The sequence below is a fragment of the Pongo abelii genome, chromosome 6 (genome assembly GCF_028885655.2).
Source record: "Pongo abelii isolate AG06213 chromosome 6, NHGRI_mPonAbe1-v2.0_pri, whole genome shotgun sequence".
NCBI lineage: Eukaryota > Metazoa > Chordata > Mammalia > Primates > Hominidae > Pongo > Pongo abelii.
In genome coordinates, this window is record NC_071991.2 from 141,609,756 (window position 1) to 141,681,844 (window position 72,089).

Genomic DNA, 72,089 nt, shown 5'->3' on the forward strand with positions numbered 1-72,089 from the left:
AAATCACAATGCAAACTGTAATTCTTATCTGTTAATGCCAAATTTCTGCTATTTATAGACTTAGCTACTAGACTAATTTAAAATTTTTCTCTTTCAGATATACCTAATGTAGATAATTTATTTTGATACATTTGGTGTTGAATTTCTTGTTTAAATTGTAAGGTAAAATAATTGTTTGTGGGGGATTGCTTGTTTCTATCGCCTCATGAAATTAAGTAGTGGTTTTATAGAACAATGGGCCTAATTGACTGCAAACTAGATTTATGTTACATAAGAAGAAGAGCGACCCAAAGGATTTGTTTTTAAATATAAAATTCCTTTTTCTGAGCTATTTAAACATGAGAATTATCATATTTGTGAGTCCCTTTTTTTCTGAATTTTTGTAGGTACATAGTAGGTGTATATATTTATGGGGTATATGAGATGTTTTCATACGGGCATGCAATGTGAAATAAGCACATCATAGGGAATGAGGCACCCAGACCCTCAAGCATTTACCCTCTAAGTTACAGAAAATCCAATTACATTCTTTAAGTTATTTTAAAATGACAAGGAAGTTATTGACTATGGCCACCCTATTTTGCTAACAAATAATAGGTCTTATTCATTCTTTTTAATTTTTTTGTACCCATTAATGATCCCCACCTCCTCCCAATACCCCTGCTACCCTTCCCAGCCTCTAGTAACCATCATTCTACTCTCTATGTCCAATTGTTTTGATTTTTAGGTCCCACAAATAAATGAGAACATGTGATGTTTGTCTTTCTGTGCCTGGCTTATTTCATTTAACATAATGATTTCCATTTCCATCCGTGTTGTTGCAAATGACTAGATCTCATTCTTTCTTTATGGCTGAATAGTGCTCCACTGTGTATATGTACCACATTTTCTTTATCCATTCATCTGTTGATGGACACTTAGCTTGCTTCCAATTATTAGCTATTGTAAACAGTGCTGCAACATAGGAATGCAGATATCTCTTCGATATACTGATTTCCTTTCTTTTGGCTATATACCCAGCAGTGGGACTGCTGGCATATTTGTGAGTCTTTTTAATAGTCTTATCAATCCAACCAGGTTACATGTGGCTACAAACAAGTACAGTCTTATTTGCCCTCAGCTAAGACATGTAGCAGGACGTAGTATATGTTCAGTTAATACCTGTGGATTTATATTCTGTGATTTAGCTACTTGCAGATGGGGGAATATGAGATGACACCATTGGTCCTTCTACTTTATTGTGTGCCTTTATCATATGAAATTTTAAAAGTAGCATTGTTATCTTCATTGGACTCAGATATTGCAAGAAAGTTGAGGTGAAAGTGAATAACACTTTTCTATACATTTGGGACCACTGAATCCTATTGTTGGAAAGGATCTTGGCATTCTTCTAGCTCAACTTCTCACATCACAAAGGAATCCCATCTTGAATAGATGGTTAATTAATCTATGAATTAAAACACTCACTGAAATCTTCATTCCTAATAAAATTACTAATTTTCAAGAAGGCAATTTCAATAATGATCAGATTATTTATTGACTAAGATAATATCACCTTCCAATAATTTCTACTTTGAATTATGATTCTTGCTTTGAAGCAAAACTTATTTACCTTTGCTGATGAAATCTTTCAAATATTAACTTATCAGAAAACTTGAATAGGGAACTCATTGATAGGAACTCAATTATGAATTTTTCTGTTTTTATTTTAGTGAAATCCAGATGGATTATGGGCTGAAGAAGGCTATAGAGTCAGGCAAAAAAACAGAAGCAATAATTTAGAAGTTACAATGATTCAAACCTCAGTATACCCTCTTTGCTTTGGAAGGATTTTAAAACATTTGATAGGCCACAAAAAAAAAAACTAAAGAGTCACCATAAATAATAAGTAGTTATTTATTTGTACATGATAGTTAAGAAGCTATAAAATATGTTAAACATTCTGTGAATAGAAGTATATGGTTAGAGTTTTAGCTCTAGTTTTGGATAGAGATCAGTACTTTTTAAATCCCAGGCTATGACCCATCATGAAATAATTCAGCCAGCACTTTTACTAATGAAATAGAATGCATTAGACTAGAATAAAATAGAAAACAAGTGCATTACGCAGAGTAAGGATTCAATTATATATATACTCATGTGTGTATGTACCGGATAGACATTTGTTACTGTAGGAATATAGCAGAATTTTAGAAATTTCCAAATGTAACTAAATAAATCATATGTAACAATTTCACTACTGGGTATATATCCAAAAGAAAGGAAGTGAACATATCAAAAAGATATCTTCACAGCCATGTTTATTGCAGCACTATTCACAGTAACCAAAATATGGAATAAGCCTAAGTGCTGATCAATGAATGAATAAAGAAAATGTGATATATATACACAATGGTATATTATTCAGCCATGTAAAAGAATAAAATCCTGCCATTTGCAGCAACATGGATGGAACTGGAGGTCATTACATTAAATGAAATAAGCTAAGCACAGAACGACAAATATTGTATGTTTTCACTTATATGTGGGAGCTAAAAATGTGCATCTCATGAAGACGGAGAGTAGATTGGTGGTTACCAGATGCCAGGAGGGGTAGCAAAAGGGAAACAAAAGAGAAGTTGACTAATGGGTACAAACATATGGTTTCATAGAAGAAATAAGACCTAGTGTTCAATGGATTAGAAGGGTGACTATAGTTTACAGTAATCTACTGTATATTTCAAAATAGCCAGAAGAGAATAATTTGAATGTTTCTAACATAAAGAAAAGACAAATATTTAAGGTGACAGATAGCCCAAGTACACAGATTTGATCTTTATAAATTAAATGAGTATATTAAATTATCGCATGTACCCTAAAACTATTTACATCTATTATGTATCAATTAAAAACTGTTAAAAATAAATTTGCAAAAAGCAGAAAAATATATATACAAATAAATAATATAAATACACATTTATAGTATAAGAGGTGTACTATATATACAGTAGATTACTGTATGATGAAATGTACAATGAAATATACAATAGATTACTGTAGTCTAAGAAAGGTGACAGGTAACTACATTCTGATCATAAGACAACACAAACAGAGTAGACCCTTTATGGGTACAAAAGTCAAGACACAAAGATCTCTGTTTAAATCCAGCCAAAGTTAGGGCAAACTGCCATTCTCTTAACTTAATTCAAGATTATGCAATCAGTAAAAAATCACAAGTTTAACAAATAATTCATATAACAAAGGCACAAATTGGTGAGAAGACCTGATAGCAGGATCATTGACATGGTCGTCATCCCTCTTTCTATCCTTATATATAGACATAGACACCAGCACACTTCCACGTGCATGGATATAAGTACCCTGCAATGAAGGAATACAGAGGGCAAGCATCTGATATAATCATCACAAACTGAGGGAAGAGCCCATGCTATGAAGGCAATTTAAGTATTAACATATTTTGAACTGTGATGAAAGTAGATTTGAAAATAAGATGTAATGAATACTATAATATCATACTAACATTGAATTTATCATAGATGACAAAATTTCCTTGTGCTTCATTTGTAATGCATAATTTTCTCTTAGTAAGTGACTAAGATCAAAATATAATTGAAGGTGTTTTCTTAGAAAATACTCAAACAATAATACGTACAGTTGCAGCATGCTTAAACATTTGCCTTAGACATTCAGACTTGGTGAGCTACTTGTTTCTTCTACAGGGAAATGGGGGGAAATCAGACTTCCATCACAGAGTTCCACCTATTGGGATTTCCCATTGACCCAAGGATTCAGATGCTCCTCTTTGGGCTCTTCTCCCTGTTCTACATCTTCACCCTGCTGGGGAATGGGACCATCTTAGGGCTCATCTCACTGGACTTCAGACTCCACACCCCCATGTACTTCTTCCTCTCACACCTGGCAGTCGTCGACATCGCCTATGCTTGCAACACGGTGCCCCAGATGCTGGTGAACCTCCTGCATCCAGCCAAGTCCATCTCCTTTGCTGGCTGCATGACCCAGATGTTTCTGTTTTTGAGTTTTGCACATACAGAATGTCTCCTCCTGGTGGTGATGTCCTATGATCGGTACGTGGCCATCTGCCACCCTCTCTGATATTCCGTCATCATGACCTGGAGAGCCTGCATCACTTTGGCATTGACTTCCTGGATTTTAGGAGTCTTATTGGCCCTTGTCCATCTAGTGTTACTGCTACCACTGTCCTTCTGTGGACCTCAGAAACTTAATCACTTTTTCTGTGAAATTATGGCTGTTCTCAAACTTGCCTGTGCAGATACCCACATTAATGAGGTAATGGTTTTGGCAGGGGCAGTGTCTGTGCTGGTGGGACCCTTCTTTTCCATTGTAATATCTTATGTTCATATTCTATGTGCCATTCTAAAGATCCAGTCAGGAGAGGGGCGCCAGAAAGCCTTCTCCATCTGCTTCTCCCATCTCTGTGTGGTTGGACTCTTTTATGGTACAGCCATCATCACATATGTTGAGCCCCAATATGAGAGCCCCAAAGAGCAGAAGAAATATCTCCTGCTGTTTCACAGCCTCTTCAATCCCATGTTTAATCCCCTAATTTATAGTCTTAGGAACAAGGAAGTCCAAGGTGCTCTAAAGAGGGTGCTTGAAAAGGAGAGAACTTCATGAAAGCCTGAAAGAATCATAAAATAGCTGGCTTTAAAGGGCTTTGAGATTACATGTGAACCCATACCTACTCAGGATACATAATCACACTCTAGGGAACCGTTTCCATCTTCTTGAAATTTTCCTATGACTACCTCCCGAGAAAGCCCATTCTGCTTTCCTCTCTCCAGCATTGAAGGTCGGAGCTGCACAATTAATAAAAATATGTTTATACTAGCTATATAGTGTACACACTTTTAATATAATTATGTGAAATATTCTGAAAGTTGGAAATAAATGTGTATCTTTTTGTTCTGTAAATAGGACTTGAAGGTGAATTTTTGTAGAATAAGGATATAGGAGTTAGGAGAGACTGATAACAAAGTCATTATTTAATTATTCTTAATTTAGAAAGTGCCAGCCGGGCACGGTGGCTCACGCCTGTAATCCCAGCACTTTGGGAGGCCGAGGCCGGCGGATCACGAGGTCAGGAAATCGAGACCATCTTGGCTAACACGGTGAAACCCCATTTCTACTAAAAATACAAAAAATTAGCCGGGCGCGGTGGCGGGCACCTGTAGTCCCAGCTACTCGGGAGGCTGAGGCAGGAGAATGGTGTGAACCCAGGAGAGGCGGAGCTTGCAGTGAGCTGAGATCACGCCACTGCATTCCAACCTGGGGGACACAGCGAGACTCCGTCTCAAAAAAAAAAAAAAAGAAAGAAAGAAAGTGCCATATTTAGACCAGGCGTAGTGTCTCATGCCTGTAATCCCAGCACTTTGGGAGGCCAAGGCAAGGAGATCATGAGGTCAGGAGATTGAGACTATCCTGGCCAACATGGTGAAACCCCGTCTCTACTAAAAACACAAAAATTAGCCAGGCATGGAGGCACAGACCTGTAATCCTAGCTACTTGGGAGGCTGAGTCAGGGTAATCGCTTGAAACCAGGAGATGGATGTTGCAGTGAGCCAAGATCGTGCCACTGCCCTCCAGCCTGGGTGACGGAGCAAGACTCCATCTCAAAAAAAAAAAAAAAAATGCCATATTTAAAAATAGGTCTACATATAAAATATTTGCACATGTTTCTCTGGTGGTGACATTTTCTAAGGTATAATCCAAGTAGAGTAGAAAGAGCATGAGCCACGTCTTCACAGGAAAGAGAATGGAGAATATAACTGTAATGCAACTAACAAGAAAACCTGGGCAGTTGTCATGCTAGTAAATATATAGACATATTGGAGCCTTCTCTGTTCCTTTTTCTCTGCTTGTGGAGTGCAGGGGAAAGCCATGGGATGTAGAGCTGAGCGGAAGAGAGCACAATGGGAATAACAGAGCTCATGGAAGAACTGTATGTTTTCTCTCATGGGTTTGGTCAATTGTCTTCTATCGAAAATGATTAAAACTCAGAGGAGATAATCCTGAAAAGTAAGAACAGACTGTAACTGTTGTGGCTAGTTGACCAATATTATTAGAGCTGGAAATTATCAGGAATAATTTAATTTTAAATTAAGGTATTTGAAGTAATTTTAATAACCTTTTTATTCAAACATGAAACTCTTCCACTTAGTTATAAAGTGATAGAAAATAATAGTGAAGAAGTATTAGGAAAAGATGTATAAAGATACTTCTGTTTCTCAACTTTTCTCTCAAATTAAGTATAACTTCATTAAGCCTAAATATGCAAACTGTGTAAAAGGGAAATATTCAACTTTGTTAAAAATATGCTTTCTGTGAAAAAGTATGTAGATGAGGAAAATACATGGATTTTTCTCTCACAAAGCATCCCTTTTGTTAGGACATCTGTTATCGCAGACATGATCACATAACTAAAAAAAAAGGGGGAGTAAAAACACATGTACTTTGGGTTCAGCTAGACCCGGGACTTTACAAAGTTCTGCCAGTTGCTAGATGTGGAAACTTGTAATTTACTTAAATTCTTCAGAAATTATTATGTATAAAATGAGGTCAGTAATGCCAAGCTCACAGATTTGTTGGGAAGATTAGAGGAAATACATGAAAATGTTTAGCACGATCTATAACTCATAATAACACAGTAAGTAGTATTCATTAATATTATCCACTTCATATACTTATTATGTCCTTAAAGAACTAGAACACCAACTTATAAATGCAATAACAAAATATCAGATTTCCCATTTTACCAGAAAGAAGCAGGAATGTTGCAAAATTTAGCTTTTTTATCTGATACAAAATGCCATGATGTCAAATAATTAATGAAGTAAATGATTCATAGAGCTTTTCCTTTGCAGTCTCAGTTCTCTGACAAAGTAATGACCATTTTAAAATACATGCATAAATACAATTCAACATTGCTAAAATTTGTATATGTGTGTGTATATATTACACACACACACACACACACACACCAGTGCTAGGTCCTGGAAACAAAAGGATGAATAGGGCACATTTCCTATTACTTTATTCATGTGTAGTGGGAGAATTAAATGGATATATGATGGAAATTATCAACTTATATAATAAGTTAATAACTGAGCTCTGCACAGGATGCTATTGTAGCCCAGAGGAAGGATAACTCCCCCAGAACGGGAGTGGTTCAGTAAGACTTCCTGGAGTGGAAGGCTGCATCACTCTGGCATTGACTTCCTGGATTTTAGGAGTCTTACTGGCCCTTGTCCATCTAGTGTTACTGCTACCACTGTCCTTCTGTGGACTCCAGAAAGTTAATCATAAGTAAGCATAAGTAAGAGTTAGCCCTCAGGGGCTGGGAGAAAGGCATGGTGTGGCAGGAAGGGGTGTTCCATCCAATGAGTGAAAGAAGCAAAGACCCAAAGGGAGTAAGCAGCTTGTAAGCTGCGGGGGAAACAAACATAGCTCAGGGTTTTCCAGGTATAAAATATAAGGCAGGGACTGATGACAAGTGAGCCTGGAGAGAACGAGCATGGAGAAACACATATTCCAGGCTAATGACCCTGAAGTATGTCCTATATGAAATGCGAAGCCAGATTATAAGTATGAAAATGCCAAGTAATCAGACCTGAATTTAGAAAGATCTTCTGGAGCTATGAGGACTGAGTATTTGAACTGACCAAACTGATATCAGAGCTACTGTAATATAAAGGCTATCATATCAGTTGAAGCAAGAAATGCTGGCAGAGGCTGAACGGAAAAGTACACATGAGAATAAAGTGGGGGCGATTTCACTGGGAGATGATAAAGTAAAATGAGCATAATTTGGTGGTTGGTAAGTATAAAGAATAAATGGAGGGAAGAATTTTTTTTTTTTTTTGAGACGGAGTCTCCCACTATCACCCAGGTTGGAGTGCAATGGCGCGGTCTTGGCTCACTGCAACTTCCGCCTCCCGGGTTCAAATGATTCTCCTGCCTCAGCCTCCCAAGTAGCTGGGATTACAGGGGTGAGCCACCATGCCCAGCTAACATTTTGTATCTTTCGTAGAAATGGGATTTCACCATGTTGGCCAGGCTGGTCTCGAACTCCTGACCTCATGATCTGCCCACCTCAGCCTCCAAAAGTGCTGGGATTACAGGCGTGAGCCACCGCGCCCAGCCAAATAATTTTTTAAAAAACTTTTTAAATTGAAGACACACAGAGAAATGTATAAATCATAAGTTAAATTCAGTGAAAGATCATGAAGTAAACACATTATGTAACCACTTTCTAGGAGGAGAAATAAAACATTGTGGCCTTCCAGGAGCTACCATCATGCTCTCTCCCAATTACTGCACCTTCCCTCATCCCACAAGATACCTACTACCCTAACTTCTAACAGCACATATTAGCATTGTATTTTCTTGGACTTTATATAAATTGGATAGATACATAAAGAGTATACATTCTTTTCTATCTGCCTACTTTCACTCATTATTGTCTTTGTGAGATTCACCCAGGTTGCTGTATGTAGCATAATTTATTATTTTTCTTTGTTTTATAGCATTACATTGCACAAATATTTCATAATTTATTCACCACATTCATAATGGATATTTGAATTGTCTACAATTTTGGCTGTAACAAATAATTATTCCGTGAATGGTATTATATGCACCTTTTTGGAGACATATATAATCACTTCTGTTGGCTACATATGCATGGGAATACTGGGTTATAAAAACTCTAGACTTTCGGCCAGGCACACTGGCTCAGGCCTGTAATCCCAGCACTTTGGGAGGCCGAGGTGGGGGGATTAGGAGGTCAGGAGATCGAGACCATCCTGGCTAACACGGTGAAACCCTGTCTCTGCTAAAAATACAAAAAATTAGCCAGGCAAGGCGGCGGGCGCCTGTAGTCCCAGCTATTCTGGAGGCTGAGGCAGGAGAATGGTGTGAACCCAGGAGGCGGAGCTTGCAGTGAGCCAAGATCGCGCCACTGCACTCCAGCCTGGGCGACAGAGCAAGACTCCGTCTCAAAAAAAAAAAAAAAAACCTCTAAACTTTCATCTGCTTGGGATTGAACTCTTGAACTCTTGAAAGTCAGCCTATAGAATTGTTATTATTTACTCATGACCTACAGTGTGCCTCGCACTGAGCTCTATATTGTAAATACAATGATGAGCTCTCTCTATACATACAGTTTCTGACCTTTGGTGTTTCATCCCTCCTTATCTTTCTCCTTGCTGGTGCTATGAACCTCTGACTTGGTTGGATGACCCCAAAGCCCTCTTGTACGAAGTTTCTTCTCTTGCACCATGATGTTTTCCTGTGAAAGCACTATCTTTACTTTTCTGATATTTGCATCTACCATACCTAGACGCACGTGGAATCATCTGAATTCCTTCCAGAAAATAGGCAGACAGCCAGGAGCCAGGAAAGCTGCCCCAGGCTCTTCCATTTAACCCAAATAGTTCTTCAGCACTCACTTCTCCTAGCTCACCCTTCTTTGATGCTTTATGAAGCTGTCCCACCTAATAACCCCTGCCAAAGATGTGAATGGGGATTGCAGGGTAATATTTCCTCTAAGATTTATTTTCTTATTATACGCAATAACTGTGATTTAAGACAACAGTGGGAAAGCCAACATATATATGTATGTGACCACTTATTTTACCTACCTATCTTCCTTTTCCCCTTCACTTCACTGGGACCAGAGAAGCTGACTCTCCAGCACTCCAAAGTGGCCCTTGCATGTTAGACTGAGTTCACCCTACTACTTGCTTTCAGAAACTTTAGTGGTTCTATTAACCTGGGTTCCCCAAAAATAAAACCTGATGTAAAAGCTTATACAACATCATTTAATTAAGAATGATGGGGTTGGGCGTGGTGGCTCACGCTTGTAATCCCAGCACTTTGGGAGGCCGAGGCGGGTGGATAACCTGATGTCAGGAGTTCGAGTCCAGCCTGACCAACATGGTGAAACCCCGTCTCTACTAAAAATATAAAAATAGATGGGCATGGTGGTATGTGCCTGTAGTCCCAGCTACTCCAGAGGCGGAGGCAGGAGAATTGCTTGAACCCAGGAGGCGGAGGTTGCAGTGAGCCGAGATTGTGCCATTGCACTCCAGCCTGGGCAACAAGTGCAAAACTCATCTCAAAAAAAAAAAAAAAAAAAAAAAAAAGAAGGAAAACAGATGTGAGGCAAGAGAATAGGGGGAGAAAGCTCAAAGGTGCCTTGCTAAAGCTGCCACTGCTTGGTGTCAAAAATAACTGATTCCTCTATTTCATGGGATTGTTTTCTGAGAGACCTTGTGAAATACTGGTCTTAGAATGGGTCCATTTGGGAGCAATCAGAGTGAGTAATTTAATTGCTTGCCACTGCCTCCTGTTGGTCAAACGTGTGCCTCACTCCATGGGGTGTTAATTATCCCACATTAGAAATTGTACATGCATCACGGCCACCAAATATTCTACACTGACTTGTGCTCAGGGGTAAAAGAAAAGCCTCAGATCAGAAAGCAAGAGGAATGTAATGTGGCAGGAGAAGAAGCACTCTTGGGTTATTCTTGTGTAAAGTAGATTTGATTAGAGCACAGAGTAGCTCACAGTGGTGGCTAAGATGGGACAAGTGGACAAGGGTTCCAGAAAACTGAAGCTGAAAGATCTGAGTTGGTGAGCAAGATGTGTCTGTTACAAGGAATAAGTCCAAAGAACTAGAATTTCATTTGTTAACTAAGTATAATGAATTTAGAAATCTTTATTTACTTTTTGTTTTTGAGACATAGTCTCCCTCTGTCACCCAGGCTGGAGTGCAGTGGTGTGATCTCGGCTCACTGCAACCTCCACCTCCACGGTTCAAGCGATTCTTCTGCCTCAATCTCCCAAGCAGCTGGGACTACAGGTGTGCGCCACCATGCTTGGCTGATTTTTTTGTATTTTTAGTAGAGATGTGGTTTCACCATATTGGCCAGGTTGGTCTCTAACTCCTGACCTCAAGTTCTCTGCCTGCCTCAGCCTCCCAAAGTGCTGAGATCACAGGCGTGAGTCATTGCATGCACCTGGCTTAGAAATCTTTCTCTTAGACAATAGGTGACTTTCATGGGCACTGTGTTGCTTTGGATTGAAAAGAAAAGAAAAAAAATTCTGGCTGTGAAAATCTGGGTATAGATTGCCTCTTTGTGCTTGCATATTTGCTGTAATTATCTTAAGCCCATTGGAAAACTCCAAGTTTGAATAATTACAGTGTGGCTCTGTTTGTAGCATGTAACTTATTTTCAAAAGAGAATAACATGGCTCCCTTCTGTGATTATTTAGTTTTTGCATTTCTCATTTCTGATTCCAGGAATAGAAAATCATCTTACGACAAGACACCTAAAAATGCTTGGTAGAATGTTAAGCAAACCAACATCACTTTAAATGCAGAGCTGTGTTTGCAGGAGAGTAAATAAAATTCTCAAGACGACAAAGATTAGACAGAAAATAAATGGACAATTATGAGAACACAAGCTAGCAACTAGCAGAAAAACCAGTTAGGAAAACGGAAGGCTATACCTGCTTTTAGGGTATTTGTCAATCCCCCAAATCACAGATTAAAATGACTCCAGAGGTCATATTCTATAAACCCTTCACCTATGTAAGGTGTTATGTTAGAGTAAGAATGCGTTCATAAAAACTGGAACCTCTACCCATTGCTACCAGGAATCAATAATAAGAGTTGTGACTGACATTTGATTGAAGCTAAGGAATTCAGAGGAAAATAAAATATTATTTAAATTGTTGAAAGAATTAACTGCCAACCTAGAATTCTACATCCAGAAGATATAATTCAAATTTCAGATGAAAGAAAGATGTTATCAGAGAAGAAGGAAAAAAAGAAACACCTGAGAATGTTCATGCACTTCAGGAGACATGAAAGGAGATTTTTTCTGGCTGAAGAAACGCTCCCAATGGTAATGAGTGGTTGTGTTTTATGCTCCTGAACACGATGATTTTTTTTGTGTCCTCGGTTTTCTTAAGTGAGGCTGTGATATGACCATGATATGCCTATGTTATATTTTCTTTTCATTTATCCTGCCGTGAATTGTTAAACTTTCTAAATTCATGGAAGGGTTGACTTTATATATTAGAAATGCTCAGACAAAATGTGATTTGGGCCCACTTTATTTTCTCTTCCTCTTGGGAATATGATGACTTTTTTTTTTTTTTTTTTGAGATGGAGTCTCACTCTGTCGCCCAGGCTGGAGTGCAGTGGCGAGATCTCGGCTCACTGCAAGCTCCGCCTCCCAGGTTCACGCCATTCTCCTGCCTCAGCCTCCTGAGTAGCTGGGACTATAGGCGCCCGCCACCACACCAGGCTAATACTTTGTATTTTTAGTAGAGATGGGGTTTCACCGTGTTAGCCAGGATGGTCTCGATCTCCTGACCTCGTGATCCACCCGCCTCCGCCTCCCAAAGTGCTGGGATTACAGGTGTGAGCCACCGCGCCTGGCCTATGATCGACTTTTAACATCAACCTACATAATCTGCTCCATATTTGTTATTTTGCTTTTATGCATTTATCTGCATGTTTTCTATTTATCTTTACTTGACTTTAATCATCTTCTAATGAATCAGGATAATCAGTTAAATTATCCAATATTTCTTAATTTCAGATATTACAGTTTGTTGTTTTAGAATGAATATTTGATTATTTCTATAGATTATATTTATTTATGGAATATGACAATTTTTTCAATTTTTTATATCTCTGCCTCCATTTTCTTCAAAATATGAATTATTGTTACTTTGAAGCCTTTATTCAGAGCTTTGGTATCTGTGTTATGTTTGGCAGTCTCCCAGTGACTACATTATCTCTTGATTATTGATCAGTTTTTTTTCTTTTTTTTCAAGTTTTCAATGAAAAGTTGTAGAGGCTTTCTGTTATGTAATTTTCCTCTAAAGATTTTTGGTATTTTTTTTTCATAATTATGATTGTGGCAGATCTACTCTTATTTGTAGGGCATAATTTTTCTTTCTATAATGTGGTCTTTAACAAAATCTCTCAACCCTGGTAGATTGTAACTCCAACATCCCCAGCACTTTGCAATTTCTAAAATCACTTTTCAGTACTGTTCAGCACTTCTCAGCAGTCAGTCCCACAGAAACCATCCTTTGCTATGCCTCCAGGAATCTTGCATTTTTGGATTCAGCCTCGCTTAGGAGAAACACCTATGCATACTTTGGAAGTTCCTTTTGTACATATTCTTCTGCAGTGCCCTACCCTGAAATCTCAATTTCCACATTGGCCCTCAACTTCCCTGTTACTTGTACCCAAGGAAACTTCAGCTTTCTCCTTGGACTCCATTTTGCTAGTTGCTGCTTGGAAAATGACTCCTGGGAGGAAGTCTATTTGAATGTGAGGCTTGTGTCATATTTCCCTTCTCACAAGGATCACATGACTGTACTATCTACTTTCCTGCAACTGAAAATGGTTGTTCCATATATTTCATTTAGTTTTATATTTATGGTGGGAGGGAAAGACTGATACTACTCCAAATTCCTTACAGTTATTTTCTTCTATCTCACTTCTTGATTTTCTGACGTTTTTAGGGCTGGTAATCTGGCTGTTACCAATCTATATTCTCTATAGTTATTGCATGAAAATTAGTGACTGAATTTACTAAGGACACAATTACTTCTAAGACACACTCATTAGAAGCTTAAGCTCATATCGGATTGATTTGGCAGCTTTAGCTTGCTTGAGAAAGCACTGAATTTTGTGAAAGAAAAAATTCTTTGGTAAATTAATGTTCAGGACTTGGCAAATGTTTCATAAGTTAATTAATGAGTGAAGTGGCAGAAAGAGATTGTGCCAGTGTAAAGAGGCATGTGTGTCCAACCATTTCAGTTCTTAGTTTTGTGTTTTAGAGTAGAGTTTGTATTTGTAGTTAGGTAAGAATTGGGACACAAGAAGAAACAAGAGAGGACTCAAATTACTAAAATCAGGAAAGAAAAAGGGGACATTACCAGTTCCTTTATGGAAATAAAATGTTTATAAGAAATATGAGCAATTGTATGCCAACAAAGTAGATAATCTAGATGAAAAGAACAAATTCTTAGAAAGATACAAGTGTAATAACTGACTCAAGAGGAAATAAAATGTAAATAGAACTATAAAAGTAAAGAAATTGCATTGATAATTTTAAAACTTTTTAAAAAGAAAATCCCAGAACTGTGTGGCTTCCCTGATGAATCCTACCAAAGGTTTAAAGAAAAATTAACACTAAATCCTTCACGAAGCCTTCTAAATAGAGAATGGAATACTTCTCAGTTCATCTTCTGAGGCCAATATTATACTCATACCAAAACCAAGAAAAAGATATTACAAAAAAGAAAACTAAAGAACAGTACCCCTTTTTATATACATGCCCAAATCCTGAACAATATGTAATACTAGCAAACAAGTTTAAATTGCATGTCAAAGGTTTTACATATTATGACCAAACTGGATTCATCCCTAGAATCTGAGGTTGCTTTCATATCCAAATATCGAATCAATAAAATCTACCACATTAATTACATAAATGAGAAAAACAACATGATCATTTTAATAGCCAAATTAAAGCATTTGACAAATCTAATAATAATAAAAACACTCAACAAAATAAAAATGAAGAGTACTTTCTTAACCTGTCAAAAGGCATAGATGAAAAAGCTCACAGCTAACATTGTACTTAATGGTGAAAGATAGAATGCTTTTTCTTAAGATCAGGAACAATACGTGGGTGTCCACTCTCACCACTTTGATTCAACATTGTACTGGAGGTGTATAGTGAGGAGAGTTAGACTGTCTTGTTCCAATAGCTTGGAACCTTAGCCATGAGATAGCAATACCAGCTTGCCGGTTTTACTTTGCCCCAACAGATAACCCAATGAAGACTGTGAACCAAAATTTTGGGTAAAGCAGTCTCCATGGCAGTTTGATTTTTAAAGGCCAAACCTCACCAGACTCCATAGATCACTGGGGCCAAACAGTATCACAGGAAGTTGTCACACATTAACCAGGCCCCCTGCTTAGAACTGCAGCACAAAAGCCTGGATATATGCAACGCTATTCCACTTTCCCAGTAGACATTGAACCCCAGATTCCAAACAATGTTGGGGCCAAGCAGCATTGCAACTGTGAGAGAAAATTCTAAGGAGGGCTTAATACTAGACCTCAGAACCTCTGCCAAGAGTGTCCTCTTTGGAGAGTTTGAGGTCTAGAGGATTCCCCGGGCTGTCCTCCTGTGGGGTCCAATCTTATAGTTCCAGACGTCCCTGGCCTTAGGTGGGCACTGGTGCCACTTTGCATGCTTTCCTTCCAGAGCCTACTATGAGCTTTAGAAGAATAGCCATGAACTGTAATGTGAACTGGATGCTGGGTGGGCCTTTTTGTTCCTTAGCCAGTTGAGTAGATAAGGGAAGATTTTAGCCTTAGAAAAGAATGTTCAAGTTGCTTGAAACACATGTGAGTTTGCTGTGAGCTGCGCCACACGTAGGGATCAGGGACCAAGCATGGAAAAGATATATATATATAAAGTTTTTCCCCCTATGGGGTAGGGCAATTATAACCTCATTCCTAGGCCTTAAGGCACTACCAGGGAGTGACCCCAGCTAATTGCCCTCAATTTCCAAGGAGCTACTAGGAAACAGCATTGAAAGACGGCAAAGGAAGAGAGGGGAAAAAAATGAAAAAGATCCTGGTCCCTTAAGCGAACCGGCGGCGGCGGTCAGTCTTCTCCACATGGAAAGCCCCTAGTTTCACTGGCCATGGCCAGAAACCTGCAGTTGCTTCCATGTTTAGTTGCTGCCCACCGAGGGTCCCGGTTTGGAGAGAAAAACAGAAAGAGATTCCCCTGTACGGAGCAGAAGGAAAAGAATGAATCCCAAACTTTGGGCTTACCTCTTCCTCCTGGATGGCTTGCCAAAATATGTTAATGGTGGAGGGTGTCCAGGTTCTTGGCATCTTGAACAAAGAATTAGACAAAATGCACAAACAAAGAAAGGAAAGGACAAAGGGCTTTATTGAAAATAAAAGTATACTCCACAATGTGGGAGCAGGCCTGAGCATCAGGGCTCAAAGGCCCTGTTACAGGGATTTTGTGAGTTTAAATGCCCTCTACTTGGGGTACACCCCATTTAAATGAAGAGGATGAAGTAAAGTTAGAAAGTCATTTATGGCATATGCCCTATGGAGAGGATATTTCCTGTTATAGCTGAAGTATGAATCGGCCTTATGTTTCCTCCCTCCAGACCCTATTTTCCTGCCCCACTAATCACCCTCATAATACTAAAGTTTCTTATTAAAGTAGCTACAGAAGATTTTGAAGCACTTGATTCTAATAAGTGTAGGGAGATACGTTAGGCCTGAGGGTATCATTAATAAAATAAGTAAGAGAAATAGTTCCTCATAATATCTCTCTTTAAAATCAGAAATGACAGAAAAATCTTGGAAATTACAGGTAGGGATTGATGAGAAATATATTATATTGTAATTCAAATATACTTTTTTAAAGAGAGTGTCCTAGCGGCATCCTTTTTAAATAAGAGTCCAACTGAGATGAAAAATCATGAACTTAAGATTCATTATGGCTCTGTGTTTTTCTCCAAGTCTGTTGTCTACATGACAGACATGTCATTTGTCTGTCATATAATTTTAATCAAACACCGAAATGCTTAGAGTTGAGAGATCTTTATTATTATTATTATTATTCTGAGACAGAGTCTTGCTCTCTAGCCCAGGCTGGAGTGCAGCGGCACGATCTCGGCTCACTGCATCCTCTGCCTCCCGGGTCTCAGTTCAAGCAATTCTCCTGCCTCAGCCTCCCGAGTAGCTGGGATTACAGGCACGTGCCAACATGCCAAGCTAATTTTTGTATTTTTAGTAGAGATGGGGTTTCACCATGTTGGCCAGGCTGGTCTTGAACTCCTGACATTGTGATCCCCCAACTTGGCCTCCCAAAGTGCTGGGATTACAAGCATGAGCCACTGCACCCTGCCGAGAGATTTTTTAAAAATTGAATCTAAAGGTAGGATACATATTTGGAAGAAAAGATATGTTTTTAAAATGGAACAAATAGAGAGTCGCTTGAAATTGAAGGAAAGGAAAAAAGCACTGGGGAAATAGAATCTGATCTCTACGAGTTTCCAAATTTAAAAATATACTGCAATGGAAATTTTTGCAGTTCATGCACAATAAGACTTTCAGCAGACCAAGACTCCTCTCCTTGGAGGAGATACAGTCCTCTGAGGTGCTGCCTTAACAAGCTCCATGGGGGCCACATTTCTCACATCATCAAATTTCAAACTTTTTGAAAGGGGGGTATGTAGGCAGGCAAAATTTTGAGATCACAATAAGTCTAGATCCTTGGAGACTGTGCCATGTTACATAACCCATATAGGGTGACTTATCTGTGAAATGTTCACGCCAAGATTCTCCTGGGTAGGAACAACCTTACCATTCTTCCTGAGTTCTCACTTCTTTGCATAAGCAGGAACACAAGTGCGCATATGTGCACACACACACACACAAACAGAGGCACACACACCGGACCCACATCCACACACGCTCACACTCATACGAATAACAAAGCTGGAGGATAGAGAGGAGAGGGGAAGGTGTTACACTGCTCAGTAGGGAAGACATGGGATGGTGGGAAGACACTTCATATGTTGTTCTCTGGACTCCACAGGTATGTCTCTGGATAATGGGCCTCTTTTAAGTAATCAGAGTATAAAGTCTACATATCTAGAAGCCCCCTGAACATCCCTGGCTCCTGTCCCAGTCCTCAGGATAGAAAGAGATCTGGGACTCATCGTCCACCCAACCTGCTTCAGGTGCAGGCAATTCAGCTCCAACCTTTCCCCATCTCTGTGTTTTCCTGTGCATTCAAGGGCAATTTGAGGCAAATACCAGAAATAGTATCTTCCTTTGTATTAATCATTATTTATACACTGATTAGTGGTTTCCAGGAGAAGAGCAAGGCAGAAGACTGGCAGAAATGTTCAGGTTTAGGATGGAGAGAAAAAAAAGAGAGAGAGAGAGAGAACACCTTTACGGAGACCCCTTCCTGGCACTATGCCAGGTCTCAGAGTAACATCTGATACAGTGTCAAAACATTACATAGGTTTCAGACTTGCCTTTGTCCCACCCTTTCCCTGTCACTTGTGGGAAGGAGCTGGTAGCAGTAGATCACTGTGGTTCATGGTGTCAAACTGGAAGAGGCATAAGAGCCATATATATATTCCTGCTGCCTCCTTTACAAATGAAGGAGGTGAAGCTCCAGGTGTTACGTAATTTTTCCTGTGACTTCTCCTTCATCTCTTCTTCTACTGAGAATCATCTGCTTCTGCTACATCCTAGGAATATCCTCCAGCCGGCAAAGTAACATTAGGGTTCCTTTTCTTTGTTGCCCTGGAGGGAGATGTCAGGTGCTGGGAGAAAGCCCTAGAGTTATTTGACAAGGATTTCTCTCCTATTTCTTCTGATAGCAGAGAAGCCCATATAGGTGCCAGACAAGCCAGATAAGCTTTTCCTGATTTGTGTGCCAGGAATGGTTGTCTTCATCTTATGGAAACACTTTATCAGATCCTAGAGTGGGATAACTTGACTATGGTATCACATATTAAATTTTGGGGAAAAGTCCTGGCTGGTGGAAATATGGTAAAATACTCCTATTACAAAAATAACTTCTCTGATTCGCCTGTATCTGGCAACAGATTCAGTGAAAATTTTGCATTGAAAAAATAAACACAGTTGAATGCATTCTTATTCCCTTTACATCCATTTAAAGGGAGAGTTGCTTCTCACTTTTGAGAAGAAGTTTTTTAAAATAATGTGTTTTCTTACATTTTAAAAATGGAAAAGGAAAACAGAATCCTGTCTATATTTGTAACACTGTAATGACACAATCTTTGCAGTGTGGATTCTGTTTAAGAAATGTTTGCTACTCTCAAAAATATACCCCTAGCTTGTATTCTGGAGAGTTTATTTTGATCCTATTTAGATCTAAAACTGACCTGATGTTTATTTTTGTGCATGGTGTGTGGTAGGGGCCATGTTTTGGTGTTCTTCAACATGGATAGCCAACCGACACAGCATAATATTATTTTTCAAAAACACCAGTGCCAACTTTGTCTTAGATCAAGAGTGCATATTCTTCTGGATTTTGTTTTGTTTTGTTTCGTTTTGTTTTGAAACAGCGTCTCGCTCTGTCTCCCAGGCTGGAGTGCAGTGGCACGATTTCGGCTCACTGCAACTTCTGCCTCCTGGGTTCAAGCAATTCTCCTGCCTCAGCCTCCCAAATAGCTGGGACTACAGATGCCCAACACCACGCCCTGCTAATTTTTGTATTTTTAGTAGAGACAGGGTTTTGCCATGTTGGCCAGGCTGGTCTTGAACTCCTGACCTCAAATGATCCACCCACCTTGGCCTCCCAAAGTGCTGGGATTACAGGTGTGAGCCACCGCGCCCGGCCGTTCTTCTGGATTTTTGAGTTAACCACTCTGTGTCACTGGTCTATTTGTTCATCCTTCTTCCACTGCCACAGTCACTTAATTGCTGTGGCTTTATAAGTCTGGAGAGTCAATGGAGTAAGTTCTTCCATTCATTCTTCTTTCTCAAGACTTCCTTGGCTATTCTGGACCTTCTGCATTTCATATAACATTTAGAGTACAATTATTAATTTTCATTGGTAAAAAAACTTGCTGGTATTCTGATTTGAATTTCATTGAAAGTATAGATCAAATTGAATAGATTTAGAATCTTTACAAAACTTCCAATCTATAAACACACAATTATATGAATGTATACATGCATATATACATATCTTATTAATTTTGTACATTGACCTTGAATCCAGAAGTTTTTATAAATACACAGTAGTTTCAATAGTTCATTGACTGAGTTTAAAATTTTTCCACAAACAAAATCATGGTGGTGTAAATAATGACATTTGATATTCTTCATTTTAATTCTTAGGCTTCTTACTCTTTCTTTTGGTGTTATTACTGGCTAGTTTATGAATCAACATTAAATAGAAGTGGTTAATAACTTCTTCTTCGAAGAACACCAAAACATGGCCCCTACCACACACCATGCACAAAAATAAACATCAGGTCAGTTTTAGATCTAAATAGGAAGGATCAAAACAAACTCTCCAGAATACAAGAGGAGCACCTTATATTCTAATGCAAGGGGAAAGCTTTTAAACATTCACCATTAAGTACAATGTTTCTGTTGGTTTTATGGATATTCTTTTTCAGATTTAGGAAAGGTTTTTTTCTATTTGAATCTTGCAGTCTTTTCATAGGGCATAAATTCTGAATTGTCTATTCTTTGTGGATTTTTCTTTTCATTATTATTGTATAGTATCACCTACGTGCTTACACATGCTGATAACAAAATTGCTACTACCAGTTTCTACAACATGTTTTTCATTATTTTATTTTCAATCTCTGTGTGGGGGTGTGCGTGTGCATGTGTGTGTGTGTGCATCTGCATCTGTGTGTGTGTGTGTTAGAGAGAAAAAAAGGGAATTTATGTTTAAGGGGTTTAGGTGTGGCACATAAGGATTTTGTAACTCGATTTTCTGTTTTCATCTAAAGTGCCTAACTCTGTCTTTTAATGCCCTATAATTACATATAATGTGATAATTCATATACATAGACTTATTTATACTGGCTTTTGTGTTTTCTATTTGTCAAAAAAATAAATTTGCTTTTTTTTCTTTTTTGGCCTGCTGTTTGATTGATAATGCTTTCAAATTTCTTTTATTTACTTTGTAATTTTGGAAACCATATATTTTGTTTATTTTTTTGATTCTCATTAATTGCTAATATACAAGTTTAATACATTATTTTAACAAATCTAAAGTCACTCCTAGTTTCAATTTTCATCAAGAGTCTTAGCATTCTTTATTTATCACACATCTCCCTCTGTTTACTTATTATTTCCAAAAGATTTAATTTTACCCTTTCAAAACACCAAAATAATCATTTTATAGCCCATTGTTTATAAAATTTACTAAGATATTCTATTTGAAATTATGTGTAAATATTGTTTTCATATATTCGATTTACCTCTGGGTTCACTTTTGTTCCTATTGAGGAATATAGTGGTATATTGAGGATCTGTAGGTCCTCAGTACCCTTCTGATCTGTATATCCAATAATATCTTACTTTGCTCTCATTCATTCAAGAGAGTTATTGCAGATATAAAATTGTGGAATGACAGCTTCTCCCCTTCTTGGCACAGTAACAACAGTAGCTCATTATCTTCTGAACTCTTCTTGTTGATGAGAAGTCTCTGTCAGTGGAATTGTTGCTCTTATTAGATCATTGTATTTTACCTTTGATAATTTTTAATATTACCTCTTACTACTAGAAAAATTAAATTTTAAGAGAATATAACAAAGACTTTAAGAGACAAATAAAATTATAGTTTCTATTAGAAATCAAAATGGTTATGAAACAAAAAGGTACTATGATGAACCAAGAAATATGTGTATATATGTATTATAGACATATATAAATATATATTTATATGTATACATATGTGTGTATCAACTTAAAAATCTAAGAAAAACAAAGTTATTAAATTTTTAAAAATTAAGATGAGATAAATTTTAAACTGGTGTCAGTCATAGGATAAATTCTGTAGGTTTTATGGATACTCTTTTTCTTTTTTTAACTTTTAAATTCAGGTGTACATGTGCAGGTTTGTTACATAGGTAAACTCATGTCATGGGGTTTGTGGTACAGATTATTTCGTCACTAAGGCATTAAGCCTAGTACCCATTAATTGTTTTTCATGATCCTCTCCTCTCACCTTCTGCCTTCTGATAGGCCCCTATGCCTGTTGTTTCCCTCTATGTGTCCATGTGTTCTTATCATTAAGCTCCCACGTATAAATAAGAATATGTGGTATTTGATTTTCTGATCCTGTTTTAGTTTCCTAAGGATAAAGACCTTCAGCTCCATCCATGTTCCTACAAAGGACATGATCTCATTCTTTTTCATGGCTGCGTAGTATTCCATGGAGTATATGTACCACATTTTCTTTATCTAGTCTACCGGTTTTTAATATTTAGGTTGATTCCATGTCTTTAATATTATGAATAGTGCTGCAGTAAATGTATGTGTTTATGTGTCTTTACAATGGAATCATTTATATTTCTTCGGGTGTATACCCAGCAATGGGATTGCTGAGTCAAATGGTAATTCTGCTTTTAGTTCTTTAAGAAATCTCCAGGGCTGGGTGCGGTGGCTCATGCCTGTAATCCCAGCATTTTGGGAGGCTGAGGCGGGCAGATCATTTGATGTCAGGAGTTCAAGACCATCCTGGTCAACATGGTGAAACCCTGTCTCTACTAAAAATACAAAAATTAGCCAGGTGTGATGGCGTGTGCCTGTAATTCCAGCTACTCAGGAGGCTGAGGTAAGAGAATCGCTTGAACTTGGGAGGTGGAGGTGGCAGTGAGCCAAGATTGTGCCATTGCACTCCAGTCTGGGCAACAGAACAAGACTCCGTGTCTAAATAAATAAATAAATAAATAAATAAATAGAAAAAGAAAAGAAATCGCCAAACTCCTTTCTGCAGTGATTCAATTAGTTTACATTCCCACCAACAGTGTGTAACTGTTGTATAACTGTTTTCTCTCTGCAGCCTTGCCAGCATCTGTTATGTTTTGACTTTTTAACAGTAGCCCTTCTGACTGATGTGAGATGATATCTCATTGTGGTTTTGATTTGCATTTATCTGATGATTAGTGAGGATGAGGATTTTTTCATATCTTTGTTCGCAGCTTGTATGTCTCCTTTTGAAGTGTCTGTTCATACCATTTGCTTACTTTTTAATGGGATTTTTTTTGTAAATTTGTTTAAGTTCCTTATAGATGCTGGATATTAGACCTTTGTCAGATGTATAGTTTGCAAATAATTTCTCCCATTCTGTAGATTGTCTGTCTACTTTGTTGATAATTTCCTTTACTGTGCAGAACTCTTTAGTTAATTAGATCCTATTTGTCAATTTTTGCTTTTATTGCAATTGCTTTTGGCGTCTTCATCATGCAATTTCTGTCTGTTTCTATGTCCAGAACAGTATCACCTAGATTTTGTCTTCCAAGGTTTTTATTGCTTTGGGTTTTACATTTTAGTCTTTAATCCATTGTGAGTTGATTTTTGCATATGATATAAGGAAGGGGTCCAATTTCAATCTTCTGCGTATGGCTAGCCAGTTCTCCCAGCACCATTTATTGAATAGGGAGTCCTTTCCCCATTGCTTTTTTCAGTCAGCTTTGTTGAAGATCAGATGGTTCTAAGTGTAAGGCCTTATTTCTGGGTTCTCTATTCTCTTCCATTGGTCTATGTGTCTGTTCTTGTACCAGTACTATGCTGTTTTGGTTACTGTAGCCCTGAAGTATAGTTTGAAGTAAAATAGCATGATGCCTCCAGCTGTATTCTTTTTGCTTAGGGTTGCCTTGGCTATTTGGGCTCTTTTTTTGGTTTCATGTGAGTTCTAAAATAGTTTTCTCTAGTTCTGTGAAGAATATCATCGGTAGTTTGGTAGGAATGGCATTATGCAGTATGCCCATTTTAACAACATTGATTCTTTCTATCAATGAGCATGGAATGTTTTTCCATTTATTTGTGTCATCTCTGATTTCTTTGAACAGTGTTTTGTAGTTCTCATTGTTGAGATCTTTCACCTTCCTGGTTAGCTGTATTCCTACGTATTTTATTCTTTTTGTGGCAATTGTGAATGGGATTGCATTCCCGATTTGGCTCTTGGCTTGACTGCTGTTGGTGTATAGAAATTCTAGTGATTTTTGTATGTTGATTCTGTAGGTTTTATGGTACTCTTTTTCAAATTAAGCAATTTTTTTTCTATTTAAATTTTGCAGTCCTTTAGTCTGAGTAGTAAATGAATAATGAAAAAAATGAATTTTGCAGTTCTTTTGTAGAAAACAAATTCTAAATTTTGTATTCTTTGTGAATTTTGTTTTGAAGAAAATGTCAAGAACATGGTGAAGGGTGAAAGAGACAAAAAATATCTTAAAGGGCAGGTGAGAGACATACAAGATATGTTGATAGATGATAATATTGATCCAATAGAAATTCCAGAAAGTCTACACACAGTGAAACGTAGAGTATGGAGGAGAGATAGTCATCTGAGAAAACTGTCGGTCATTTACATTTATTGAGATTTATTTTTTATTTATTCTATTTTGTTCTCAGGGTTCATTTTTGATCTAAAGACTCAGGTCATCTTCAGTTACAAAAATTTCAATTTGCTTGAGTATAAATTTACCTTTATTGTATTCATTAAGTGGAGTGCATTTTTTTAGTGATTTAAGGACAAATTATTTTCAATTCTGGAACATTTTTGGTGAAATCTCTTCAAATATTGTTTTTTCCCCATTTTCTTCATTCATTTGCTTAGGAAACTATCACTTCTGCATTTAGCCTCTCAATCATTTATGTCTCTGAGTGGTGCTTTCAAAATGTTATCCCTTTGCCTGTCTGTATTCAAATTTGGGTAGATTCCTTCATGACATCTTCCAATACACAACTTCTTCCCTTTAATGATGGATGTGGACATTATCCTCTTCATTGTTTTTTAAAATTGTGTGTTATATTTCTTTTTTTTTAATACTTTAAGTTTTAGGGTACATGTGAACTACGTGCAGGTTTGTTACATATGTATACATGTGCCACATTGGTGTGCTGCACCCATTAACTCGTCATTTACATTAGGTATATCTCCTAATGCTATCCCTCCCCCTTCCCCCCACCCCACAACAGGCCCCAGTGTGTGATGTTCCCCTTCCTGTGTCCAAGTGTTCTCATTGTTCAATTCCCACCTATAAGTGAGAACATGCGGTGTTTGGTTTTTTGTCCTTGCGATAGTTTGCTGAGAATGATGGTTTCCAGCTTCATCCATGTCCCTACAAAGGACATGAACTCATCATTTTTTATGGCTGCATAGTATTCCATGGTGCATATGTGCCACATTTTCTTAATCCAGTCTATCATTGTTGGACATTTGGGTTGGTTCCAAGTCTTTGCTATTGTGAATAGTGTCGCAATAAACATACGTGTGCATGTATCACCACTGGCCGTCAGAGAAATGCAAATCAAAACCACAATGAGATACCGTCTCACACCAGTTAGAATGGCGATCACTAAAAAGTCAGGAAACAACAGGTGCTGGAGAGGATGTGGAGAAATAGGAACACTTTTACACTGTTGGTGGGACTGTAAACTAGTTCAACCATTGTGGAAGTCAGTGTGGCGATTCCTCAGGGATCTAGAACTAGAAATACCATTTGACCCAGCCATCCCATTACTGGGTATATACCCAAAGGATTATAAATCATGCTGCTATAAAGACAATTGTGTGTTATATTTCTTACTGCAAAAGTCTATAACTGATTTGTTTTTATAAACTAATTGTATTTTCGTGGCTATTTTATTTTTCTCAATTTATGTGTCATTTTAGAAAATATTATGTCTTCATTAATTTATTAAAGCATCCTAATCATTCTTATATTAGAGTCTTTGGAAGGTTGTTCTATACATTTAATTGCATCTTCAATGAATTTAAGGTTCTAATTATTTACTTTGTTTTCCCTTTTTAGTGTTAAATTTGTGTTTTAAAACAAACACGTTTGTTATGCAAATTTTGAGTGGAGGAGTTTTTGTTTTTATTACTGTTATTATTATTATCATTATTATTTGATTTTTCTATCTTGTTTCTCCCTCTTGTGGTCTTTAGATTTTGTTGTTCTTTACTTGACTCCAAGGGCCCCCTTATAAAAATCAGGTCTTATAACACTTTCTCAGGTTCTGTTGATCAAATTATAGAGCCGGCAAGCATATTGGCTTCTTGAAAGTCACTTTATCCAGCAACCCAGTAGTTGTTTTAAAACTTCTTTCATGGCCCCAATCCAAGCCCTGAGCTTCAAACAGTCACATCAGTACCACATCTCACAACAACTTGCCTTAACCCCATAAAAGCTAAGTTCCAGGTATTACTGTCTGCTTCCAGACTTGGAGCATATTATGTTTCTGATTCATTTCCAGTGTATGAAGGAGTTGTCACATTTTAAACTCTTTGGGGTTTGCATTTTGTATTTTCTCTCTCATATCCATGTATTTGAAGTAGAGGAGAAATTGGGAACCCATCTTGAGCAAAAATCTTCACTCTCTTCTTATGTAAATATGTCATCAGTAGAGTAGGTACAATGATAAAATTGTTCAGTGTCACTGAGCTCAACTTCTGGGAGAAAATAAAGATTGGTGAAAACAGTGGTAAATGAAAGAGGACCAGCCTCTATCTATTGCCTGGTTAGATTTAGCTGATTATGGCTTTCAATGAATATCATGAAATGACAAATCTTCTATTTTTCTCAAAAGAGTCTAGAGACACCAATTTTATCATGAAATTGCCTAGTTTTTAATATTAGTCAATAACTACAGATGTTAAATATCTCTAAAAGCCAAATTTGTAAGTCAACATCATAGGACTTTGGGCTGGATGGACCCATGAAATACTGATTTGTGGCCTCTGGCATAAAATTCATGCTCTATAATGAAATGTTTTTTATTTTCTCCCATTAGCTGTGAAATTTCTGTCTTAAGTACATCACAGGATTTTTCTGTCATGAGAGTATGGAAAGCAATCAGACCTGGATCACAGAAGTCATCCTGCTGGGATTCCAGGTGGACCCAGATCTGGAGTTGTTCCTCTTTGGGTTTTTCTTGCTATTCTACAGCTTCACCCTGATGGGAAATGGGATTATCCTGGGGCTCATCTGCTTGGAATCTAGACTGCACACACCCATGTACGTCTTCCTGTCACACCTGGCCATCGTGGACATGTCCTATGCCTCGAGTACTGTCCCTAAGATGCTAGCAAATCTTGTGATGCACAAAAAAGTCATCTCCTTTGCTCCTTGCATACTTCAGACTTTTTTGTATTTGGCGTTTGCTATTACAGAGTGTCTGATTTTGGTGGTGATGTGCTATGATCGATATGTGGCAATCTGTCACCTCTTGCAATACACCCTCATTATGAACTGGAGAGTGTGCACTGTCCTGGCCTCAACTTGCTGGATATTTAGCTTTCTCTTGGCTCTGGTACATATTACTCTTATTCTGAGGCTGCCTTTTTGTGGCCCACAAAAGATCAACCACTTTTTCTGTCAAATCATGTCTGTATTCAAATTGGCCTGTGCTGACACTAGGCTCGACCAGGCTGTCCTCTTTGCGGGTTCTGCGTTAGTCTTAGGGGGGCTGCTCTGCCTGGTGCTGGTCTCCTACTCGCACATCCTGGTGGCCATCTGAAGGATCCAGTCTGGGGAGGGCCGCAGAAAGGCCTTCTCTACCTGCTGCTCCCACCTCTGCGTGGTGGGGCTTTTCTTTGGCAGCGCCATCGTCATGTACATGGCCCCCAAGTCAAGCCATTCTCAAGAACAGAGGAAGATCTTTTCCCTGTTTTACAGCCTTTTCAACCCGATGCTGACCCCCTCATCTATAGCCTTAGGAACGCAGAGGTGAAAGGGGCTCTAAAGAGAGTCCTTTGGAAACAGAGATCAATGTGAAGAATCATTTGAGATATCCTGAGTGTGTAAGTATGGTTCTCATGACCCTGGGTCCTGAAATTTCCTTTTTAGTTCTTTAATTTACCACACCCAATACTGTTTATCTTCAGACTTCTTATAAAAAAAGAAACTGGCCTGGTGTGGTAGCTGATGCCTGTAATCCCAACATTTTGGGAGGCTGACCCGGGCGGATTACCTGAGGTCAGGAGTTCGGGACCAGCCTAACCAACATGGCAAAACACCGTCTCTATTAAAAATACAAAAATTAGCCGGGTGTGCTGGTGGGCGCCTGTAATCCCAGCTCTACTTGGGAGGCTGAGGCAGGAGAATCGCTTGAACCCAGGAGGCAGAAGTTGCACTGAACCAAGATTGTACCACTGCACTCCAGCCTGGGTGACAGAGCAAGACTCCCTCTCAAAAAAAAATAAATAAATAAAGAGAGAGAAACTAATTACTTTTACTATTTAAAGCATTGATGCCAAACCTGAGATAAACCTATGAAACAGAAAATCACAATCTAATCCTATTCATGAACATAGATGCAAACCTCTTAAAGAAAATATTAATGAAACAAGTCCATCAGAATGAAGTAAGGATATATTATAATGAAACTATGTATACCCTTAAAATGCAGCAATAATTTAACATTAAAACAAACAACAAAAATAACTTGCCCACATTAACAAATTAAAGAATACATTTCATATGAACATCTCAGTAGATCCAAGAAAGTGTTTGACAAGATTTAAGATCAATTCTTTACAAGCTAATATAGCAGTAAGACTTTCTAAACAGAATCTACCAAAAACAAAACAAAAATAAAAACAAAGCAGACGTCATGGTTAATGGTGAAATGTTAGCATCTGTCCTTTTCAGGTAAAGAATCAGACACAAAAAAAGTCACTTGTTTTTCTTGATTTCACTTTTTACTAGAGATCCTAACCAGTACAGTTAGACAAAAAGAACAAATACACCCATGCATGCGCACATACGCACACACACACACACACACACACACATGCGCACACACACACATTTGAGAAAGAAGAAACAAATTGTAATTACGTACAAATGACATTACTGTATATGTAGGAAATTCAAAAGAATTATAAGAAATTTTAAAGTAACTTGATACAAAATCAATATAAAATATATTATATTTTTAAAGCAATAACAATTAAAATGAAACTTGAAAAAATGCTACCATACACAACAGGATTTAATTTTCAAATGCTTAGGAATAATTATAACAAAGATTATACAAAAACTCTAAAGAGATAATTAAAAATTTATTGAGAGACTATGGTAAATAAATAGATACACAATGTGTGGTATGCCAAGTTCTTGGACTGAAAAACATAATATTACAATGATTCAATCTCCTTAAATTGATTATTAGACTTAATACAATCCCAATCAATATCCCAGCAGGGTGTGTGGATGTGTGCAGAACTCAACAAGCTAATCTTAAAATTCAAGGGACCAAGGCTAGCTCAAACCATATTAAAAGAGAAAGAGTACAACGTGGGAGGATTTGATCCTTCAGATATCAAAACACACTATATAGTGTAATAAACAGAACAGTGTGGTATTTATACACAGACCAATAAACAAACGGAATAGAAAGAAAATTAGCATATATTTGCTTTTATTAGCACTTGCTATATTAGAGGTGTGGCATGGCTTATCACTGGGGAATGAAAAAGCTTTGAAGTAAATGGTGTTGGGACAACTGAATCTTTATAAAGATATTCAAATCATGCAGAAAATTCAACTTCCGGTGTATTCAAGATTTAAGTGTCAAAGGCAGAACTCTAAAGCTTTTAGAAGATATACAAGAGAAGGATTTTTTAAACAATACATATAATTGCTATTGTGAAATAATATCTGATATTATAAAATCTTTAAGCTGCATTAAATAAAAATATTGGTGTATGTGACTGGGTTGAAATTAAGAACTTACGTTAATCAAAACAAGGCATAAAAAGTGAAAGGACAAGCCACAAAATCTTCTCCTGGAAGACCTTCTGATTTATCAGCTCTCAAGCAGTACATCCCCAAAGACCAGCATATTTCAGAGTCTCATGCATTTTCTTGACTAGATGACTTTCAATCATATCTCTTCAGTCTATCTTTTTATGGCATCATTAAGTACTTGAAGTTTTTCTCTTTATATATTTTTTTCACATGTGTGTTGTCAGTTTACAATCAGTAATATACAAGATCATTGTACACATCAATTTTGCCTTGTCATAGCTGTGTCTCTAGTATCTAGAGCAGAGCTAGGTACAGAGAAGATTCTCAATAATTATCTGTTGACCGATGACCAACAGGTATCCCCAGGAAAGTGTGAGCCCATCCACATTCTTCCTGAAACCAAGGAACAACCAAGTTAGAGGGAGAGAGGTGCATTTTTATGTTCTATTTATTAATAATTTTTATTTTGCACATGAGAAGATCGAGGAACACAGAGGTTGAGTAACCCTGAGTCATTGAGTTAGCATAATCAATGGAAAATATAGAGTTTAAAAAAATAGGTTTTCTGGCTCCAGAGCTGGTATTCTTTTGTTGTTAAACAATAGAAATTTATGTCCAAGATCAGGTGCCAAGCATTGTCGAGCTCTAGTGAGGACTCTTTTCTGGCTTTCTGAGAGTGTCTTCCCACTGTGTCTACACATGGCAGAGAGAGAGAGAGCCCATATTCTCAATACAATACTAACTCCATGTACAAGTGTAGCTTACACCAATGACCCAATGATTCAAGACAAAAGATAAACATATCTCCCTTCTACCACCAGGAAGGAAAGTTATCAGGATCGTTGAAGGACTTTCTTTCTTTCTCTCTTTCTTCCTTTCTTTCTTCTTTCTTTCCTTCCTTTCTCTTTCTCTTTCTTTCTTTCTTCTTCTTTCTTTCTTTCTTCCTCTTTTCTTCCTTTCTTTCTTCTCTCTTTATTTTCTTTATTTCCTTCCTTCCTTCCTCCCTCTTTTTTTAAATGAAGGACACATTATTGTCTCCTATGGGATTCTCAACTGTGAATACTCTATTGGGAATAATTATTATGATATTGGACCACTGTCACTGAAGGAAATTAATATTCCCTTCAATCGTGAGATCTAGTGATCATTAATTACCATGTGAGATATGGGGGGTGGTAGTTTTACAAACTTAACAAAAAAAATTATTTGTCAAAATGTAAGTAAAAGAGAACTTATAATGAAGGTAATATAGACACGAGGCTTCAAAAACTAAAATTAGTAGGGGAAAAAAGATAAATCATTCAGGTAAAAAGAACAGCAAAAGTCATCATAATGTATGGCGTCTACAAAAATTAAGATAAGACAAGAGTAGGATAAAAATAGAATTTTTAATTCTAAAATCACCTTAAAATAAATTTTAAAATGAAAGCAGAATAGAAGTTTTTTGGCAATACAGTATATGAGCCATTTTCAGATTTTGTTGTAGTGAGAAAATTTTCTGATATAACAATGTCTAAAACTAATAAAGAAGCAAAAGAAACTTATTTTTTGTCTTTCCCCTTTTTATCAAGAAGAAAAATCTTTTCCGGAAAGACTTACTCTCAGCAGATTGTTTGCTTGTATTGCTTTGGCCAAGAATGAGTCAAATGGAAGTCCTTAGTCCACTTACTAACAAAGAAGATGAGATCGAATGCTTGGCTTATATCAGTCATGGTTTAATCTCCCCTGGCTCATAGCAAGGACCATGTTCTCTGATATCTGCACTGCCTGAGAATCAGTATAGGGTCAGCAAGGAAGTGGGCAATGACCACTGAGCACACAACTGGCTTCTCGGCCAAATGGCTTAAATTCTGTTGCTAACCTCCTTGAATCTTGAAAAGAAGTAGGCCATTGAAGTGTGTAAATTTTCTCATCCATCAATTTTTGGGACCCAAATGATAGTCTGTGAAAATAAGGCACAATGTTTAAAACTATAATGGCTACAATCTGTAAATATAGTAAAAAATTATTCTTACACCAAAGGGACTCCTTTAAGAACCTAATCTGATACTGCTTTAAAAAAAAGATTCTGAATTAGAGTATTTTAGTTACATAGTAGATGCTCTTCCTTCTGCTATATTAAATATATACATATATATATACTTCAAAAAGTGTGAGGAGTATGAAAACAGTTTTATAAAAATATCTAAGATTGTCAGTTTATCCTTCTAGCCATATGTTTCTTTTAGATCACAGAAGTATCTGCAATTCAGTTAACCAAATGTGTAAGGGATGTGATTGTATTTTCCCTGTATTGCCTAACTTATTTTCATATTGGACAAATGTTCTTTTTACACAAAAAATAAAAGTCAAAATGCTTTCCTAAAATATTGTCGGATCTCATTTTTGCTAAATTATTTATCTGTCTGTCCTACTGTCTTTGCATCTGTATATGTTAATGAAGAAATTTGGGGGATATTGAGCTATCAATCATAATTATTTCCGGGTGCTGTGACCTAAAATAATTTTAATTTTTTTCATTGAACTTTAAAAAATGTCTTTATTTTGTACATGTTGAGCTTAAGTCCTTCTCACCAAAAAGAAGGCAGTTTTTTTTTCCCTTGAGGTGGGTAGGGAGATAGCATGATAAAGAAGTATTAAGACTTTTAAGAAACAGGCAATGTGAGTACAGATTTCCTGTTTACCACCAGCATGTGAGCAAAGGGAATGCAAACAATTTTCTCTCTTGATCAGTCGTATCCCTCATGCCTATAACCTTAACTATGCCTGACACATTACTGGTGTATGATAAACATTTGATTAAGGTAGACACTGGGGGCCAGCACCAACTTTCTAACTGTTGAACAAAGTGCAATGCAATACTATTGTCCCATTAATAAGCCCAAACATGGAGACTAAATCGCTGGAGAAGTCTGTGGCTTTAAGAGAGAAAGGCAACATCCCCCTTCAAGCCTGTTCATCCACAGTATATCAACAGTGGCAACAAGTTAGAAAACTCTCTATTTCACAGTATTTTTCTCTCACTTGATTTTCTAGGAAGGAAGTATGTATTCATTAGAATGCATCAGCTGCAAGTAACAAAAGTCATGTTAATTAATTGCCCCTTCCCTCCTCTGCATGGATTCTTTGTGCCAATTGCTAAGACTGCCTACCTCTTCTACCTCCTTATATGATACATCCATTCCAACTTTTTATTGAAGACTTCCCTTAATAGTCTGCTATTCTCTTTCTGTCTGGACTGGTTCCATCCCAACAATTCCATCTGCCTTTACCTTCTGTTGGACTCTCTAGTTCATTAATCATGCCATCCTCTTTTTTGATTTATTCCTCTGTTTTGATGGAGCACCTCCTACAAAAGCTTTATAAGGTTAAGGTGAGATGCAATCACAGAATTGATGGTGAAAACAGCCCTTAACATTTCAAATCCCATATCATTGTTTATATTATTTTATCTTCTTCAATAACCCATTGAAATCCTATGAAGGAAGCAGAATTTTTAAAAAAGAAACAAAAACAGTAAAAACTCAAGCCCTGCAAAGGAAATATTTATCTCTCAGAGATGGCAAATGTTAAAATATGCTTAGGCCAGCTGTAGGTATAGTAATTGATATAATCCACAAACACCTACTTCAAAATTGACTCACTTAATAAAGGTCCATCACCACTGATGGAGCCGTGTATACTTTACAGTATTTATTATTGCTAAAATATAAAATGTTAATCATTGTAAATTTAACACTCACAAGAAGTCTAAGACTTTCCATAAAAAATGTTTTGCTCTCACCTTTTCAAAGATTAGAAGCAAAAATAGACAAATTATGATATGTGAGTTTGTATCTATAGTAGACTGTGTTAAATGTCATTATATTGTACTCAACAAAAGGAATAAAATTGTGCTACTAATGCCAGTCTGAACAAATATGCAGCAGAATATTATTCTTAGCTCTATCCAGGTGCTGGTGAGTCAAATTTATTTTTCTGTAATAACCTCATGTGAAAGATGAACAATAAAAAATACTTAAAGTAAAATATTACTTAAACACAATCTTGAAGCATTCTTATAGTAAGTGCTCCTTTGGTCCATAACAGAAGGGAGACTGATTTGGGCTGAAGTAGTTGAAGAGGGCTCCATGAGTGTTTTGAATGGTTGGTGTTATGTATGAATTCAAGTGGGTAAAACAAGATTAAACGGACTTGAAACAAGGAATAGGAATTTCAAGAATGGGAGCTGCTGGGGGATAGTACTTGAATGAAATAGAGTGTGTGCATTGGAGAATAAGGAGGTAAGTGGAGGGAAGCTCTACTGGCCCACAGATCATTTTAAAAGAAAAATAGCCCCATTAGCCTCCTCTTGAATAGATATATTTTAGTGTTCTCCACAATAGATTAAATACATTACTATTATTGTTAAGTGCTTCTTCCACCATAGTTCAAAAACTAAAACTCTATAGAGAACTAGATTAAAAACAGACATGTAGTAAGAAAGAACTGGAAGGATTTTGCAATCATCACTCAGTGAAAATGAGAGAAAGAGAGAGAGAATAAAGCATGCTCATTTTATCTGTAGACCCTAACTTAGGATGAAGAAATCAAAACGTGGCTAAGAAATTTAGAGATGTTTGAGATAAAGGCACATTGAAGAAATTTAAGGAAGAAGATGAGGTATACCTGAACTGTGAAGTCAAAAATATTAGTAAGTGAGAAATGTGGAATGATTATCAAGAAGTCACGGCCTCTCCTCTACAGTCAAACAGCAGGAATTGGAAAGTGGAGCAATTTTAAGGCTGATAAAATAAGTAAGTTTTAAGAGAGTTTAATTGATATACTATCTTGAATATTTTGTTTTCTCTCCAAGGTCTTATCTCATATACAGAAATCCTGTCCCCATCCAATTTCAAGTTAACACACTAAAATAAATCCCATGAGAATACAGAGGGAACAAAATGAATAAACATGTGAGATGTTTTGATTGGTTAACTTGCTAATAGAAAAGGAATAAATTCTATAATTCCCTCTAGGGAGAATGTGAGTAGATGCTATCTCACATGGTTCTGTTCACTGAATCATTATTTTTGTCTGGGGAGTTAGTTGTAGACAAATGATAATAGAAAAAGCTCTGGCTTGCACAAACTAAGTCTGTCATAAAGTTCAGGAGAGCTCTGTTGCTGGGCTTCACTTCCCAAGGAGGCCCCTTTAGAGACAAGAATCAATCTCAGTCTATTTATTCTTCCCTCCTGTCATTGAGGTTTCTTCTAAGCCCAAGGCTATGTTTGAAGAAAAGACTATATATTATGCCACTGTAAGTAAAAGTGGTTCATTGACGCTGAGAAGAAGTTTGCAGGTGGGAAAAGGGAACCAGAAGTGAATGACATTTCCAGCTTAAGGTATTTTTGACAAAACACTGCGCTTGTGTAGTTTCCTTCTGGCCGTAAGCCTATGTTTATAACTGGGGTCCTGAGAGGAGCTCTGGGGACCACTACCAGTCCTCACAACCATGGGGTGGCCATGGTTCCTCTCACCCTCCTGGTCCCTCATCCTCACATGCCAGTGCCTGGCTTTGTCATGACTCCGCCAGAGAAGAGGAAGAGATAATATCCATGTAGGATATTATCTGGCTAAAGGGCTAAAAAGAACTCCAGGGACTACGTGGCCCAGGTGCCTCTTCTTACAAATAAGAAAACACTAAATCAGAGTTATTAAGTAGTTCACTTGTCCTGAGATTGATTGATCTTCCTTCTGCCATTGCTAACTGTCTGCCCTTCCAATTCTTGAATGATTGCCTGGCTAACTAGGACCCACTGCTCAGTTGTTCAAGAGAGAGATGTCATTCTCTCATAGAGCAACCCAATGCCTGTGGGGAAAAAATTCTCTTTTTGTTTCCTTATTTAGCAGAGGAACTGTTAAACATATAACACATTTCCTTGTTATTATTGGATCCAGAAGTCACTTTCCAATGATTGTTTCAAATCATCAATAATGATTTTTATGCACTTATTAAGTGCCTTATGATAGATAACTCATTTAATCCTCACAACCATCCTATAAGGTAGGGTTTGTTACCCACCCCATTTTGCAGATGGGGGAACTGAGGCACAGCAAGGCACAGAAAAGTCATAAATTTAGAGTGTAGCAAAGCCAGGATCTGAACCCAGGCAATAGGGCCCTATCTAGAATCTTTGCTTGTTTTTTTTTTTTCTAAATTATGCTATTCATTAGGATCAAATTGAGTATCAAAGTAACTACTGAGATGGTAAGTAATTTCTGAGTGATTGCAAATATTTGAAAAATCTGTGCTGTGCCAGAACCCCGTCTTTGATAGCCATGGCTTCCATTCTGACTAAAATATCGATAAAAACATTTACTTTTGATCGGTGTTAAATATCCTAAATATGTCCCCTTTTCTTCCATAAGATTCTCTCTCTCTCTCTCTCTCTCTCCCTCTCTCTCTCTCCCACTCTCTCTCTCTCCCTGTCTCTCTCTCCCTCTCTCTCTCTCCCTCTCTCTCTCTCTCTCCCTCTCTCTGTCATAGGCATGGCAGAATAGCACTTTGAGTTTTGAAAACTGTATTTTCTTCTTTAATACAGGAATGAGATTACATTAAATGATTCTTTTCCTCTCTTCAAGTTTCTTTTTAAACAATTTTATGAATCAAAATAGAAAAACAATGGCAATGAAAGCAAAATGTGTTTTTATTTAAATTCAAAAATAACCAAAAAGGAATGCAAAATAAATGTGAAAGAGTTTGCAAAACTGTAATGATCGCGTTGGATTTTTAATTCCAATGATTTAGATTCTTTCCTCAATTTTGTGGTCTCCGTAATGCTGTTAATAACAGCTAACATTTATTAAACCATTAACAGGTATCCTAGTGGTACTCATTCTTCACATCAGCCCTTTAGATAGCTGTTGTCATCATTTTACAGATGAAAATAGTGAGGTTCAGAATAAGGGACTCAACTTTGCAATGTTCACCATTCAGAATCAAGGTCAGAATGATTGTCTAAAGAGCACTGCTAACAATGCTTATCTCATTCTTCTTCAGAGATCATATTTTTTTTTCAATTACTGCTAATTTTGTCATGCTATGGAAGAACAGAGAACTGTATCCATGAAGGTTTTTTCCTCATTCTATGCGCTGAAGATCTTTCTTTGATGTGTAGCTGAAGTAGACTCTCAAAGAAAACTTCATTTCAGGCAACTGTGTCTTTATTGTATCTGCTCAGGCTTTTTACTCAGAGAAAAAAATAATCCAACTTCTTAAACTATGAAATCCAAAATGCAAAACCATGCCAATAATGAAAAAATGTGTTCAGCTTATAGTATACTTTTCTATGATCCTTGGCTTCACAAATGAGCTGATAAAACATTAGTTTGCGAGAAGAATCACCATTATGGAGTTGTCACCTTATGACCCTTGCTAGCAAACTCTTAAAATGTACATTTGACATCTCATGTTAGATGTGGTTTGGTTGCAGTTCACATCTAATTAAATAAGACTAACAGTTCTATTTGCTCCTTTATTTATTCCATTCCTTTAGAAATAGTTTATTTTGGCTACTGCTTTCTTTCAGAAATGTCATACCAAAAAAAATCACATGTAAAATTCTGTAAATGCAGATTATGTTACTTATAAACTTTGATTAGTCAAACAATTCTAACCATTTGGCAAAAGGAAGCTCATGATGCATTTGTAATTGCTGAGGCATCCAAGTACTTGCTACCCTGGGTCCCTGAACTGGGTGCAGAAACATAGAGATGCACACAGCATAGTTGAGAGCCATGGGGCTTGTCACATCCCACTCCCAGGATTCTGTCTCAGGCTGCCCTCCCTCTGTAAGTTGTGACCCTACTTCACCTCTGGGAGGTCTCCTATGTCTCATCGAAAGACTATCTTTGGAAAGAAATTTAGTCTTTTCAGTTCCCTGTTTCTTTCTTTTGATTTTTAACTGGAAATTCCCAGAGGCTACTTTACAGATGAGAAAATTAAAAGACATTGAAATGTAGTTCTCTGTATGATGAAGCTCATTTTCTTTGACCTGTGCAGATTTATAACTTGGCTTTGCTTCTGCCCTTGTTCATAATTTGGTGGATGTGGCAAAAATTTTCAACCTGGTTTAAGATCCACTTCTACTTTTAGTCAATAGATGATGTTGATTGTTTCTCTATCAGGACAACCTGGGAAAAAAATACATGCTTCTGTAGGAGAAGTGATACTGAGATTTTTCAATTTCTACTTACTTGTTAAGGATTAATACTTTCTCATAATTTAGTGACTTATTTCTCCCATTTGAAGCTCTAAGAAAGTCTTCTAAGATCAGATATTCCTGTTAAAACTTGGTGAGAAGCCTGGGCACAGTGGCTCACGCCTGTAATCCCAGCACTTTGGAAGGCCAAGGTAGGTGAATCACTTGAGGTCAGGAGTTCGAGACCTGCCTGGCCAATATGGTGAAACCCCATCACTACTAAAAATGCAAAAATTAGCCAGGCATGGTGGTGCATGCCTGTAGTCCCAGCTGCTCTGGAGGCTGAGGCAAGAGAATTGCTTGAGCCCAGGAGGCGGAGTTTGCAGTGAGCCGAGATTGTGCCACTATTCTCCAACCTGGGCAACAGAGCAAGGCTCATCTCGAAAAAAAAAAAGAAAAAAAAAAAAAACTAAGTGAGATGTGCAGAAATAGAGTAAACTTTAATTCTATATTTCATTTTGAAGTTTTTCCAAATAAGAAATGCCCTGTTTTGTTTCCTGTAAAGCACAAAGTTCATTAAAAACAAATGAACAGGTGTGCAAACAATTTATACAAAAGATAAGTCGCTGAATATTCCAACTTTGTAGAGATCATCAGTATAAATAACTTCATGCTTAAAGAATTTTCCTGCATATATGTGAATAGATACAAAAGACATAAATATGTTTATATTCTAAAATATAAATCAGGTCATATAATACACACATACGTTAACTTCATGGAATGACCTAAAGATCAAAATTGTCCTTTTTCATGGCTGCATGGTATTCTGTGTTGTAATAACAGCCAAATGAAAATAATCGATCCCCAACTGATAAACTTTTAAGTTGATTCCAATTTTTTTATTTTTTTATTTTTTAAATTTTTGTGGGTATACAGTAGGCATATATATTTATGGGGTACATGAGATATTTTGATAGAGGCATGCAATCTGAAATGAGCACATCATGGGGAATGGGGTATCCATCCCCTCAAGCATTTATCTTTTGAGTTACAAATAATACAAATACAACTACACTCTTTAAGTTATTTTAAAATGTACAATTATGTTATTACTGACTATAGTCACCCTATTGTGCTATCAAATCGTAATTCAAAATTTTTAAATATATAAACAAGATTACAAAGAATAACTACGACCTTTTGCTCACTATGCTTCAGTTTCATTGTGTTTCTTTCTCTTCCCAGAAGTCACCATGCGCTTCTTGCCCAGAGACTTTGCCTTTACTGTTCCCTTACTGTTCCCTGTGAAGAGAATGGTCCTCCTTTGGCTCTGGGCAGGGTTGTGACCTTCATTGTTTAGGTTCCTTTCACCTGACTCTGCTTGAGAGAGACCTTCCCTGACCATCTCATCTAAAGGAGTCTTCCTGAAACCAAGCAACTTTCTATTATTTTACCCAGATTATTTTTTACTGTTCTTTTCACAGTCAGCAATTATCTTATTTACTCATTTACTCCTGGTGTTTTAGTGGTAGTAACTAACCATGCCCTCTCTCTGCTCCAGAAAAAATCAGTTAAGAAATGCACACAAGAATCAGATATAATTTTAAAATATATATATTTTACTATTAAGGCTTATTGAAAAGCATGGTTCATATCTTTGAAAAAATTTCCCTCCAAATTAAAATCACAACTATTAGCTGACACCCCTCCCGACCTCCAAATGGGAAGAAACATGCTCCTGATGCCTTATGCCAAAGGGGGTAGAAATGCATGTGGGTGAAACAGAGAAGGGGCTTCCTCAGTTTCTCTTTCCTGTTTCACAATCATATAAATTAGGGGACAGAGAAAGGCAGGTATATTCCAAGACAATTTCATCCAGGGGCATAACAATTTCCTCCTCTAAATGGGAATGTGAGGAGTAGAAGAGAACACTGCCTTAACATCACTTCTTCATGACGTGGTCCCCTTCTGAATGCATCTACCTCCACCACTGTGCCTCCTGCGCTTAGAAAAGTGGCTAAAACAGATCATGCACTCCAGGATCATTTGTTAAAGGATGGATGAAGTACAAATTGAAATTGGATAATATTGTTCTCTTATCAAATTAGCAAAGGTTGAAAATAAAAATACTTGGTGGTGATGACCATGTGGGAAACAGGCATGATTCTGAGGTACACGACAGTGATATATTATACTGGTATAAAATAATAGAATTTATATAGATAAAAATTAGTAGAATTTATGTTGGTAAATTTTCTGAAGCAAAGCTGGAAATAGATATCAAAAGCTTTGAAATTTCAATATATTTAGCGCCTGCAAATTCACTTTTAGAATACATTCTCAATTAAAAATCATCAATATAAGCCAAACATAAGCTTGTAAGAATATTTATCTCAATGCTACCAAACATAAGAGAAATAGAAACCAAAAATTTCTGACAAGAAAAATGATTCAATAAATTATAATAAAAAGGATATTGTACTGCTTTTGTATATTACTATATATTTGTATATTGCCTTTTTATTTTTTGTATATTATATATTTACTATTTTGATTTACAGACTTGAAGCTATTTTCCTACATTTTCTTCCATTTTAATTCTTTCACATGACTGAATTTTAGCATCAAGTGCTGATGAAGAATTAAATAAAATTCTTGAAACAGAACTACAAACCCTAGGAGATGGAAAATGGGTACCAGAGGTGCTTCCAGGGAGTATTGGCTAGTGGCTGAAAAAAATGACGGTTGTAGGAAGTTTTAAAGAAACTACAAAGTTGAAAAGCTATTTACAAAAGATTTTCAATCTTAAATATGAAAGTAGAATTCATGTGAGAAGGTAAATGGGTTGCTAAGCAAGAATATGAAGAACAGAGTGCCCTAATCACTTCATACTGGGTAGAAAAACTCAAGCATGCCCAGGATATAAAACCATCTTGTATTGCAGCATTTTGTCAGTGTCATCTCTCATTTCACTATGTTAATAACTAAGGATTCCGCCCTATAAAAGAAGCAGAGTACCTGAATTCTCCAAAATGACACGTTTCCATGCATGTATGTGTATGCAGTAATACAAGATATATTATATTACACCTTATGTTAATTTGTTTTTTATATAATAAGCATTATAACTATATTTTTTTCCTATTACTCTATTGGTACAAGATGATTTTTTTAATTTAATGAGCATAATTGAGTTGGTTCCAGTAACATATTTGAAAACAAATTCAACAAAGAACCCATTCAAAATAATACATTTCTTAATGCGCCCTCTGAAACACTCAGCAAATATTGTGCATTTTTGGCCCACAGCTCTGACCTTCCTGTCCTAGATGAGGACTTGTCTTTCTCTTCCACAAGAGCATGGAAGGCAACCAGACATGGATCACAGACATCACCCTGCTGGGATTCCAGGTTGGACCAGCACTGGAGATTCTACTCTGTGGACTTTTCTCTGTCTTTTATACACTCACCCTGCTGGGGAATGGGGTCATCTTTGGGATTATCTGCCTGGACTGTAAGCTTCACACACCCATGTATTTCTTCCTCTCACATCTGGCCATCATTGACATGTCCTATGCTTCCAACAATGTCCCCAAGATGTTGGCAAACCTAATGAACCAGAAAAGAACCATCTCCTTTGTTCCATGCATAATGCAGACTTTTTTGTATTTGGCTTTTGCTGTTACAGAGTGCCTGATTTTGGTGGTGATGTCCTATGATAGGTATGTGGCCATCTGCCACCCTCTCCAGTACACTGTCATCATGAGCTGGAGAGTGTGCATGATCCTGGTTCTCATGTCCTGGTCATGTGGGTTTGCCCTGTCCCTGGTACATGCAATTCTCCTTCTAAGGTTGCCCTTCTGTGGTCCCCGGGATGTGAACCACCTCTTCTGTGAAATTCTGTCTGTCCTCAAGCTGGCCTGTGCTGACACCTGGGTTAACCGAGTGGTCATATTTGCTACCTGTGTGTTTGTCTTAGTCGGGCCTCTTTCCTTGATTCTGGTCTCCTACATGCACATCATCTGGGCCATCCTGAAGATCCAGACAAAGGAGGGCCGCATAAAGGCCTTCTCCACCTGCTCCTCCCACCTGTGTGTGGTTGGACTATTCTTTGGCATAGCCATGGTGGTTTACATGGTCCCAGACTCTAATCAACGAGAGGAGCAGGAGAAAATGCTGTCCCTGTTTCACAGTGTCTTTAACCCAATGCTGAACCCCCTGATCTACAGCCTGAGGAATGCTCAGTTGAAAGGCGCCCTCCACAGAGCACTCCAGAGGAAGAGGCCCATGAGAAAGGTGTATGGGCTTTGCCTTTAAAACATGTGGTTTGCTGAAGCAAGAATTTTGAATATATTTTGTAGAAGTTTAATATAAAAATGGTGAGTGATTGAATTCAAGCTTTGAAAATAGGTCAATATTCAATGGAATATATGTTCTCTAAAATCGAGGAACCATCTCAGTAGATAGGAGAGCAAAATTATCAGAATATTTAGCCTTTCCTTTAAAAGTGTTAGAACATCTTTTTGTTTTTATTTTTATTTATTTACTTTTTATGTCATAGTGCCATTTTATGTAATTTCCTGAAACAGGCAAAATGAAACTCTGGTGTTAAAGGAGATAACAACATTGTTTTATTATAGCTAAAACCTGAAAAGAATCCAAATATTTATCAACAGGGAGAAGTTGAGTAACTTGTATATTCATGCAGCAGAATACTAAGTAACAAAGAAAATGAATGAACCTCAACATGCAGTAGCATGGATGAATATTACAAACACAGAGTGATAGAAGCCAGACACAAAAGGATGTATGATTCCACCTACATAAATTTCAAACATAGGCAATAACTAAACTATAATGTTAAAGCTAGGATATTAGACATCATTAGGATGAAGGGAGTAGACAGTGACTGGGAGGGGTAGGAAGGCAGCTGGGTAATGGCCATCTACTGATAATCCCTTGCACTATACATTTATGCTTTGTGTACATTTTAAAAATAATTTCTACATTTATTTTAGATTCAGGTTGTACATGTGCAGGTTTGTTACATGGGTGTATTGTGTGATGATGAGGTCTGTGGTACAGATGATCCCTCCCCAAGTACTAGGCATAGCACCCAATAGGTTTTTTTTCAGTCCACACCCCCTTCCTCCTTACGCTCTCTAGTAGTCCCCAGTGTCTACTTTCTCCATCTTTATGTCTATATGTACTCAAAGTTTAGCTCCCAGTTATAAATGAGAACATGTGGTATTTGGTTTTCTGTTCCAGTATTAATTTGCTTAGGATAATGGCTTCCATTTGCATACATATTGCTGCAAAGGACATAATTTCATTTTTTATGGCTATGTAGTATTCCACGGTGTATATGTACCACATTTTCTTTATCCAATCTACTTCTGATGGCCACCTAGGTTGATTCCATGCCTTTGTTATTGTGAGTAGCACTGTGATGAACATACACGTGTATGTGTTTCTTTGATAGAAATGTTTCTTTTCCTTTGGGTATATACCCCGTAATGGGATTGTTGAGTTGAATGGTAGTTCTATTTTTAGTTAAGAAACCTCCAAACTGCTTTCTGCAATGACTGAACTAGTTTACATTTTCACCAGCAGTGTATAAGTGTTTCCTTTTATCTGCAGCCTTGCCAACATCTGTTATATTTTGACTTTTTAGTAATAGCCATTCTGACTGATTTAAGATAGAATGTCATTGTGGTTTTGATTTGCATTTATCTGATTATTAGTGAAGATGAGCATTTTTTCATGTTTGTTGGCTGCTTGTCTGTCTTCTTTTGTAAAGTGTTTGTTTATGTTCTTTGCCCATTTTTAAAGGGGTTGTTTTTTGCTTGTTGATTTGTTTGTTTCTTATAGATTCTGAATATCAGACCTTTGTTGGATGCAAGGTTTGCAAATATTTTCTCTCATTCTTTAGATTGTCTATTTATTCTGTTGATAGTTTCTTTCACTGTGCAGAATCTCTTTAGTTTAATTACATCCCATTTGTCAATTTTGGTTTTTTACAATGGCTTTTGGGGACCTTGCCAACAATTCTTTGTCAATGCTGATGTCAAGAAGGGTATTTTCTAGATTTTCTTCTAGGATTTTTATAGGTGTGGTTTTACATTTAAGTCTTTAATTCATCTTGAGTCATTTTTTATATATGGTGAAAGTAGGGCATCCAGTTTCACTCTTCTGCATATGGCTAGCCAGTTATCCCAGCACCATTTGTCAAATAGAAAGTCTTTTCCCCATTGCTTATTTTTGTTGACTTTGTCAAAGACCACTGGTTTTAGGTGTGCAGCTTTATTTCTGGGTTTTCTATTCCGTTCTGTTGGTCTGTATGTCTGTACAACATCTTGTATCCCTTGATGGAATAATTTAGGAGTAAAAGGGAATAAGATATGGAAAGCTTTAGGTCAATACTAAACTGTGTAAAAAACCCTAAAATATATTAAAGCTTTAGGATTTGGTAAAATGAAGAAAATCCATGAGTAAATATTCAAATGGTCCAGGAGACAACAATGGTTTTGAGCATTATTCAAACTTTACACTCACTCTTGGGTGATGCTAATTACTGAAAAGGCAAGATTTAATCACTTGTTGAAGCTCTTGAAATTTTTTTCATCAATACTTTTTAATGTTTGAACCAACTTGTGTGTAGATGGTGACACCAAACATCCCAACACAGCTTTGTTATAGCCAACATCATTTATCTTTCACAGTGGCAAAAGATCTCCTAGAGTCATGAGATTGGATTGAAACGTTGTGTTTATGATGCTGCTGGTGATAAAATAAATAATGAATACTCTTTGTATAGTTGTTAGCTAAGGCAGTATATTAATAAATCAGTTTTACAAGTATTATCTTTATTTAGGATTTTAAAAACTGTGATTTCCTTTGGATGTACAATACTGCGAAGTTATTAATTTCTTTTTCAATTATTATTAGGGTGTCTGACAAAGTTGGTAAATATAACACACTAAAACTATGATCTACCAAAATGTCAAATTTTTACTAAAGGTGTAAATGTTTAAACTTTTAGCAAGGAGACATGGTTGTTTCAAAGCTATCAGGTTAACCATTTTAGCAGATTAATATTGGAAAAAGAGGTAATTTCTACATACATATTTAACATTTATGGCATATACAATGCAAAGGATACATTGATTATTTTTAAGTATACAAGCGATAATAAAAAATGACATGTCAGGGTTAACTAACAGAATGTACCTCAAACTAAGGGAGGAGTCATTTAGAATTTGAACAAGTTATAGACAATCGTGAGGTTCACCTTGATCAGAAGAAGAAAGCAGGTAAATGAAGTGGGTTAGAGCAATATTTAACAGTAAATATGGGGGGCAGATAGTAAAAGCTTTGATAGGCATTAATATAGTTGGCCAAGGACAGTTATTGTTTATGAATATTAGGACTTTTACCACATGAGGGCCCTTTTAGACAGAGCCTGTCAAGGCTTTCATCAGTTTGGGTAAGATTACTATGGAAATGAAGTGTAGAATGTCATATATAAGGTCATGAACTATGATAAGTAAATAATGTCTTGTGATGAATTCATAGTTGTTTGTAGGCATATCTATAGCACATTGTTTTTCATGTACAAACCATGAGAAAAGTTTAGCTTATTTTTTAATGCTCTTATCCAGCATTTGCTGTAATGTATGATAAGAAATGAGAAGCCTATTCAACACTTGGATCTCAGTTATGGGCTACTCAGCTCAGAAAGAAGTGGCATTAATCATATATGGGACATACCAAACAGGACTATTTTTATCATTTTTTAATAAAAAGAAGGAACAAATCATCATGGATACTTAGTAATATATGGAAAACGCTAAATATAATTTAAGTGTAGAAGCCATGAAAAGAGTTTTATTACTTGAAACTTAGGAGTCATATTAGGAAAGAAAGAATGAAAGAAAGAAGAAAGAAAGAAAGAGAGAGAAGATGTTAGATAAAAATCAGTTATCATATTGAAATTAGGTCATATTTTAGGTGTTGAAAGACAACAAAGTCTTCAGCCTTGCTGTAGAATAACAATATTTAATCACCAGTAAGATGTTTTTTAAATTTTGTTATGAGAAAGTCTTTTAAATACAAATGCATGTCAAGAGCATACAGTATATAAAATGTCAATCTATTGTTGAACCATTACGTTTCTTCTTTATATTATTAGTAGGCATTTCATCTACTAAGCTTGTTAACGTGTGATACATAACACATGCTACAACATCAATGAACCTGAAGGACATTGTGCTAAATAAAATAATCCAGTCACAGAAGAACAAGTACTGCATGATTCTACTTACATGAGTTATCTAAAAATAATCAAATTCATAAAAACAGCGTAAAGTCTTGTTGCCAGGGAGAGATGGCAAGGGGAGACATGAAGTTGCTATTGAATGAAGATGCATTTTCAGTAATGCAACATGAGTAAGTTCCAGAGATCTGGTGTACAACATTATGCCCTATGGTTGATCATACTACATAGTGCAATTAAAAACTTCTTAAGAGAATAGAACTCGTGTTAAAGCCTCTTGACAAAATAATAAATAAATAGATAGATAAATAAACAGATAGATAAATAAGAAATCCTAACCTATGTCATTCAGGAAAGATTAGGGACTTGGTTGGGATACATTCCTTTATAATTTATTTTAATTGAGAACTTCTTGAAATACGATGTCTTAATACAGGGGAATAAATCTCAGTCACTCTGAAAGCCCAAAGGATAAGATGGTATGGGGAGAGAAATGTGTTTTATTGACACCTTTCAAGTCATGAAAACAACCTTACCTAATTATACAGCTTATAATATACACTGAAATAAAATACTCTTGCATTTCTCCATGCTTAGTATTACTCATTTGTAATTATCCCACATGTGTGTCACAAAACATAAACTTTACAATCCAAGTGATTTAAGTACTGTGTGCTTCTAGGTAACTCAGTGTGATGAAGTTGAACTGTAATTTAAATAAAATATAATTTTAAGATAAAATGCTTTGTATTAGCTAAAATCAAAATTAAGAAGGAAAAAGAAAATATTAGTAAGTCAAATTCAACAAAATAAAGGAGTAGTATATTAAGTTTTTTCCCCAGAATGCAGGAAATATTTAACATAAAAACAAATAATGAGTATAATTTGTCACATTAACAAATTAAAGGATGCATATAATATGGCCACCTCAGTAGATCAAGAAAAGTATTTAACAAAATTCAATGCCAACTCGTGATAAAATTTTTTATAACTTATATGGCAGTAAGCCTTCTTAAAGATAACCTACAAAAAAAACCACCAAACAAACAAAAAATGCAGCAGATAGCCTACTGAATGGTGAAATGCTAGCATCTTTCCATTTAATATAAAGAACAAGGTAAGGATGCACATCGTTACCACTTTTTTCCTTTTTCTCAGTTTTTTACTAAAGATTCCTACCAGTACAATTAGACAAAAGGAATAAATACACACCCATGCATGCACATGCATGCACACACACATTTGAGAAAAAAGAAACAAACTGTAATTAATGCAAAGGACACAATTGTCAGATATGCAGAAAATCTAAAATAATCTTCTGACATATTATTAAAATTATGAAACTTTAACAAGGTAGCTTGTTACAAAATTGATATGAAAATCTATTATATTTTTGAAAAGTAAAAACAAAATAAAATTTTACCAAATTCATACAAGGATGTACCAAGAAACAAACTGAATAGAATATAAATTATGGAAGTAGATTTATGCCTTTTTTAGCTCTTGCTAATCTACAGGCAGCACAGCATGATCAATCACTGGAGAAGGAAGGACTTTGCAGTAAATGGGTCTGGGACAACTGAGTCTCCCCAAAAATACTCAAAGCCTGCAAAATCACTCAATTCCTGTGTATTCAAGACCAAAGTGTCAAAGACACAAATATAATGTTTTTATAACATATCTAAGGGAAGATTTTTAAAAATAATGCACAAAGTTGCTGTTGTAAAATAATATACTAAGTTGAAAAATCTTTAGATTGCACTAAAAGCAAATATTGATAAATTGGACTAGATTGGAATACTGTTGACAAGCAAATTATGAAATAGATTTATTTTTGTTTCATTTTGCTTTTAGAAATCAGGGATTCATCGTTTCATAAGCTTAAAGTTTACAATCAGAAGGTATTTTTTCATATTTAAATTACATCACTGTACTTCTTTTATTACATGTTTTAAGACAAATGGTAGCTAGAAATGCCCAAATCTTTTTGTGAGAAGATGGCAAACACATATTTGAAAGCAAATGGCACAGAGCATTTTATCCATGGAATATTATGCACCAGGGAGCTGGGAGACACTGAGAGAATATTTTTGTACAGGTATGTGAAGGCTAGAAATGGGTGTGTTGATTTAAAATGGGCTGAAGAGAAACAAGAAAGGGAGAAGAAAATCATAACATGTACTGTTACACAACATTTTCTTTCAGGGTAAGAAAAGAAGCTTGATAGATGTAAAATGTTCTGAGATGACAAATTAAGATAACTCAGTCTCTGAATATTGGAGTAATTCTCAGCTTTAGAATTTTCCTGCCGTATTAGTCCATGTGATTCCCTTCTTTACATGGAAAAAGTTTACCCACTATAAGAACTCCAACTTGACCTGAGGCTTAGTTATTTACAATCTTTCCTTGTGATTCCCCATGCAAAATTATTATCAGCTACCAGATGAGGGTCAAGAATTACATTGCCTAGTAATCCAGAATGAGATAAGAGTGACTTTCTGAATGTATAATTAAAACTAGAATGATTTTAACATAAAGGTATAAACAGCTTCTAGTAAATTGGCTGTAAATTTTTAAAGTAAATAACTAAAAATCTAAGTCCCTGATATGTCCAGTAGTGAAAAAGCTAATCTGTACGAGATGTCTCTGTGCTTGTTTTTATTGGACTGTTAATGTTATTATCTAACTATATTGGAGCAAGCATGGGTATTTATAGTCCATAAGCCATTATGTCATATATTTTATAAGTTATCAAGAGAAAAGCCTCACTCTAGAATGACTCCAAAGTGACCACCGGGTCTTGTTCTTAAAACACATCTAATCATATGGTATGGTCCCTGAGGCCCTACCCAGTGAAGGTCTCTGACTTTGAATCGGCTGGACCTACACTAGCTCATAGATCTAGAACAAGTATTGGCAGGCTAGTGTCCCTGGGCCCCTTTGATCGGTCATTGTTTTTGCAAAGAAAATTTCACTAAAACACAGCCACACCCATTCATTTACACATTGTCTATGACTGCTTTTGCCAGAGTTGACCTTTTACGATGAAGAAGATGGTCCTCAAAGTCTTATATATTTTTCTGTGGTCTTTTACAGGAAAAAGTCACTAACTATTGACCCAGAGAATATATAATGTGCTCTAACATATTAATTCAATGGGTACAAACTTTACTAGTATTGGCTGTTTCCCAATTATTGGAGATAGATTTCCAATCATTTCAATAACGAATAATCCATTAAAAATTTTAGACAGTTGAGGGGATATAAAATGCTACCTGATGGTGACTGTAATTTACATTTTCTTGCTAATGGTGAAAAGCAGCATTTTATGTGTTTATTGACCACTTGTATTTCTCTGGAGAAGTTTCTATTTAAGTGCTTTGCCCATTTTATAAAATTTGTCTTTTAATATTAATTTGAAAGAGTTCTTTTTATATATTGTCTATAGTTTCTTTGCTAGATAAAGAACAGTAAATTTTATCACTTTGTGCCTGCATTTCTTGTTTCTTAATGGGGACTTTGATAATCACAGTGATTAATTTCAAAGATTTTCAATGTTAATCAATTATTCAAATTTTACTTCTATTGATTATTGTGTCTTTTCTACAAATATATTTCTACCTAATTAATGAAGGTATTCTTCTATTTTCCTCTCAAGAGTTTAAGATTTCAGTTTATATGTTTAAGTTAATAAACAGTTAATTTTAAGGTGGCATTTATCCTAGCAGAAGACAAAAAAGCCAACTTACACATTTTGTAGGGAGCAGGGCCCTCTCCTCGTGGTGCCCTTTGAGATGTCTTACATCAGCCTCTCCTTCCTCAGAGCCCTCTTCAGGGCGCTCTTGACCTCTGCATTCCTCAAGCTGTAGATCAGAGGGTTTGGCACCTGATTCCAAAGGCTGCAAAACAGGGAAAGGACCTTCTGCTGCTCCTCAGGATGGCGGGAATTGGGGGCCATGTACGTGACAATGGCGTTGCCAAAGAAGAACCCCACCACGCAGAGGTGGGAGGAGCAGGTGGAGGCCTTTCTGCGGCCCTCCCCAGACTGGATCCTCAAGATGGCCGCCAGGATGCTCAAGTATGAGACCGGCACCAGGCAGAGTGGCCCCGCCAGGATGAACATGCAGGCTGCAAAGATGACCACCTAGTTGAGCCAGGTGTCAGCACAGGCCAACTTGAGGACAGACAGGATTTCACAGAAGTGGTTGATTTCATGAGCCCACCGAAGGGCAGCCTCAGAATCAGAACTAAATGCACCAGAGCCAGGAGGAAGCTGAACACCCAGGAAGCCACAGCCAGGACAGTGCACACTCTCCAGCTCATGAGGACATTGTAACGTAAGGGGTGGCAGATGGCCACATAGCGATCATAGGACAAAACCACCAAAATCAGACACTCTATGTGAGCAAAAGCCAAATTCAAGAATGTCTGCATTATGCATGGCACAACGGAGATGGTACTTTTCTAGTTCGCAACATCCACCAGCATCTTGGAACATTGTTGGAAGCATAGGACATGTCAATGACGGCCAGGTGTGAGAGGAAGAAGTATGAGAGTATGCAGACTGTGGTCCAGACAGATGAGTTCCAAGGTTATTCCATTCCCTGGCAGGCTGAAGATGTGTAACAGGGAGAAGATCCAAAAGAGGAACACTTCCGTCTCAGCACTGAGCTGGAATCCCACCAGGATGAATTCTGTGAACCATGATTGGTTGCATCCCATTTCTTAATGGCAGTCTGTCAAGGACTGAAGAATGATGGAGAGGTTAGAACTGGAGGATCAATGAAAACTGCAGTTATTCGTCTCAAAATAAATTCAAAGGAAGGTTGTCTGCTTGTCTTTACTTGGCAGTTTCTCCTGCTTTCCCAGATTTGTTACCTTTTTGTTTTAAATGTTTGATTATGAAATAAATTTAAAATCACAGAAAAGTATCACGGATCTTGCAAATAACTTTCATATACCTTCACCCAGACTTAGTAAAAGTTAACATGCCTTTCTTTTTTGCCTTATTGTGCTTTTTTTCTCTATGTAAACATATAATTTTTCTGAAATTATTGATATTAAATTGTAGACCTGATGCCCATTTATCCCTAAGTTCTTTATATTTTCACCATGAACAAACACATTTACTAACCTGGCCATGGTATAATTACTAAAATCAGGAAATTTAATATTGACTTTTTTTTTCTAATATACAATATCCTCCTTCCACCTCCACACACCTAGAACCTAATCCAAGATTACACATTATATTTAATGTCACCTATCTTCAGGCTCCTTGCATCTATAATATTTACTCAATCTTTTTTTTTGCCTTTCCAGACATTGATGTTTTGAATTTGATACAGCAGTTATTTAGTAGAATGCTGTTCAGATGGGGAGTGTACAACGTTCCTCATGTTTTGATGCGGATTATTAACTTTTCACATTTAAAAAAAATGGCATCCTCCTAGCTGCATTTCAGGAGTGCAGGCATGATGTTAATTAGTCCAATTATTGGTGATGAAAACATGCATCCCTTGGTAAAGATGGTGCCTCTCAAATATCTTCATACAATACAGTTATTAATATTTTCCTAATGTAATATCTGGTGCATATATTAAATTTATTACACAAGCGCACTTGATTTTATTCTGTTTCATTTTATTGCACTTCCCTTTATTGCCTTTCACAGATATTATGCTTTTTTATAAATTGAATGTTTGTGGCACCCCTGAGTTGTGCAAGTCTATCTGCACCGTTTTTCCAACAGCATGTGCTTAATTTATGCCTCTTCCTAACAACTCAGTAATTTTTCCAATATTTCCAACTTTCTCATTATTATTGTATGTGTTATGGTGATTTGTAATCACTAATCTTTCATGTTACTATTGTAATCATTTTGGGACACTAAGAATCACATTCATATAAAACAGAAAACAATCAATGTTTGTTCTAACTGTTCTGCTAATTAACTGTTTCTCTGTCTCTCTCCAACTCCTCAGGCCTCCCTATTCCCTGAGACGCAGCAATATTGAAATTAAGTCTATTAACAATCTTACAATGACCTCTATTTGTTCAAGTGAAAGGAAGAGTCACGTATCTCTCAGTTTAAATCAAAAGCCAGAAATAACTAAGCTTAATGAGGAAGGCATGTCAAAAGCCAAGACAGGTTGAAAGCCAGGCCTCCTGCATCAAACTGCCAAGTTCTGGATACAAAAGAAAAGTTCTTGAGAAAAATTAAAAGTGATACTCCAGTGAACATATGAATGATAAGAAAGTGAAACAGCCTTATTGCTGATATGTAAAAGGTTTGAGTGGTCTGGATAGAAGATCAAACCAGCCACAACATTCTGTTAAGCCAAAGCCTCATCCAGAGCAAAGCCCTAATTCTCTTCCCTTCTACAAAGGCTAAGAGAGGTGAGGAAGCTACCAAAGAAGAGTTTTTAAGCTAGCCACATGTTGGTTCATGAGGTTTAAGGAAAGAAGCTCTCTTCATAACATAGAAGGATGAGATGAAGCAGCAAGTGCTGCTGTAGAAGCTGCCACAAGTTATCCAGATCTAGCTAAGATTGCTGATAAAGGTACTATTGGAAGAAGATGCCATCTAGGACTTTCATAGCTAGAGAGGAGAAGTCAATGTCTGGCTTCAAACTTCAAAGGACAGGTTGACACTCTTGTTAAGGGTTAATGCAGTTGGTGACTTTAAGTTGAAGCCAACGCTTAGTAACCAGTCCAAAAATCCTAGGGCCCTTAAGCATTATGCTAACTCTACTCTGCCTGTGTTTTGTAAATTGGGCAACAAAGCCTGGATGACAGTACATCTGCTTGCAGCATGGTTTATTGAATTTTTTAATTTATACTCCTATGTAGTGTTTATTATGACCATAAAAATTAAAGATAGAGCATGAAGTAATTTGAGAGTTGAATTATATCATTATTCACTTTCCAAAAAAATATGTAAGTTTTTTCCATAAAAAAAGTATACTTTGAATGCAATTATAACTCTCCAATCTTCTTTTCAAGTTATATACAAATAATTTGTCTAACAACTTTAGTTTTAGATAATTTTCTACACTCAATACTCTGATTTATGTAATGTCTGAAGGGTCAATGTCTTAGTTATTTCTACTGTGAATTATCTGATGTTGGCATAGATGTAATTTTGACTTAATTTTGAAGTACATGTTTTTTTTTCATATTTACTGCCTCTGTAAAAATGTATTTTACTACAAGCTCTCTGGTGTTTTCTTAGCTGTCATTTTTGAACAAATCTTTATTCAAACATATTACACTTATTAGGGTTTTCTCCAGTGTAAATTCCCTGATGTTGAACAAGTTTTGAGAAACTGCTTCAGGATTTTCCTCTAATACAAAATCTGCACAATAACATCTATGACACGAGTAATGATACTACAACCCTCTTTATATTTGTAATGTTTGCCTTCAGAATGAAGGCTCTTCTTCACTTTAATGGTTTATGCTTCCTGAAAGAGATTTTGATAGTAATAGCAATTACAATGCTTTTATTAAATATGAACTCTTGAATGTTGAGTAAGATACAAACAGGTATCAATGGCTTTTCCATGTTCTTTACTTTTGTACAATTTTTTATCAAGTATAAATGCTTTCTTGTGCAATAAAGTGTGAGCATTAGTTAAAAGTTTTTTCACATTCCTCACACATGTAGTTTTCTACAGTATAAATTATCTCACCTACAATCAAGGGTGACAACCATTTAAAGGCTTTGACACATTCTTCACATTTCTGGGGTCTGGGACCATTATGATTTATTTTATATTTTCAAAAGTTTGAGGTGTTGTTAAAAATCATTTTCACATCTTTCAGGTTTGTAGAGCTTCTCTCCAATATAAATTATCTTATGTCTGCTAAGAATTGAGGACTTGTAAAATGCTTTGCCACATTCTTCATGCTAGTATGGTTTCTGAATATTTTAAGCCCACTGTTGAGACCTACTACTCAGAAAAGAAGAAGATTCTTTTCAATGTATTACTGCTCATTGACAATGCACCTTGTCGCCCCAAAACTCTGATGGAGATGTACAGTGATTTCATCCCTGCTAACACAATTTCCACTCTGCAGCACATGGATCAAGGACTAATTTCTGCTTTTAAGTTTTAATATTTAAGCAATACATTTCACCAGGCTATAGCTGCCCTAGACAGGGATACTTCTGATGAATCAGGGCAAGGTCAACTGAAAACTTTCCAGAAAAGATTCTCCATTCTAAATGCTATAAAGAACATTTATGATTCATGGGAGAAGGTCAAAATATCAGCATTAACAATAGTTTGGAAGAAGTTTATTCCAACCTTTATAGATGACCTTGAGGGGTTCTAGACTCAGTGGAGTAACTACAGATGTGGTGGAAATAGCAAGATAACTAGAATTAGAAGTGGAGCCTAGGTATGTGACTGAATTGCTGCAGTCTCATGATAAAACTTGAAGGTATGTAGAATTCTTATGGATGAGAAAGAAAGTATTTTATTGAGATAACTATACTCCTGGTGAAGATGCCGTGAACATTGTTAAATGACAAGAAATGATTTAGAGTATTACATAAACTCAGTTGATAAAGCAGTAGCAGTGTTTGAGAGGATTGACTCCAAATATGAAAGAAGCTCTACTGTGGGTAAAATGCTATCAAACAGCATCACATGCTACAGATAAATCATTTGTAAAGGGAGTGGTCAATCATTGCAGTAAACTTTATTATTGTCTTATTTTAAGAAATTGCTGGCTGGGTGCTGTGGCTCACACCTGTAATCTCAGCACTTTGGGAGGCCAAGGCAGACAGATTGCTTGACCCCAGGAGTTCAAAACTAGCCTAGACAACATGGCAAAACGCTGTCTCTGAAAAAAATTAGCCAGTTATGTTGGTGGGCACTTGTAGTCCCAGCTACTTGGGAGGCTAAGGTGGGAGAATCACCTGAGCTCAGAAGGTGGAGGCTGCAGTGAGCCATGACTGCACCACTGCACTCAAACCTGGGTGACAAAGGGAGATCCTGGCTTAAAGAAAGAGAAGAAAAAAAGAAGGAAAGAGAAAGCAAGAAAGGAAGGATGGAAGGAAGGAAGGAAAGAAGGAAGGAAGGAGGAAAGGAAGGAAGGGAGGGGAAGAAGAAGAAGAGGAGGAGGAGGAAGAGGAAGTAGAAGAAGAAGAAGAAGAGGAAGAAGAAGAAGGAGGAGGAGGAGGAGGAGAAGAAGGAGGAGGAGCAGAAGGAGAAAGAAGCAGGAGGAGGAGAAGGAGGAGGAGAAGGAGGAGAAAAGGAGGAGGAAGAAAGAAGGAAGGAAGGAAAGAAGGAAGGAAGGAAGGAGGGAAGGAAGGGAGGGGAAGAAGAAGAAGAGGAGGAGGAGGAAGAGGAAGAAGAAAGAAGAAGAAGAAGAAGAAGAGAAGAAGAAGGAGGAGGAGGAGAAAGAAGGAGGGAGAGGAGGAGAAGGAGAAAGAAGAAGGAGGAGGAAAAGCAGGAGAAAAGGAGGAGAAAAGAAGGAGGAAGAAGGAAGGAAGGAAGGAAAAGAAAAGAAAAAGAAACTACCATTGCCATCTCACCTTCAGCAATCACCATCCTGATCACTCAGCACCCATCATCATCAAGGCACCATTCTCCACCAGCAAAAAGATTGTGACTCACTGAGAGCTCAGAAGATCATTAGCATTATTTAGCAATAAAGTATTTTTAAATTAAGATACATACATTTTTTAAACACAATGGTATTTCATACTTAATAGATGACAGTAAATTATAAACATAGCTTTTATATGCACTGAGAAACAACATTTTGCAACTCAATTTATTGTGATATTTGCATTATTATGATCTGTAACCAAATTTGCACTATCTCCATGGTATGCTTGAATAAATACCCTGTTCCTTTTCAAGCTTTGAACCACTAGTTTGAGCATCCATTGATTATCTTGCCTGATTCAATTATTAGTAATGATTATTGCAAATTTGATTTTGTAGCTCTATCATTGCCTTTACATCTATGATTTTAGCAACTTAAAATAAGTAAAGCCTTCACCTATATATCACGTAACTACGTCTACCCACTATACTATCTAGCCAGCTGTCAGTATGGACTCACGGATTTTTTTTAATTTAATAGATTATAATTCATTAATATGATTGTTTTTGGGTTTTAAATTTTCCTAGATAGGGACCTTTGAAGCTTGCACCTACATAGTTTTAATATGCCCTATCTTTTTGAGACTTTCTTTCTTCTCATATAATCAGGTGATTCAGGATCATTGTATACATTTCCTGCTTCAGCCATAGAAAGAGCCGTTTCTCCTAGGAGTCTGACTACCTCTAGTGAAGAACCACATTTATAAAATAATATCTGGATTTTATTGGACTTCTAATAATTTATATTTTATCATAATTGATGCCAAATTTTTTGCATCCTTGTTGAAAAGTGCAAGCATATAGTTTGAGAAAGTATAGAAATTGTTACAAGGCATAAAAGATTTTAAAAATGACTTCCAAAAATCTAATATGGCTTAACTGACTTCCTTTATAGAGTTAACTCTATTTCACTAAATTAACACTAGCATTGAAGAATATGGTCTTGATAACTCAGTTGTTTATATTTAGGCAAAATGTAGATTTATCATGCTAGCCCCTTATTAACTATAAAGTTCATATGATTTTCTTTTATTCTTATTTAGAAAAACACAGACTCTTGAACATTTAAAATACAGATTTTAAAATAAATAAATAAAAAAGGCTTTCTGCCATTTACTCCCTTAGTTGGAAAAAAAAAGAGAGAGAGAGAGCAAAAGAGAGAGATATACTGGTTGCCAGCAACAACTCTCCAACTCCTATGGTCTTGCTCATTATTCCAATAAAGGGGAGGCAGTGCAGGAGAAGTCTGATACTGTGAGAAAGAAAAGCAACTCTCCCCCTCCCCTTTGAAGCACATTAATGCACAACACATCAGCAATGGTAATAAGGTTAAAAAGCAAAAAAAAACCTACAAAAACAACAAACCCTTTATTTGGCCAATATTTTCTTATACTTGACTTTATGGCAAGAAATGTGTATTAATTAGAATGCTTATAGCTGCAACTAATAATGATAATGTTAATTGCGTGCCTTTTTCCCCCTATGCTTGGTTTCTTCATGCCCATTGTTAGGTCTTTCTGTAAGATGACTTTAAGGGGTTCCAGACTCAGTGGAGGAACTACAGATATGGTGGAAATAGCAAGAGAACTAGAATTAGAATTGGAGCCTAAGTATGTGACTGAATGGCTGCAATCTCATGATAAAACTTGAATGTATGCCCCTCTCCACCTCAAATAATATATCCACTCAATCTCCCTCTGCCACCTCAAATAATATGTCCATTAGGACTTTTACTTGCAGATATTGCTCAGTGGACTTCTAGGCTTCTTCTATCTAAACTGGTTGCATCCTAGCAATTCCATCTGCCTTTATTCTGAGTTTGACTCCCTAGTTCATTAACCTCATGCCATCCTCTTTCTTGGTTTACTCCTTTGTTTCAATGGAGCATATCCTACAAACGTTTTATAAGGTTAAAAGCGTATGCAATGACGGAAGTTATAGTGAGAACAGCCCTCAGTATTTCAAATTCATTATCATTGCTTATATTATTTTATCTTCCTCAACTATCCCCTTGAAATTCTATGTGATAAGTGGACTTAAAAAAAACAAAAAAGATATTGATTCTTCCTACCCGTGAGCATGGAATGTTCTTCCATTTGTTTGCATCCTCTTTTATTTCATTGAGCAGTGGTTTGTAGTTCTCCTTGAAGAGGTCCTTCACATCCCTTGTAAGTTGGATTCCTAAGTATTTTATTCTCTTTGAAGCAATTGTGAATGGGAGTTCACTCATGATTTGGCTCTATGTCTGTTATTGGTGTATAAGAATGTTTGTGATTTTTGTACATTGATTTTGTATCCTGAGACTTTGCTGAAGTTGCTTATCAGCTTAAGGGGATTTTGGGCTGAGACAATGGGGTTTTCTAGATATACAATCATGTCATCTGCAAACAGGGACAATTTGACTTCCTTTTTTCCTAATTGAATACCCTTTATTTCCTTGTCCTGCCTAATTGCCCTGGCCAGAACTTCCAACACTATGTTGAATAGGAGTGGCGAGAGAGGGCATTCCTGTCTTGTGCCAGTTTTCAGAAGGAATGCTTCCAGTTTTTGCCCATTCAGTATGATATTGGCTGTGGGTTTGTCATAGATAGCTCTTATTATTTTGAGATACATCCCATCAATACCTAATTTATTGAGAGTTTTTAGCATGAAGTTGTTGAATTTTGTCAAAGGCCTTTTCTGCATCTATTGAGATAATCATGTGGTTTTTGTCTTTGGTTCTGTTTATCAATATCATGAAAATGGCCATACTGCCCAAGGTAATTTATAGATTCAATGCCATCCCCATCAAGCTACCAATGACTTTCTTCACAGAATCGGAAAAAACTACTTTAAAGTTCATATGGAACCAAAAAAGCCCGCATCGCCAAGTCAATCCTAAGCCAAAAGAACAAAGCTGGAGACATCACGCTACCTGACTTCAAACTATACTACAAGGCTACAGTAACCAAAACAGCATGGTACTGGTACCAAAACAGAGATATAGATCAATGGAACAGAACAGAGCCGTCAGAAATAATGCCACATATCTACAAGTATCTGATCTTTGACAAACCTGACAAAAACAAGAAATGGGGAAAGGATTCCCTATTTAATAAATGGTGCTGGGAAAACTGGCTAGCCATATGTAGAAAGCTGAAACTGGATCCCTTCCTTACACCGTATACAAAAATCAATTCAAGATGGATTAAAGACTTAAATGTTAGACCTAAAACCATAAAAACCCTAGAAGACAACCTAGGCATTACCATTCAGGACATAGGCATGGGCAAGGACTTCATGTCTAAAACACCAAAAGCAATGGCAACAAAAGCCAAAATTGACTAATGGGATCTGATTAAACTAAAGAGCTTCTGCACAGCAAAAGAAACTACCATCAGAGTGAACAGGCAACCTACAAAATGGGAGAAAATTTTCGCAACCTACTTATCTGACAAAGGGCTAATATCCAGAATCTAAAATGAACTCAAACAAATTTACAAGAAAAAAACAAACAACCCCATCAAAAAGTGGGCGAAGGATATGAACAGACACTTCTCAAAAGAAGACATTTATGCAGCCAAAAGACACATGAAAAAATGCTCATCATCACTGGCCATCAGAGAAATGCAAATCAAAACCACAATGAGATACCATCTCACGCCAGTTAGAATGGCCATCATTAAAAAGTCAGGAAACAACAGGTGCTGGAGAGGATGTGGAGAAATAGGAACACTTTTACACTGTTAGTGGGACTGTAAACTAGTTCAACCATTGTAGAAGTCAGTGTGGCGATTCCTCAGGGATCTAGAACTAGAAATACCATTTGACCCAGCCATCCCATTACTGGGTATATACCCAAAGGACTGTAAATCATGCTGCTATAAAGACACATGCACACGTATGTTTATTGCGGCACTATTCACAATAGCAAAGACTTGGAACCAACCCAAATGTCCAACAATGATAGACTGGATTAAGAAAATGTGGCACATATACACCATGGAATACTATGCAGCCATAAAAAAGGATGAGTTCATGTCCTTTGTAGGGACATGGATGAAGCTGGAAATCATCATTCTCAGCAAACTATCGCAAGGACAAAAAACCAAACACCGCATGTTCTCACTCATAGATGGGAATTGAACAATGAGAACACATGGACACAGGAAGGGGAACATCACACTCTGGGGACTGTTGTGGGGTAGGGGGAGTGGGGAGGGATAGCATTAGGAGATATACCTAATGCTAAATGACGAGTTAATGGGTGCAGCACACCAGCATGGCACATGTATACATATGTAACTAACCTGCAGATTGTGCACATGTACCCTAAAACTTAAAGTATAATAATAATAAAAAAAAAGAAAAGAAATAAAAGACTCAAGCCATGTGGAGAAGCTATTTCTGTCTCAGAGATAGCAAAATATTTAAAGAAAATTTAGGCCAAGCTGTAGGTATTGTCTTTAATAGTAGTTAGCAAGCACTTCTATTTCAAAATTGACCTTCATTGACAAAGGTTCTGCTGGGTGAGGTGTCAGAGTTCTGGCAGCAGAGAGTGGTTGGCTCATGGGTGGTAAAAGAATTTACCGACAATAGTATAGGTTTGAAATGGAAAGTTTTATTAGATAGAATGCTGTATCAGAGTGCAGCAGCCGGGGACTTCAGCAGGAGAGGACTGAGCACACCATGGTGGATTTTCCTTAGTGTTATTTATTGACCTTAAGGCAGGAGTTTGGACCATATTAGTCACATAGGTCATGGTAAATGATTACATTTGTAGATATTATGATGCCTTGATGTCAACAAGGATTGCGCAATGAGTTTTGACATGCATGCATTCCAGAGATGTATAGAAATTCTAGTTACCTATAAATTCTTGTAAAGAAGCCTGATACCAGATGTGGCTTTATATAATAGGGAAGTTGAATTACTTCTTTTTTTTTTTTTTTTTTTTTGAGACAAAGTCTCACTCTGTCTCCAGGCTGGAGCGCAGTGGCGCAATCTCTGCTCACCGCAACCTCCGCCTCCCATGTTCAAACGATTCTCCTGCCTCAGCCTCCCAAGTAGCTGGGAATACAGGCACATGCCACCATGCCTGGCTAATTTTTGTATTTTTTTAGTAGAGATGGGGTTTCACCATGTTGGCCAGGATGGTCTGGATCTCTTGACCTCATGATGCGCCCGCGTTGGCCTCCCAAAGTGCTGGGATTACAGGCAGTTTAATTACTTCTGAATTCTTTTGATAAGGGGCTTTGCCTCCAGGTGGTCTGCTTGATGGCCACCAAATGATCTTTGCTCTCCTCAGGCTCATCACTACTGTTGGAGCCAAGGATGCGTCATCATATTTATTCTTGCTAAAATATAAAGTATTAATCAATATAAATATTAATGCTCACAAAATGTCTAAGACAAATAATATTTTTGCTCTATCCACTTTAAAATTTAAAAGTTAAAAAGAGATCCATATCATGACACCTCTTTATATCCACAGTAGACTGTGTTCAATGTCATTATATTGTCTATGTCAGAAAAAAATTATACTAATTATGCATATTTGAATTAATATGCACCAAAATATTTTCCTTAGTTTTATCCAAATGTTGGTGATCAAATTAATTTTCTGTGGTAACTTTTTAGAAAACGTTAATGATAAAAATACTGGGATTAAAAAGCTATTTATGTACAACCTGAAAGCATGCTAAATGAAAATGTTATGTTCTATTTCACAAGGGAGACCAATTTGTGATGGATTGGTGAAGAGGGCTCCAAGAGTGCTTTGCAGAATCGGTATTAAGTATGAAGTCAAATGGGTAGAACAGTTAAAATTGTCTTGAAATAAGGAATAAGAACTTCAAGACTGGGAGCTGCTAGGGGTAGTACTTGAATGAAGTAGAGTATGTGCTTTGGAGAATAATGAGGTAACTAGAGTAAGCCTCTATTGGTCACAAAGATTATGTTAAAAGAGAAATAACTCCAATTATACTCCTCTTGGATATATCTTTTACTGTTCTCCATGATAGGTTAAATATATTACTATTATTTTGAAGTGCTCCCTCCACCATAATTTAAGAATTAAACCTCTATTGAAATGTAGGTTAAGAAAAGACACTCAGAGGGTAAGAATTGGAAAGATTTTACAATCATCAAACTTTATCACTTAGTGCAAAAAAAAAAAAAAAAAAGGGTAGAGAAAGAAAAATACGCCCATTTTATCTGTAGGCACTAACCCACAATGAGGAAATAAATATGTGGCTAAGAAATGCTTGAGATGGAAGGCACACTGAAGAAATTCAAGGAAGAAGATGAAGTATACCTGAACTACCAAGTCAATAATATTTGTGAGAAATTTGGGGTAGTTATTTTACAATGACGTTTTCTCCATTGAGAGAAAGCTATTTCTCTGAAGTGATGCCTTAACAGAATTCAAGAACCTCTAACCAGCAGAGACCAAGAGATCATTGGCTCTCCTCTAGTGAAACTAGGAATTAGAGAGTGGAACAATTTTAAGATTGATAGAGTAAGTATTGAAAGAAATTAATTTACGACATTATGTTGGTTTTTAAATCTTCTGTGCAAAAGTCTTGTTTTTTAACAGAAATCCTGTCCCTGTCCAATCCCAAGTAAACACACATAACACATCCCATGGGAATGCTGAAAGAACAAAATGAATAAACATGGGCAATGCCTTCATTGGTTTGCCTGCTAATAGGAAAGTAGCAAATATCTTTAATTGTCTCTAGAGAGATATGATTAGAAGTATTACCACTGGGTTCTGTTCTTTCAATCATTATTTTTCTCTTCAGGGAGTGAGTGTCTAGTCAAATGATGGTAGAAAAAGCCTGGCTTACACAACTAATTGTATCGTAAAGTTCAGGAGAGCTTTGTATCCGGGCTTCACCTCCCAAGGAGGCCTCATTAGAGAGGAGAATCAATCCCAGTCTATCCATTCTGCCTTTCCTGTCTTTGAGGTTCCTAGCAAGCCCAAGGGTATATTAGAAGAAAAGACCACAGATTATTCCACTGTAAGTAAATGTGGTGTATTTGCCCTGAGAAGGGGTTTACAGATGGGAATGGGAAAGGGGCAGTGAATGAAATCACTGGCTCCAGATAGTAGCGATGAAATGCCCATGCTGTGTGGTCTCCTTCTGCCTCTAAGCCTGTATTTATAGCTAGGGTCCTGAGGGGCACTCTGGGGACCACAGTCTATCCCAAGATATGGCCATGTACCTCTGACCCTCTCAGCCCCTCCATCCGTATCCCCTCATTACCCTGTGGCAGCTCCTGACTTTGTCGTCACTGTGCCATAGAAGAGGATCGGATAACCATCCCTATAGGGTATGATCTGGCTAAAGGGCTCCAATGATTGTCAGGGGCTATGTGGCTCTGGTGCCTCTTTTTACAAATAATGCTAATTTTAAAAACTGAAGTAGAGTTTTTAAGTGGTTTGCTTACCCAGGGATGTATCCTCCTTGCCCCTCTGCTAACTGCCTAGTCCTGCACATTCTCAGAAGCGTTGTGTCGCCAGACAAGACCCCCTTCTCAGTTGTTCTGGATACAGGCACCATTCACTCACAGGGAAAAGCCAGTGCCTGTCAGGGTACAGGTTCTCTCTTTTTTTTTTTATTGATTTTAGCAGAGGAACCGTTGAGCACATAACATGTCTCCATATGATGACTGGTTCCAGACATTCTCACCAATGATTGTTCTCATATCCCTAATTATATGTCTAAAAAACTTAAGTTCTTATGTGAGTTAATGCATTTAATCCTCACAACTATGTTATGAGACAGAATTTATTACTCACCCCATTTTGTAGATTGGGAAACTGAGGCATGAAGAGGCACAGAGAAGTCATAAACCTAGTATGTAGCAAAGCCAGGATCTGAACCCAGGCTGCAGGGCTCAGGAATCCATGCTTGTTCATTTGCTTTTAAAACTAGGCTGCGGCCAGGTGCGGTGGCTCACGCCTGTAATCCCAACACTTTGGGAGGCCAAGGCAGGCAGATCACCTGAGGTCGGGAGTTTGAAACCAGCCTGACCAACACGGAGAAACCCCATCTCTAATAAAAATACAAAATTAGCCAGGCATGTTGGCGCATGCCTGTAATCCCAGCTACTCGGGAAGCTGAGGCAGGAGAATTGCTTGAACCTGGGAGGCGGAGGTTGCGGTGAGCCGAGATCGTACCATTGCACTCCAGCCTGGGCAACAAGAGCGAAACTCCGTCTCAAAAAAAAAAAAAAACTAGGCTGCTCCCTGGGACTAAGCTCAATGCCAAAGTATATTATTGGAGATGGCAAGTTATTTCTGAGTAATTGCAAAGATTTGACAAATCAGTGCTGCCTTACAACCCCACTGCTGGAGGCCCCAGGACTCCCATTCTAAGACAATTTTCAATAGAAACTTTTCGTTTGTGTCAGTGCTAAATACCCTAAATACGCCACCCTTTTCTTTCAAAAAAATTAATCCTTTCTCTATCATTGGGATATTTAGCATGGTGGGATTGACCTTTTGCTTTTACAGTCTGTATTTTTTTTTCTTCAGTAAGGAGTGTGGTTACTTTAAAGGAGTCTTCTGTTTCTTTAAATTGCTTTTTAATTTTAAAAATCAAAATATGGAAACATTTCTATTAGGAAATCAAAGCAAAATGTGTGTCTTATATTTAAACTCAAAGACAGCCAAAAAGAAAAGCAAGATAAACGTGAAAGTGTTTGCAACACCATGATGATTGCACTGGATTTCCAATTCCTATGCTTTAATACTTCCCTCAATTTTACGATCTCTTTAGTATCATTAGTAACAGCTGACATGTATTAAATTCCTATAATGTACCAGTGAGATGGTATTTCTTCTTCACATCAGACATTTTGGTATCTGTGGTCAACATTTTACATTTGACAATAATGAGCCTTAGAATACGTGACTCAAATGCATCATGTTCATTGCTCAGAATCAAGACTGGAATAGTGTTCTGGCCAAGACTGTTACTCCTGTTGCTTTCATTCTTATTCAGAGACCATATTTTTTTCTGTCACTGCTAAATTTGCTTTGCTCTTTAAGAACAGAAAAATGTATCCATGCAGTTTTTTCCCTTACTCCATCCACTGAAGATTGCTCTGCAATGTGTAACTGGAGTGGACGCCTAAATAAATCTTCCTTTCAGGTATCTGATTCTTTATTGAACTTGCCACAGGCTTTTTCTAAAAGAAAAGTCTGACTACTTGAACTGTGAAATCCAAAATACAAAAGGATGTTAATAAATAAAAGGAAAAAAAACTATTTTCCTCTTATACTATATATTTGTTTACTTATCTTAACTTCACAATTGAACTGATGGACAATTTCTGTGTGTAGGTAGCCACCATTATAGACTTTTCTCCTTGTGGCCTCTTGTACACAACTGTTAAAAGCACAATTGATAACCAGAGTTTTATACAGTTTGAATGTAGTTCACATCTGATTAAATTTCACTTTCTCTAAGAATTCTATTTGTTTCTTTCTTTATTCCTGCCCTTTAGAAATAGTTTATTCTAGGCTGCTGGGGTTTTTTCCCCCGAAATTCCTTACTTTACAAAAACTACAAATAAAACTATAAACCCAGATTTGCTTAATTATGAACTTAGATTAACCAGACAATTGTATTTATTTGGTAATGACTGGATTTTTTTTTACTCCTAAAGCATCCAAATGCCTGCTACCTATGTCACTGGGCCTTGGAACAGTAGGAGCACAGATGTGTACACCACAGATGGGAACCAGGAGGGACTAAAAATATGCAAAATATCCATGTCCTTGGAGGTCTCAGGGATAAAAGGCTTCTCCTTTTCAGCTTGATTCATTGGGACATTAACACAACATTTGCTGTGTCCAAAAATTGACAACTACCATTCTGGCATTAAAATTATATTGTGCAGAAAATTAAACAGTTTCCTATTTCAAATATCTGCTCATTGGAAGTTCTGTACATATCTTTTGACTGTATTCTGCTTTCATGAATCTAAAAGTAAATCAATTATTATAAGGTCAAAAGTATATTTATCAGCTAAACTGATGAATCTTTATGTCAATTTCAGATTGTTAAAAATACAAACAAGGTTACAAAGAATAAGTACAATCTCTTGCTCACTATGGTTCAGGTACATTGTGTTTCTTTCTTTCTCTTCCCAGAACTCACCAAGTGCATCTTGTTCAGAGACTTTGCGTTTACTGTTCCATTACTGTTCACTGTGTAGAAAACGGTCCTCTTTTGGCTCTGGGCAGGGCAGTGGCCTTCATGGTTTAGGTTCCACTCACCTGTCTCCTCTTAAGAGAGACCTTTTCCAACCATCCCATCTAAAGGAGACCCCCCTCAAATCAAGTAACTTTCTATTATTTTACCTAGATTATTTCCTTCATTGTTCTTTTCATGGCCAGCAATTATCTTTACTTGTTTACTCCTGGTCTTTTAGAGTGGTAATGAATCATGCCCTCTCTCTGTTCCAAGTCCGGAAAAAATAAGTTGAATAATACATAAAAGAATCAGATACAATTCAAAAAGGTATTTTATTAATAAGGCCTGTTGAAAAGCCTGGTTTATATTTTCAACAAAGCTTCTCTCCAAATTAAAACCACAACCGTTAGCTGACACCCCTTCCCCACCTCCAAATGGGACTGAACATGCTCCTGATACCTTAATCCCAAGCAGATAGAAATGCGTGCAGGTGAAACAGAGAACAGAGAAAGCTCATCCTCAGTTTCTCTTTCCTGTTTCACAAATCATACAAATTAGGGGACAGAAAGAGGCAGGTATACTCTAAAACAATTTTATCCAGGGGCATAGAGGTTTCCTTCCCTAAATAGAAATGTGAGGTGTGGAAGAGAAGCACATCACCTTAATATTACTTCTTTATAATCTGCCTCCCTTTCAGAATGTGTTTACATCATCCACAGCTGTGCCTCTAAAGCTTAGAACAGTGGCTGAAACAGATCATGCACTCAAGGATCATTCATTAAGGGATATACGAAATACAAATATAAGTTACATAATATTGTTTGCTTATTAAATTAACAGAGATTGTAATTGGTAATGCCTAGTACTGACTATGTGGCAAGGAGACATGATTCTTACACACTGTGGGAGGGAATTGAAATTGGTCAAATTTTCTAGATGGAAGCTAAAATAGGGATAAAAACCTTTGAAATGTCTATATATTTAGCATCTGCAATTTCACTTTTAGGATATGTTCTAATAAGTAATTATGAATATAGCCAAATCTTAAGTTTAAGAGAAATGTATCTCAATGCCAATAAAAATAAGAAACACGAAAATTTCCAACAGTAAGAAATTCAATAAATTGTGACAGAATATTGTGTCCCTTTAAAATAATGTCCATCAAATATAATTTCAATACAGGAAAAGTATTACGTTAAGTGAAAATTGTAATGTTTAAATACTCTGTACAATATAATCCTATTTTAATATATAAATTTGAGGATCTACGTATTTACTAAAATAAAAGACATCAAATTGTTTTTTAAAAGTATCCTGTTGGATTTGAACCTTTAGCCTGATTTGAAAATAAAGATAGTCCTCAGGCTGTTTCTGGAATAAATGTGAAGTGTAACAGAACAGCACCAGGTCACATGGTTTCTCCACCTGATGAGGCCATCCATCCTTCTCATGGCCCTTGGTCGCCCCCTGCTGGCTGGATAGACCCAGAACCCTCCAGGCAGAGCTCCTTAGAAAGAGCTTACCAGCTGGGGCTGCACATGTTCCCATCCCCATCACCTGCTCAGATTCCATCTGAACAGCAACAGGGCTGCTGGCATGATCACAGGTGATGGAGAAGAATGCAGTTAGGGGAACTAACAGCAACCCAAGTTGCCATAGCTGGGAATATATTGATGACAAAGGACTCTGTCACACTGGAAAGTAAGATAAGCTCAGAGATGTCAACATATTAAGTTATAATCGAGAAACGAGTCCAAGAAAATACAATTACGATACAGCAATCATCTTTAAGTGTAACCACTTAATGTAAATTGGTTTTTCTTTTGAATTTCTTATTTAAAAGACCTCAGAAATGTCACCATGCTTAGTTATTTTAAAGATATATACATGTATTCATTGTATGTAGCCAAGAATTATTTCACTTATGCCTAATTTACAATAACAGATGCTGATGAAGAAGTAAGGAAAACTCTCAAAATAAAACTACAAACACCAGATATGGAAAAGAGGCACCTAAAGTTGCTGCTAGGGAGTACTGGCCAGCTTCTGAAAAGGAGCGTCTTGTCTCAGAAAGTTTTAAAGAAACTACAAAATTGAAAGTTATTTAGAAGGGATTTTAAATCTGAAATAAGTGGGTAGAAAAGCCTGTGAGGAGGTGAGGGACAGTGAGCAAGCCCATGGAAAACAGAGGGTGCCAGTCCCTGCACATCTCAAACTGAGAAGGAAGCAGGATGAGCAAGTGAAACCACCTCATAATGCAACATTTGTCAAGGTCCTCTCTTCTCAAACTACGTGAAAATCAAGATTTCACACTGAAAGGGAAGCAAGAATACTTGAGTTCTTCAAAATAACACATGTGCGTGTATATCCTCTTATGTAGAGTGTATTATAATAGATCCTGTTTTGTTATATTTTATTAAATGTTATATACATGTACACATACACACACAAATATATATACACATATACATGTATGTATTCTTATTATTCCATTGATACAATGCGATTTTTTTCCCATTTTTATGAGCACCCCTGGTTAGTTTTGGCAACATATCTGAGAATAAATTCTAGAAAATCCATTCAAAGTTATAATTTCTAAGTGCCCCCTCTGTGCATCTTTGACTGGCCCACAGCTCTGACCTTCCTGTCCTAGATGAGGACTTGTCTTTCTCTGCCACAAGAGCATGGAAGGCAACAAGACATGGATCACAGACTTTGCCCTGCTGGGATTCCAGGTTGGCCCAGCACTGGAGATTCTACTCTGTGGACTTTTCTCTGTCTTCTATACACTCACCCTGCTGGGGAATGGGGTCATCTTTGGGATTATCTGCCTGGACTGTAAGCTTCACACACCCATGTACTTCTTCCTCTCGCACCTGGCCATTGTTGACATGTCCTATGCTTCCAACAATGTCCCCAAGATGCTGACGAATCTTATGAACCAGAAAAGCACCATCTCCTTTTTGCCATGCATAATGCAGACATTCTTGTATTTGGCTTTTGCTCACATAGAGTGTCTGATTTTGGTGGTGATGTCCTATGATCGCTACGTGGCCATCTTCCACCCCTTACGTTACAATGTCTTCATGAGCTGGAGAGTGTGCACTGTCCTGGCTGTGGCTTCCTGGGTGTTCAGCTTCCTCCTGGCTCTGGTCCATTTAGTTCTCATCCTGAGGCTGCCCTTCTGTGGGCCTCATGAAATCAACCACTTCTTCTGTGAAATCCTGTCTGTCCTCAAGTTGGCCTGTGCTGACACCTGGCTCAACCAGGTGGTCATCTTTGCAGCCTGCTTGTTCATCCTGGTGGGGCCGCTCTGCCTGGTGCTGGTCTCCTACTTGCGCATCCTGGCGGCCATCTTGAGGATCCAGTCTGGGGAGGGCCGCAGAAAGGCCTTCTCCACCTGCTCCTCCCACCTTTGCGTGGTGGGACTCTTCTTCGGCAGCGCCATTGTCATGTACATGGCCCCCAAGTCCCGCCATCCTGATGAACAGCAGAAAGTTCTTTCCCTGTTTTACAGCTTTTTCAATCCAATGCTGAACCCCCTGATATATAGCCTAAGAAATGCAGAGGTCAAGGGCGCCCTGAGGAGGGCACTGAGGAAGGAGAGGCTGATGTGAGACATCTCAAAGTGAACCATGGGGAGGGAGCCTTGCTCCCTGCAAAATATGGAAGTTGGCTTTTTTTTTTGTCTTCTGCTAGAATAAATGCTACCTTAAAATGGAATACTATAGACCTATACATATAAACTGAAGACACAAATCTTTTAGAAAAGATAGGTAAATGCATTTATAATCCTGGATAGGCATAAATTCATAGAGAAGACACAAAAATCCCTAGATATAAAATTTTTAAGTTCGATATAGGACCTCTTCACATTAATCATCGTGCTCATCAGAGTAACCGTTAAGAAAGAAGAAATGCAAGCCACAAACCAAGTGATCCTATGGAAACTACATGTACCCAGAAATGGAACTATTGTTTATACAGTACATAGAAAGAACTCCTTTAAATCAACAATCAAAAATATAAACAACCAAATTTTATAAAATTAGCAAAACATATGAACAGATACTCTTACAGAAAATGCAAGGGGCTGATAAACATACAAATGCTGCTTTCCACCATTAGTAAGCAAGGAATTGTAAATTAAAACCACCATGAGATACTATTATATACCCACTAAAATGTCTGAAATTTTTAATGGCTTATTTATCATTGAGGTTATTGGAAATCTATTTCTAATATTGGAAATGGTCGATACTAGCAGAGTTTGTGCCAAGTCAGATTGAGTTAACAGGAGCATAGTACAGATCCTCAAGATCAATAATTAGTGACTCTTCCTGTGAAGATACACAGGTTAATGCTTAAGGCTTTGAGGGCCATCTTCTGCATCAAAACAATGCAACTCTGGCAAAAGCAGCCATAGACAATGTGTAAACAAATGGGTGTGCCTGTGTTCCAATAAAACTTTATTTGTAAAAACAGGTGGCTGCTGGAATGGTGCCCAGGGACAGTAGTTTGTGAACCCTTGTTCTAGATCTTAAAACTGGTATAGTTCCAGCTAATCCCACTTTAGAGACCCTCACTGGGTGGGGCCTCAGGGAGCATGTGATTTGACATGTCTTGTGGTCAAATCCCTGTGATCACATTGTACTTATTCGAGAGTGAGGCTTTTCCTCCTTTGACACTTTCTAAAATATGCCATGACTCAATAGCCAGTGGACTGTAAATATTCATGGTTTCTCCATCACACAGGAATTAAGAGCAGGCTCCTCACACTCCATCACTAATTTGAGCCTGAGATCTTAGGATAAAAGTTTGCAACTCAATATTCTAATTGGAGCACAGCAGTCCAATGAAAACAAGCATAGAGATATCTTGTACAGATTAATTTTTAAGAGTGGATTTAACAAGATTTTCGATTTTTAATTGTTTTCTTTTATATTTAGCAACCATTTTGTTAAAAGCATCTTATATCTTGATATTGAAAAAGTCCTAGTTTTAATTATATTTTGAGAGAGCCACTTTCATCTTAGCCTGGAATACCCAGAAATGTAATTCTTAACCCTAAGCTGATAGCTGAAAATAATTTTGCCTGGAAGAGAACGTAGAAAGAAAAATCACTGATATCAAAACCTCAGGATATGTTAGAGTTCTTTTTGAGATGGAGTCTTGCTCTGTCACCAGGCTGGAGTGCAGTGGCATGATCTTGGCTCACTGCAACCTCTGCCTCCCGAGTTCGAGTGATTCTCCTGACTCAGCCTCCCGAATAGCTGGGATTACAGGTGCCTGCCACCACACCCAGCTAATTTTTGTATTTTTACTAGAGACAGGGTTTCATCATGTTGGCAGAGATGGTCTCCATCTCCTGACCTCGTGATCTGCCCGCCTCAGCCTCCCAAAGTGCTGGGATTACAAGTGTGAGCCACGGAGCCCGGCCTGGAGCTCTTATACTGTAGAAATCTTTACTATGTAAAGAAGGGAATCACTAGACTGATAGGGCAGGGATTTCTAAAGCTGAACATTACTCTGATATTCAGAGCACAAGTTATCTTACTTTCACTAATCTCAGAAAGTATTAACCTATCTTGCTTCCTTTTTATTCCTGAAATGTAAAGTGTTGTATACTAAGGTATTATTGTTTCCATTTTTTTTTTCTTGGTGCTCCTCAGCCAATTTTAAAATCAACTTGCCCATTTCTAGCCCTCACACAACAGCATACGATTTTCCTCTCAGTGTCTACCATCCCTTATGACAAAATATTTCACTGATAGAATTCTCTGTGACATTTGATTTGACAACGAAAAGAATGGTGACTGACCCACAAGATGAGAAAAGCTTTTAGGGGAAATAGATGCCTACCTAGGCATCCTGGAACAAGCTGAATTCACTTTAAGAGGGGGAGAAATGTTAACTAGACTAAGCAAAAAAGAGGGAATTCTCTTCTATGAGGAAGGCAAAGGAGTGAACTCAACATAGAAATGTAATGAAGTTTAGGTGGAATGAGTCATTGCAGACTCAGCAAATAACACAGGATACAGCTAGGACTCAGTGTTAGAGGAGGGGTTTGTGCCCTGACTCAACAGGACTTACTGGCTGGTGTTTTTGTTTGTTTGTTGGTTGGTTTTTTGTTTGTTTGTTTGTTTTGGTTTGTTTGCTTGTTTGTTCATTGAGACAGGGTTGCTCTGTCACCTGTCAAGTCTGGACTACA

General features: G+C 37.1%; 4 protein-coding genes and 1 pseudogene across 4 annotated transcripts; 4 read left to right on the forward strand and 1 right to left on the reverse strand.

The window, feature by feature from the left end:
- Positions 1-3,723: 3,723 nt before the first annotated feature.
- Positions 3,724-4,656, forward strand: LOC100435154 (olfactory receptor 2A25). The gene is given in 1 exon segment (XM_002818610.4): positions 3,724-4,656. A coding segment is annotated over 1 exon segment (933 nt).
- Positions 4,657-26,695: 22,039 nt separating this feature from the next.
- On the forward strand, positions 26,696-27,713 carry LOC100435522 (olfactory receptor 2A12). Its single transcript, XM_002818611.5, is given in 2 exon segments — positions 26,696-27,545; positions 27,548-27,713. Coding segments are annotated over 2 exon segments (930 nt in total). The 3' UTR covers positions 27,628-27,713.
- A 13,437-nt stretch (positions 27,714-41,150) lies between these two features.
- Positions 41,151-42,107, forward strand: LOC100435887 (olfactory receptor 2A2). The gene has a single exon (XM_009243371.3). It carries the CDS (start codon positions 41,151-41,153, stop codon positions 42,105-42,107), a length of 957 nt encoding a protein of 318 aa, XP_009241646.3.
- Positions 42,108-49,859: 7,752 nt separating this feature from the next.
- LOC100436267 (olfactory receptor 2A14-like) lies at positions 49,860-50,803 on the reverse strand (annotated as a pseudogene).
- Positions 50,804-62,603: 11,800 nt separating this feature from the next.
- LOC100437022 (olfactory receptor 2A14) lies at positions 62,604-70,623 on the forward strand. The gene is made up of 2 exons (XM_002818613.4): positions 62,604-62,692; positions 68,512-70,623. Exon 2 carries the CDS (start codon positions 68,563-68,565, stop codon positions 69,493-69,495), a length of 933 nt encoding a protein of 310 aa, XP_002818659.3. The 5' UTR covers positions 62,604-62,692; positions 68,512-68,562; the 3' UTR covers positions 69,496-70,623.
- The last annotated feature ends 1,466 nt before the right edge of the window (positions 70,624-72,089 follow it).

Coding starts and splice junctions, on each gene's coding strand:
- LOC100437022 (XM_002818613.4), top strand. CDS start 68,563: ATGGAAGGCAACAAGACATGGATCACAGACTTTGCCCTGCTGGGATTC.
- LOC100435887 (XM_009243371.3), top strand. CDS start 41,151: ATGGAAGGCAACCAGACATGGATCACAGACATCACCCTGCTGGGATTC.